Source organism: Mchenga conophoros, linkage group LG18 (assembly GCF_057382185.1).
Source record: "Mchenga conophoros isolate Kocher_MC1m ecotype Shallow Benthic linkage group LG18, M_conophoros_male_GT1.1, whole genome shotgun sequence".
NCBI lineage: Eukaryota > Metazoa > Chordata > Actinopteri > Cichliformes > Cichlidae > Mchenga > Mchenga conophoros.
The window spans coordinates 15,167,632-15,239,422 of NC_140543.1; the positions used below are offsets into that span (position 1 = coordinate 15,167,632).

General features: G+C 39.5%; 4 protein-coding genes and 2 pseudogenes across 9 annotated transcripts; 1 reads left to right on the top strand and 5 right to left on the bottom strand.

Annotated features, from left to right (window-relative positions):
- Window positions 1–955: 955 nt before the first annotated feature.
- Window positions 956–6,785, bottom strand: LOC146553439 (chemokine XC receptor 1-like; annotated as a pseudogene). The gene is made up of 3 exons (XR_014889553.1): window positions 6,731–6,785; window positions 2,593–3,393; window positions 956–2,453 (listed from the first exon to the last, which is right to left on the bottom strand). The product of XR_014889553.1 is annotated as a chemokine XC receptor 1-like (transcript).
- On the bottom strand, window positions 4,964–9,796 carry LOC146553440 (chemokine XC receptor 1-like; annotated as a pseudogene). The gene is made up of 2 exons (XR_014889552.1): window positions 8,532–9,796; window positions 4,964–8,395 (listed from the first exon to the last, which is right to left on the bottom strand). The product of XR_014889552.1 is annotated as a chemokine XC receptor 1-like (transcript).
- Window positions 9,797–11,117: 1,321 nt separating this feature from the next.
- LOC146553441 (C-C chemokine receptor type 8-like) lies at window positions 11,118–14,293 on the bottom strand. The gene is made up of 2 exons (XM_085254781.1): window positions 14,159–14,293; window positions 11,118–13,590 (listed from the first exon to the last, which is right to left on the bottom strand). The coding sequence occupies exon 2, from the start codon at window positions 13,556–13,558 to the stop codon at window positions 12,545–12,547; it is 1,014 nt and encodes a 337-aa protein (XP_085110907.1). The 5' UTR covers window positions 13,559–13,590; window positions 14,159–14,293; the 3' UTR covers window positions 11,118–12,544.
- LOC146553442 (chemokine XC receptor 1-like) lies at window positions 13,622–15,773 on the bottom strand. The gene is made up of 2 exons (XM_085254782.1): window positions 15,711–15,773; window positions 13,622–15,534 (listed from the first exon to the last, which is right to left on the bottom strand). Exon 2 carries the CDS (start codon window positions 15,504–15,506, stop codon window positions 14,514–14,516), a length of 993 nt encoding a protein of 330 aa, XP_085110908.1. The 5' UTR covers window positions 15,507–15,534; window positions 15,711–15,773; the 3' UTR covers window positions 13,622–14,513.
- Window positions 15,774–15,812: 39 nt separating this feature from the next.
- On the bottom strand, window positions 15,813–20,168 carry LOC146553443 (chemokine XC receptor 1-like). The gene is made up of 2 exons (XM_085254783.1): window positions 20,115–20,168; window positions 15,813–18,256 (listed from the first exon to the last, which is right to left on the bottom strand). Exon 2 carries the CDS (start codon window positions 18,242–18,244, stop codon window positions 17,201–17,203), a length of 1,044 nt encoding a protein of 347 aa, XP_085110909.1. The 5' UTR covers window positions 18,245–18,256; window positions 20,115–20,168; the 3' UTR covers window positions 15,813–17,200.
- A 1,247-nt stretch (window positions 20,169–21,415) lies between these two features.
- fyco1b (FYVE and coiled-coil domain autophagy adaptor 1b) lies at window positions 21,416–47,130 on the top strand. 4 transcript variants are annotated; one of them, XM_085254624.1, is made up of 18 exons: window positions 21,416–21,492; window positions 22,039–22,119; window positions 23,101–23,207; window positions 24,219–24,344; window positions 25,679–25,785; window positions 28,701–28,844; window positions 30,179–30,275; window positions 30,382–32,823; window positions 34,148–34,240; window positions 35,497–35,615; window positions 35,999–36,166; window positions 37,218–37,358; window positions 38,681–38,880; window positions 39,028–39,169; window positions 41,403–41,507; window positions 43,231–43,441; window positions 44,983–45,092; window positions 45,184–47,130. In XM_085254624.1, the coding sequence occupies exons 2-18, from the start codon at window positions 22,062–22,064 to the stop codon at window positions 45,257–45,259; spliced, it is 4,446 nt and encodes a 1,481-aa protein (XP_085110750.1). In that variant the 5' UTR covers window positions 21,416–21,492; window positions 22,039–22,061; the 3' UTR covers window positions 45,260–47,130. The 4 variants fall into 4 exon arrangements, with proteins under 4 accessions (XP_085110750.1, XP_085110752.1, XP_085110751.1 ...); XM_085254626.1 differs by having other exon boundaries at window positions 39,034–39,169; XM_085254625.1 differs by having other exon boundaries at window positions 21,484–21,615.
- The last annotated feature ends 24,661 nt before the right edge of the window (window positions 47,131–71,791 follow it).

Below are 71,791 nucleotides of genomic sequence, written 5' to 3' on the forward strand. Positions count from 1 at the left end.
ATCTGTTGTCAAGTTCTGTTTTGCAATTTTAATTTATTTTATGTATTTTATGACTATTGCTCCTTTTATTCATTTTGTTCTTCTGTAAGGTGACCTTGGGTTTTTGAAAGGCGCCCTCAAATAAAATGTATTATTATTATTATTATTATTATTATTATTATTATTATTATTATTATTATTAGTGAGCCATGCCTATTCATCTTAGTCGCTATGATGTCTGACAAGAGCTTCCATGTGGTACTCTCGTGTACTAATATTATTTTATTATCATTTCTATAAGGAGAGATCACTTGGAGGAATTGAACATGATTTATTGTGACAAAGAAATGAATGTAATTCGCGATAAGACTCTGATAAACCCCCCAGAATCTAGACGCTGGAGGTGGTGGTGAAGATGAAGACTGAGGCTTGAATAGAGCTTTGGCTGAGGTGCCTGAGGTGGAGATGGGGAGGAGGTGGGTTACATGAAAAGAAACTCAAAGAAATCAGACATGTCAATATTGAGATTGACAGCATGGGAAAGAAGCCAGGATGTAAAGAACAGAAATATCAATATTAATATTGCAAAGGTTCAGTTACTTTTGCAAAGTTGCTTCACAGAGCTACTTTTTACATTTATCTTACTTTTAATAGATTTCAGATCCTTTAATTTCTATTTTTACCTAAATAAAGAAGTTGGCTCAGTACTGTAACTTTTACTGGAGTATTTTTTTTAACGCAGGTGTCTGTACTTCTACTTAAATAAATAGTGTCAGTACTTTGCCACTGCTCTGTTTTGTATCTTACACTGTGATTAATGTTAAATGATCAATGATTTCCCCTCCCTTCAGGTGGAGTGGTGACTCCACTTTTGGGAGGACTATTACTTTCTGGGCATTTCTTCTCAAAACAAGTATATAGAATTCGATTTTAATTTAAAGGACCACTTTAAATGGCGAAGCAATAATATGACAGAGATCTTTAATTACATTAAGTGAGCCTACAGGGGTCGCTGAGAGTCAAAGAAACAAAGGGTCACAGCAAACATTGTTGCTTGCATAACATCGACATTTTCTTTCTTAAATGATATATCTGCACATCTGCATTACATAAATTTGTCTATTAAGCACCTACCCTATGTCACTCAAAGTACTGCTCATTGTATTGCATATCACACTAGTTTGACTCTACCTGGGATGCCAAAAAATGGGTGTTAATGGAATAATCTTCACATGCCACAGAAAAGACACATTTTCCCATGAGACAGCAGAAAAGACAAAACAGATTCACTGGATTTAAGCAACATTTTAAAAAGAAGAAACAGAAAGTGATGGTGCAGCATAAAATACACATTTTTACACACATACATCCTTTAGTTGGCACATTAAACACCTGAAAAATAGATGTATATTGTTTCAAGAGAATATATAAAAGATGTAAATTCAAATGAAAGTATTTACACACTGAACCAACAGTTCATTTGTGCCTGCTTAATGGATCAGTGTTCAGTTACTCTTAACAACAGAGCTCTCTGCTGTGAAAGCTACATTCTGAATAACAAAAGTCTTCTGACTGGTGTCTTTCTTTCTGTTCTTCCTGCACAGTTTTTCACAGCACAAAAGATTAAACAGATGCTTTTGCGAATCCTGTGAGATCATATACAGCAGCGAGTTCATACAGCAGTGAGAATAGGCAAGCATTTCACAGATATGGTAGGCAACTGCTAACCGTTTCAGTACCTTACAATCTTTGTTTGTATTGAGAGACTTGATTAAAAGCATAATATGGTATGGCCCCCAGCAAATGAAGAAAGCTGCAACAATACACAACAGCAAAGCTACAGCCCTGTGCTTCTTTTTCTTTAAACCTTGTAAAACTGTCTTGAGGATTGAAGAATAGCAAAAAATAATAATGGGAGGAAGAATAGGAGTGATACTTGGAGATAACGTCCAAGCTGTTCATCAGATCCATCCTCACAATAGTTAAAATCATACCAGTTTACCACCTTTACTTTTATGGCTTCACTCAGGGATGCTGAGATGCTGATGACCCAGGCAGATATACAAGCACCGACTGCATACTTCTTTCTAGCATGGTTGCTCGGCCACTTGTGCAGCACCACGAGAATGAAACGATCCACTGTCATGGCAGTCAGTAGAATGACACTGCTGTACAGCCCAACAAAGAATGCGGCAGTCAGAAATTTGCAGACAAATTCCCCAAAGACCCAGTGGTGTAAATGATCAACAGCCCAAAATGGAAGTGTGATGGTGAAGATCAAATTGGAGCAGGTCAGGTTCAGGATGAAAATAGTTGTGACGCTTGTCAGTTTCTCGTAGATGAAGAGAACGCATAAGAGGAGACCGTTGCCTATGAGACTGATGATGAAGAGTGTCCCAGTTGAAATTGGAAAGTCAGTCTCACAAAGATAGGCAGCCTCATTGATTGTGAAGTTGTTTGCCATTGTTAATTTTCTAGAAAACATAAACACAAAGCTAAATTTTTTTCTCTAAAATGACACAAACTGTTGCTTTTAGTTTTAGTTTTTTCATGTTACATAAACCATGCATTCTAGTAAAGTACAAAATTAGAGGAGCAAACACAACAATTTACTTCAAGCATCTCTTGTCAAGTCTTCTGTTGAATTGAGCTGTGCTGACAAAGCTGTAATGTACTTAAACAAATCGGTGTTCCTCTTTTTGTTTCAAATTAAGTCAAAGATGCCTCCTTACCAAAGGTCACATTTTTTTAAGAAAAAGAATCCATATGCAATCCTTTTCTCATAGTGAAACTGAAAGTTGAAAATGAAACTCAAACTGTCAAGAACCATAGTTCAAGCACACAAGCTGGACCCAGAAGCAAACACAATACGCAGAGATGCACGCAAAATAAACTTTATTTCTGAACTAAGGGTGTCCCGGAATGGTCAAAGGAAAACACGCTGAGTTAATGTTAAAACAAAGGGACCGGGAGACAAACAACTCGGGAACGCCATGATCAGGACCGTGGGAGGCTGCAACAGAAAAGGCAAGAGAGTTACTGGGGAGCGGGGAGATAACAGCATACACGGGGTAGAGTTATTTATCTTACGATCAGGGCTGGGCCGTGGGAACCAGAGAGAGGGGTGAGGGTCTGCGGGAGAGCTCCAGGGAGACGGAGGAGATGATGACCGGTGGTTTATTCGAACTCCAGGCGGGCAGGAGGACAGGCAGATGTAGGCTCAAACACACCGAGCGATAACCGCTGAATGGTGACTAACGGACTGGCGTGGAGCAGCCAGCTGAGAGGGGTTAAATAGTCCTCCTGATGATCGCCTGGAATGGGATGCAGGTGTGGAGACGACAGCCACACCCGTAGTCGTGGGCATCCCATCTGCTCCTCAGACACCGGGCCGCGGACCATGACACAAACTGACTGTTTGGAACACAAATGTTTGAATATTTTTTTCTCATACTTATCAGGGACATATAACGGTGCACAAACATGCTGCACAGATCAGAACACACATAAACATAGATGTATGATTGTTTTTTGTAAAGCATGAAAATGCTGACTACATAATTTTTATGTAAAAGCACAATACCAACCATTGTGTTGGTAAGAAAGTATTTCCTGCTGATAAAATGAAATGGATCCATGATATCATCAAAGTGACAGATTTATGATATCTCTGATGGTATGCCCAGTGTAGTAGATCAACATCGAAAGTTTTCCGTTGTAAAACTGCACGGTTTTATAGCAAGAATAGATAACTACAAAAAACTACATGAAAGATACCAAACAAAGCACATCATATTACACATCAATTAACTTAGAGTGGTCCAGATATGCAATACAGAAGTCAGAGTTGACTATTAAGAATGCATGCAAAAAGACTGACACCATGTTCGCAGGTAATTCCCAAGTGAAACTAGATTTAAAAGAAGACTGAATTTCTCAAACTGAAATTTGAAATCAGAGCATGTTAACATATTAGACAAACAAAGAGAGAAGTCAATAAGCTGTTGATCAGTTCGTGCATATAATTTAAATCATCAACTGAGAGTCAGCCTCTTCTCATACAGAGAGAAATACAAAAGCAGGAGTACCAACAATCAGCAACAAGATCTCAAACTGAGACCAAGGCAGCGGATAAATAAACAAAACCGTGACAGCTACAGAACTCCAGGTGTCCAGGTCTGACCAACAAAGTCAGTGTGCCTTCACCCGAATTCTACTGACACACACAAAAGTAAATCAAATGATCTGAAAATGAAAGTCTTAAATACCCACTAGTTATTGCAGTAACAACCAAGCCCATGTTAATTATTCAGTTCATAATGCGAGACCTTTCTTTTTGCCTTTGTAATGAAATAGTAAAAAGAGTTCACTTTAATTTCACACCCATATAAGATCCAGAGTCATTTTTTCAAAAACATTTTCCTATATTTCTCTTTGAAACCTTTTAGATTTTAATTATTACATAAATCATTTCCCATTACTATGTTGTCACCTTACTCAAAAGAGATAAAATGCCACGGAGAGCTTACCGTGTGCTTGCACTCCATGTGACTTTAGGTACTGCTCAATGAGTCTCTCCATGGTTGTGTTATTGCACTCATACTTGACCAGTCTGACTCTATCAGCAATCACAAAAATCTGCTGTCAGTGCATTTCTTTTCCAACCCAGTCTATCCTGGCATACCATAAGCAACATTTTCTTTTTTACAGGCACAGCTGATTAAAGTGAACTTTGTGAAATACACATCTTTACACACATAAATCTTTGACTTTACACATTAAAAAATAATTTCAGGTGAATATATAAAAGATGTCAAATCAAATAAAAATAGTTACAGACTCAATTGGTGTTTAATTTCAAATGTGTATGTTTAATGGATGCAGTTCCAACTGAACAGCAGAACTCACAGTTGTAAAAGCTACATTACGAGTAACAGAAGTGTTCTGGCCAGTGTCTTCCTCTCTTTTCTTCCTGCCAGTGGCGTGTCTAGAAAATTTTTGTTGGGGGGGCCAGGTAGGGGCACAGATTTGGAGAAGGGTGGCATATTTAATTGGCAGATAATGTTTAAAAAAAAAAATTCTACCAACCCTTAACCATAATTCAATAATCCTATAAACCTAATAACCAAATGCACTTTTAACTCTTATTAGAATGAGATTTTAACCACTACGGTGCAAAGTTTTTAGATACTGCGTTGATAAAGTACAAGAGATACAATCAGTGCTTTGTCAGTGCTTACTCAGCATTCAAGGACAACAATATTTGCATAGTATTTTTACTGACATATAGTGCACATATGTTTTGGGCAAAAACATTTTTGAAAATTAAAATACGAACATTTGTAACAAACAATTGACAAATTAGCCAATGCCAATGCAAAACTTTATCTGCCTGTTAAAAAAAGAAGATAATCTTCTCACAAACTGGTGTTTGATTTTGAAACAGGAAAAAAGTGGGGAAACAACTGAAAAGACTAACATTTGAATAAAACCTGAAAGCAAGTAAATACTTTCTATGCTGCCTTATGGTAAACTTTGGTAATATTGATAAAGAACAACACTGGCTGATGATAAAATACAGTCAGCTGGCATGGTGACACTGCCAGTATTAACCTGCAGGGCTGGACTGGGACAAAAAAATTGGGCATTTTTACTACAGACCGACCCACCAGGTATTAAAGCCATAAAGCCTTTGAATGAAAACAAATGCTGTTGTGACAGTGATGTACAGTCTTGTTGGTATATGTATGATTTCTATACATTTTACGTCAGATAAAAACTTTGGTTGTAAGATTTAGATAATTATTTAATAAAAACTAGGTATTTTAAATGAGAATAAGAAAGAAAAGTATTTCTTTGTGCCCACCTTTCCCTGTTAATGCCCTACCTGGCCCCCTGGCAAAACTTTGCTAGACCCGCCCCTGCACAGTTACCAGCTGTCAGCTACATAAAAAAGGATCCTGGTGTTATTTGTCTCTCAGAAACAGTTCATAACTTCCCTTCAACTCATTCATGTCACCTAAAAGGTAAACCTGTTTCTCCATCACCTGTTCAGCTCTGATGGTTCAGTAAGGACATCTCCTGGTTTCATCTTCATGTTTCCCTCTCACCACATATCTAAACAGACATCATGACCAGCAGCTTTACAGCTGTGGCTCCAGCAAACATCAGCTGATACTAGAAATTAATATTAAATACATTCTAACAACAGCTGATCAAGCTTAAACGTCCTGCTGTTGTTTAGCGCAATATCCGCTGGTTTCCTCTTTCTGGCGCAAAGTGGGCGATAAACAAACAAGAGAGAAAAGCCGATCAGCTGATCATTGATCAGTTTCATGATTGAAGTAGCAACAGGAGAGGGAGGGGGAGAGAATGAGAGAAGAAGAGGCAGCTGTGCAGCATAAAGACAGAATAAATCCAGCTTTGTGTCTTTTTTCCATTCTAGCTAAAGTCCGGGACAAACTGCGTCTCTTCTCAGCTCAATACGAAACGTGTAATATTTTCTCTGAATGAGGGACCATTCCATTTTTTTAAGGAGCCGTTGGCAACTCTACTAACCTTATGAATAAAATAAAGTTCACTATCAGTAACATCATAGCACCCACCCAGCTGTATAAAAACTCCGTCAAACTGGCTAGAACGCAGTATGAGTTATTGCAACTGACAGTAAAAAGTCAGCAACATGAAAATAAACTCCACCTAAACTTAGTTTATATCTGACCCAGATAGACTGCAGGTCATAACTTCTTACCTGAAGTTCAGTTCACCTGACACTCGGACTGGTGGCTGCTTCGGGTCTCTCCTCCTGCCTCCCCTTCCCTCATCCACCTGTTGCCTCTGTGGAAGCCCCGTCATAGCCACCACCAAACAACGGAGTTATTTCTACACATCGACCTGCATCTGGCCAATCCACCACCTCTCATTGTTCATGCCGTTACAAAAAAAATAAAAAAATAAGTCACTGGGGATATGCCCGGTATGCCCGATGGCCAGTCCAGCTATGTTAACCTGCAACCAAATCTGCAGCTCCATACAGCAATGTTACGACTTAGATTATATCTTATAACTCATAACTCTTATGTTAGCTGCCCTCAGTAGCATACTGTCTGAAATATTCCACAGCTGCAATAATTCTTTAAGTGTTATTTTTTTCCTTGGGATTCTAATTTCACCGAAGTTTACTAAACTCAACAAACTTGATATTACTTACCGGGACATTTATTCTGTCCTCATTTTCTTTCACCGAAAAATTGTTTCCTGCAGTGCCATCTTTCGCGCTTGGCTCTCCTACCTTTGCTAACGTGATGCGCATAGCGCAGAAGCGATGCTGCATTCACTTACACTCGGATATCTGAGCGTCACCGTGAAAACATAATCGGACATTTGATATTTGATTGAATTTTATTGTTTTGCCTTTGGGGTGGCACCTGGGGTGGCCAGTCTGGTTTGGGGGGTGGCCTGTGCCCCCCCAGGCCACCCCGCTGGACACGCCATTGCTTCCTGCACAGTTTTTTACAGCATAAAAGATTCAACAGATGCTTTCGCATCTTCTGTGAGAGCATACATAGCAGAGGGTTCATACAGCAGTGAGAATAGGCAAGCATTTCACAAATATGGTAGGCAACTGCTAACTGTTCCTGTGCCTTACAACCTATCGGTTTATAAAGAGATTTAATTAAAAGCACAATATGGTATGGCCCCCAGCAAAAGAAAAAGGCTGCAACAATACACAACAGCACAACTACAGTTCTGTTCTTCTTTCTGTTTAAAGCTTGTAAAACTTTCATTAGGATGGCAGAATAGCAGAAAATAATGATGGCATATGGGAGGAAGAATAGCAGTGATACTTGGAGATAACGTCCAAGCTTGTCATCAAATTCAGGCCCGCAATAGGTAACATTTTCCCAGTCTACTACTTTTACTATCATAGCATCGCTCAGGGATGCCGAGATGCTGATGACCCAGGCAGCTATACAGACACCAACTCCACACCTCTTCCATTTTAACTTGGTTGCTCGGCCAGTTGTGCAGCACCACGAGAATGAAACGATCCACTGTCATGGCAGTCAGTAGAATGACACTGCTGTACAGTCCAACAAAGAATGCAGCAGTCAGAAATTTGCAGGCAAAGTCCCCAAAGACCCAGTGGTGTAAATGATCAACGGCCCAGAATGGAAGTGTGATGGTGAAGATCAAATCAGAGCAGACCAGGTTCAGGATGAAAATATTTGTGATACTTTTCAGTTTCTCGTAGATGAAGAGAACACATAAGAGGAGGCTGTTGCCTATGACGCTGATGATGAAGATCAAGATGAAGAAAGGGCCAGTAAAAGTTGGAAAGTCAGTCTCACAAAGAAATGCAACATCACTCAGTCCATGGTCACTCATTGTGAAGTTGTTTGTCATTGTCTGTTTTCTAGAAAAAACATAAACACAAAACTAGATTTATAAAATGTATGTACATTACCCCTTCTTTTTCCAATAAAATGACACAAACTGTTGAGTTTTAGTTTTCACCTTATGTAAGCAACAGGGATAGAGAAATCACTTACCCAAATCATCAGCTGTCATGCCTTGTGGTCAGTTGCATTGTGCTGGAAAAGTTGTGAAGTTCTTGTGTTAACTTACAGTTCCTCTTTTTATTCACAGTAATTCAGAGTTGCAGTTTTTTCTCTTTTGCAAAACACATGAATATTGCTGATGATATTAAAATGTGATTATGAGGACAGTACCCAAAACTTGTTGGAAAGCAGTTATTTTCAGCTGAAAACTGGAAAGATACAGCAAACCTTCAAAAAACTGACAATGATAACCTAAAATATACTTCTAATAATATGTACAGCATATTCAGTAGGTCAATGTATTTTAAAATTGCTACAACAGAATAACAATAAAAGGTCCCAATCATATGAACTGCAAAACCTGAAAATAACTTGATGAAACACAGCATACACGTCACTGTTATTAAACTAAAACTTCACGCTCTTTATCCTAAGTTACACTTTCCGGTAATTGTTACCCTCCCATATAAAAATGAAAAAAATAAATAAATAACCACCCCTTAGAAGGGATAGTATGCATGTGAATCTTAAGCTTTGGCTCTCTTCCAGAGGCCTGATAGTTTGAGGGTGTTGAGCAGTATCTTAGGTGTTCCTATGTCTGCAATCTTCTGGACAAACACCTCTGATGTTGTGCTGAAATCTGCTGGAGCCAGTCTTCCAATTTCAGATTTATAGCTTCTAATGCTTCCTTTACCACTGGGACCACTTTGGACTTTACCTTCCACATCCCGCTGTTGCTACAGTCCCTTGTACATCTCTATTTTCTCATGCTCCTTCTTTCTGATGTTGTTGTCCACTGGGATTGCCACATCTATCACAACCTCAGTCTTCGCTTCCTTGTCAGCCACCACTGTGGTGGTTGCTTGGCCAGCTGCTGCTTGTCTGTCTGAAACTGGAAGTCCCACAGGACATTAGCCCTGTTGTTCTCAACCACCTTTGTTGGTGTCTCCCATTGGGACTTAGGGACTTCAAGTCCATATGCAACTCAGATGTTCCTGTACATTATCCCAGCTACTTGATTGTACCTCTCAGCGTAAGCTGTCCCAATTTGCATTTTACATCCTGCTGCAGCATTGATAATAAAGACCAGTTTATTAAATCCAGTATCCAAAATGCTGGTGCATGCTCATTTTTACATTTATTAAATCAATTTGATTATTGGTAGTATCAATACCACTGCTGGTATCAATGCTAGCATGATAGGATCGATACTTTGTTTTGCTCCTTTACCTTTAGTGCGTTGCTCCCAGTCATCAGAAAGTTGACGTGTCTGTGCAAACACCACTCCTCTCATCCTGCCTAACTTTGCGCCACCCCTTCTTCCCTGCTCCACTATGTTTAGTTGTCTTGTGGTCAGGTGACTCAATCGCACAGAGCTGTAGTGAGTGAGAAAGCGCAGCATTGTGTAGAAGTACTTCACAACTGCAAATAAAAACACTGCGAACACAAATCCTGTACTGTGACAAACTAGTATAAATAAAAAGAGCTTTCACACAGAATGAGCAGCAAAAGAAACGAAGACAGGAGGAAGTAAATCCCTCAGACAGACCCAGACCACCAGCATACAGAAAAAGTCTAAAAACATTCCAGGTCTCCCAAAAATACAAGGATAGTTATAAGGCGTGGTCTTGTGTTCATTCATTATCATGAAAAGTAAAAATCACAGTGATTTTTTTTAGTGGTTTTTAAAATGTGTTAATCTTGTAGATAATGACGCACCACTCTCCCCTTCATAAGCTGCTTTTATAAGTTAAAAGTATTAGTATACTGGCCCCGTATTTACTTGGTATCACATCAAAACTTGCACAAATATCACACACCACTAGCAGAAAGTCTAAAACAGGCTACGCAGCTTTCAATGAGCAGACTGCCTGCAGGTGTATGACAGAAAGCCCAGAAACACAGCTTCACAGGAGGGCAGAAATCAGTTGGGATCCACCCACCAAACCACCTGCAACGAAACACAGAGAAAGGTACAAAGACCTGCTGGCTCGACCCTGTTTTAATTAATCTTTGATTTTCATGCAGCTGTTTCTTTTATTTAACTATTAAATCATATTTAATAATGATAAATGTTAGAAATACAGAAATAAACAACTTGCAGTTATATGTAATAATATATTAACTCTAACATGATTATGAAAACTCAAGATGTTGTATTAGTGGTTAAACTGGTTAAATTAAGGACATTCAGCAACCAGTTTTTTTTTGTTTTTGTTTTTGTTTTTTTGGTTATTTGTTTTTTGGTTATTTGTTTTTCATACATGCTAATCTGATGGCTGAGTCTGCACCTGCTGAACTTGCCTGCTTTGTTGAACTGAACATGCAAGGTGTTAACACGCTGGATCAATCGTTGAGCCTTTTCTATTATCATGCTAAGTCACACTTCACTCTAACTGATCTGCACCAGGAAATTTGTCCAACATGATTAGAAAGAGAAAATTGATCTTTCAAGTCGACAGGTCAAAGTGAAATTTGCTTACTTACTTCCTAGTTGCTCGCTTGTTGAAAAAGAAAGTATGCTGTTAAGAAAATATTAAAAGGTATCTCTTTCATATTAAATAAACTTCCACAAGATACAAACGTTAGTTTTATTTTTTTAAATCAAATGCATTGAGAATACTTTACATGAAATAAAATGTGAAAATAATCATGATATCAAATGTATAAAAAATAGCTTTGAAAGTGATTTTTTTGACAACAGAAAATGTAACACATGTAATCATAGAGACCGATCTACAATATCACTTCTACAATGTACAGTATAATCAACAGATCATTTTGGAGTAGTAGAAGTATAAAATAGAAGATTCTGATCAGAAAGTATATAAACACAGATAAAAACATTAAGAAAAGGTATTGAAACACAACACATTACACAATGTCAAAATGAAATTGTCACTTCTGTTTCTCTTTATATGATGGACACCTTTGCAGTAACTGGTAGAATCCCAGTCTAACCACAGAACACCCTGAATTTTCTGTGCATGAAGCAGCAGATGTAGCATTTGTCTTTCTATAAAGCTTGACTAATTGAGCTGTTTTTTATTTATTTGGCATTTTGTACCACTCTCTACCAAAGAGGTAAACTATGAGAATGTTGGCTTTCTTTGTCTTACCTGGCTCAACAAAACTGAAAACCCATGTGGGACATAACGAATATTACAAAGGTGGTTATCAACTTTCACTGGTTGGGTATTCAGCATGCTACCATGGTGAGTTAGCCAGGTAAAAACAAAGTCACTTTCGTAACAGAAAACTCAGGTCACTAAGCCATTAATCTTGCTGTGTGGTACACCCCTTTGGCATCAACAAAGTCAGACTCTATCATTAATAGAAACTGATGGACATTATGAACAATGCTGGGCATCCTCTGCACACGGCCATAAACAATCAGAAGAGTCTGTTCAGTGACAGGTTGCTTCTCCCCAAGACAAGAACTAACACACGCCATCAGACTGTTTAACTCCTCTCTGGAGGGGAGAGGGAGGGGAAACAGGAGGACAAAGGAGGGGGGAACAACTAAGCTGTAGTGCCTCTTCACCTCACTGTACAATACCTTGTGCAATACTTTTTGTAAATAGTCAACAGTGCAATAGACTCAATACTTGAAATGTGCAATTCACTTGTATTTTATTTTTTATTCCTATTTATTCTATTTATCCCCTTTGTATATTTTATTTATATTTGTCTCTGTATTTATATATGTGTGTGTGTGTGTGTATATATATATATATATATATATATATATATATATAACAATTCTGTAACTGTAACTTCGGTCGTTGCTGTGCTTTTTGGAAGTCGAATTTCCCAGAGGAACCCACCCGAGGGATTAATAAAGTTCTATCTTATCTTATCTTATCTTATCTTATCTTAATAGGTGCTGCCCATTTTTTGATCTTGTTACTGTTGCTTGTACTATATTAAGTTCAGCTAATTTATCTAATCAAACCCTCAAGCATCTAGCTGTCTCATCCTAATGCATGCATGCTACAGTAAATTCAAATTTCTTCCACATTTTGGAGAGGGATTAATGCCATTGGACTGTCAGTTTTAGTTTTATCTCTGCACAGTGATAATGTATTGCACGGCATGGGAAGATACCTCCTAAACCTTTGTACTCCTATTAAATGCACCAAAGGGATAAAGCAGCAGTAGATGTCAATGATGGGATGAATGATCAACCAAGCATAGTGCAATGCATATATCAGTTCATGTGTGTACTCATAAAAATCCAATAGTAGCAAGGACTGTATAAACATGTGGATGCTAGAAGGAGCCAAGCATAGAAAAGTACTGACAGTTATGCCTAAAATCAATTTTGAAGGCTGTTGTTGGCTGTTTATCCTGCCCTGCTTCGCCATTATCCACATGTGAACATAACAGAATGAAGTGATAAGGACAGGAATGAGAAAGAAAAGAAAAATCTGTGTGTAGATTACAGTGAGTTTCATGGTTAGTGACTCCACCAAATTTACACACACTTTAATGTCAGCAAATTCGATGACTCTAAAACTCACAGCCAGTTTAATGCTTGCAGCAGCACACACCAGCCACATCACAATGCTACCTATGAGAACACCATATTTTGTTAAGGCCTGTGCAGACAAGCACCAAGGCTGAACCACAGTAACATAAGAATGCAAAGACATGGCAGTGAGGATCACCACGGCGGTGAATAGTCCCAGAAAATAAATCCCTACACTTACTCCGCAGGCCCACTCTCCAAAGACCCACGTATGGAGTGCATTACAGGCTGCAAAAGGCAATGTCACAGTGAAGCAGAGGTTAGAAACTGTGAGCTGAAGAAGTAAAATATCCGATGTGATCTTCCAAGCTTGTTCCGTCCAGAGGACCCACAGCAGGAAGCTGTTTGCAGGAAGGCTGATGCAGAAGACGAGACTGTTGACAGCAGCAGGATAGTAAAGTTCTGATATCTTAATGTCATACTCGGTCTCACTGCTGTGAGTCTCATTAAAGTGTATGTAATCATAACTGTCACTGTCCAAGGCCATGATTTACTTGTTTAGGTCTTGGGAGGAAAGTACTGTTGAGGAAATGAAAAAAAAATCTTATACTGTGAAGATGATTTATTTATTTATATATAGTAACATAATTAATGCATTTTGGTACAAATATGTTAGTCAAGATAAAAACTAATACAGTTTAGAACCAATGATTATAAAGTTGAACAGCATAATATTCATGCCTTCAACAGCATTCAGGAAAAATTAAATGTAGAAATGTAAAAAGAATGATATAACATCATAAATCTATGAATGGCAAATAAAGCATGTCCACAGGGGTTATTGTGAACCAGTGAAGAAAATGGTCAAAACATATAATGTTGCTTGCATAACAGCACTGCAGTTTTATTTAATATTCCCTGGTTAATTCATATCGCAGTTATATCAAATTCCACTCCATATTCCTACATTTCCTTACATTTCCTGTATTTCTGTCACAACATTTATTTTTGTTAATAATAAATAAATAATACTTTATTATTGTTATTATAATAAATAATAAATACTAATATTTTATTATTACATGAATCATTTCTTATGAGTATTATCACCTAATTCAAAAGAGAAAAACAGCCAAGAAGAGCCTACCTTGTGCATGCACTCTGTGTTTCCCTCACTGATTGTGTTAATACACTTACACTTCGTACTAATATGGCCACAGAAATTTGCTTTCATTGCATTTTTTCCATCTAGCCTATAATGACATGTGCAGAGAGAAGAGAGAAGTGAAAACAGCTTCACTGGATTTCAGTAACATTGTATTTTGTTTTTTTTACAAAAACAGCATTGCTTGTAAAAGTGCAGTAGAAAACAGATTCCTACACACGTACATTTTGCTTTTACTTGGCACATTAAAATTAAAAATGCATGTAATTTCTACTTAATTTCAGGAGAACATAAAAAAGATGTCAAATTAAATAAGAATATTTACAGATGTTTAACTTCACAAGTGGCTGTTTAACTGATTGTTGTGCAGTTCCAAGTTTATAGCAGAACTCCCAGCTATGAAAACTGCTTTCTGACTAACAGAACTGAGAGATGTGTCTCTCTCCCTGTTCTTCCTGAACAAAAGATTCAACAGATGCTTTCGCATCTTCTGTGAGAGCATATATAGCAGAGGGTTCATACAGCAGTGAGAATAGGCAAGCATTTCACAAATATGGTAGGCAACTTCTAACTGTTCCTGTGCCTTACAACCTATCGGTTTATAAAGAGATTTAATTAAAAGCACAATATGGTATGGCCCCCAGCAAAAGAAAAAGGCTGCAACAATACACAACAGCACAGCTACAGCCCTGTGCTTCTTTCTGTTTAAAGCTTGTAAAACTGTCTTGAGGATGGCAGAATAGCAGAAAATAATGATGGCATATGGGAGGAAAAATAGCAGTGATACTTGGAGATAATGTCCAAGCTTGTCATCAAATTCAGGCCCGCAATAGGTAACATTTTCCCAGTCTACTACTTTTACTATCATAGCATCACTCAGGGATGCCGAGATGCTGATGACCCAGGCAGCTATACAGGCACCAACTCCAGACTTCTGCCTTATAGCATGGTTGCTCAGCCGGTTGTGCAGCACCACGGTAATGAAGCGATCCACTGTCATGGCAGTCAGCAGAATGACACTGCTGTACAGCCCAACAAAGTATGCAGCAGTCATGAATTTGCAGGCAAAGTCCCCAAAGACCCAGTGGTGTAAATGATCAACGGCCCAGAATGGAAGTGTGATGGTGAAGATCAAATCAGAGCAGACCAGGTTCAGGATGAAAATATTTGTCATTGTGTTCAGTTTCTCGTAGATGAAAAGAACACATAAGAGGAGACCATTGCCTATGACACTGAGGATGAAGATCAGGATGAAAAGGGGGCCGGTGATGTTTGGAAAGTCAGTCTCACAAAGAAATTCAACATGATCACTCAGTCTATAGTCACTCATTGTGAAGTTGTTTTCCTTTGTCAGTTTTCTAAAAAACAAAAAACAAAAAACTAGATTTTTAAAATGTAATTAAAGACGTTAACTGAGCAGTTCTCTATTAAATAACAGAAATTCTTTATTTTAGTTTTAATCTTTGTACATTATGTTAGCAAGTGGGAGCAGCCAGTTGAAGTCCAACTTAGGAGAAATAATACAGCAACTTACCTCAACAATCAGCTGTCAACTCTGGTGTTGAATTGCGCTCTGGTCAGATAGCTCTGATGGTCTTGACTAAAGTAACAGTTCCTCTTTTTGTTTCACATTAAGTCAGAGAGGCCGTCTTAACAAAAAAAAAAAAAAAAAAACATGCCCAAAAACCATGGGCAACTTGTTTTTCTGCATTGAAAATCCAACTTAAACAAAATTAAAAGTACATTTTAATATTTTCTCATAGTTTTATTAAAAATGTAACAGGCTACAAGCATGCAGCACTAGCCAAAATGAACACAAAAATAACTGCATGTATTATTTTGTTTATTATTTTGTAAAGCAAAAGAATAATGCTGATGGTATTAGAATATGAAAATAAGCAGAATACCCAATACTCTGTTGGGAAGAAGTCATGTTCTGCTGAAAACTGGAAAGATTTTTTTTTTTTTATTATTATCATGGATAATCAAAGTGACATATATGTATATATATATCTGTAATACCATGTACAGCATAATCAGCAGATCTAAACACAAATGAAATTGCTACAGCAACAAAAGGTTCTTTGATCATAGAAGAGTTTGGTCAGAAACTATAACCACAGATAAGTACATGAAGCAAACTTGATTAAACATAACATATTACAACATATTACAAAATATTACAACATATTGCACACCATCGATGTTAAACAGAAGTTTCCCACTTTTCTATTCTTCTTGTTTCAGTTGCACCTTTCCAGTAAATTACACGACTGCACTCTGACCCCAGAACAACTTGAAGTCTTTATGATCCAATCATCTGAATGAGGCTGTTTGAGTTACGATCATAGGTTTGGCAGGATGAACAGCTCTATAATATTTTACTCAGACTTTGCATTAAAAAGTCAGTTTCTGTTATTAGTAACTGCCAGTCATTTCAATTTGTGCTTTTTTTTTTTTATACCATTATCTGTAAACTCCAGAAACATAAGTCTTAATCCCAGATATCTCAAAAAGTTTCTGAGACAATCAAACCAGCTCTTCTGGTTTGAAATCATATAGACCACACTCCATTATGATGTTTATGATGACAATAAACCTCTTGAATATGTGTGCATACTTTGATCACTGATGGCTAAAGACATGAGGAAACCAAATGCAGTTTCACAAAGAAGTAGCAGGTTATGTTGCTCAGTCTATTTTTGGCATTTTATTTTTTATTTAATGTTATTTAGTGAATGTTAATATAAACATATTTGACTGAATAATAAATGGCAAGCAATAATCTGATGAAAATAAGCCGTTATGCTGCATTGATATAGGTTACTGATCAGTAATTTTAAAGAAGAGTCAGAAAATGGTTGTAAAAAGCACCAACATTGGGGGAAATCATTTTGGAAAAACATATTGGCAGTTCATTCCCAAGTGAACCCAGATTCAAAAGAACAATGAAATCCGTTTGAGACATTTTGAGAATCAACTATGTTAATGAACAAGATGTATTAGTTCTGTTTTTTTACAATATCAAGGTGCCTGTGACAACTCTTCACCACTTGTTATCGATATTATTGTTTGCCGGTTTTGTCTGTTGCGAAAGCTGTTATTGTTTTTTTTGCGGCCCAAGCTCTTTAGCATTTTCTTCAAATGGGTTTTGAATTTAACCCCCACAAACACATAAAACACGGGGTTAAGGCAGCATTGTGAAAAGGCAAAAAGTCGAGTAATCTCAAGCGCATAATCCAGATTTTTGCTATATTGACAATCTTCCCCTAATGAGTCACTTTCTCTGGGCCAGTAGGAAAAGGACTGCAGAAATATCACTAAATTGTAAGGTACCCATCCAACAAGGAAAACAACCATGAGAATAAAAATTAGTTTCAAAGTTTTGTTTCGTCTTCTTTGCACAGGATGAAGCAACCTGCACATGATATGAGTGTAGCAAAACATGAATACCACTGAGGTAATTAGAAAGAGGATGTTTTGCTGGTAGATTCCCCACAAGCTCCAATAAGAATCTGCATATACACAGTACTTTGACTCTGCAACTTTGGTGGAAGCAAAAGCTAGACTGGAAACCAGGATGCTAACGACCCAAATGATCGCAGATGCTACAATACTGTAATACCCTGTGGTGGAAACAATGTCAGACAGAGGATTTATAACAGCTATATAGCGGTGAGCAGTCATCAGGATGAGGAGGATACCGCTGCTGTAGAATCCAAGGCAGAAGATAAAGTTCACTATTTTGCATGCATGCTCCCCTAAGGTCCATCCGTGCATGTTGTAGTAGGCCCAGAAGGGCAGAGAAGCTGTGAAGAAGAGATCTGATACAGCCAGATTCAGGATGAAGGTGTTGGTGAGGGATTTCAAATTCTCAAACTTGACCAGCACCACGAGGACCAGGATGTTGCCAAAGATGCTGAGAATCACCACAATGGAGAAAAAGACTGGAGTGAAGATCGCTCCAAATTGGATGACACCTGTTTTGTTGCAGAGTTCATCGTAGTCATAATCATAGGGGTACGAGGTTGAGTCAAGGCTGGTGCTGATAGTATCTACGTTATCCATTGTATCCACTTTCTTCCAGCATAAAGGGAAATTTGAAAAAGACTGTTAGACAGGTATATCAAGTAGGTCAAATTTCACAGTCTTACTTAAGGACTTATAATATTATAAACCTTTGTTAGACAAGGCTATCTAACAAATATTAGCTAATGGTCAGTGACTCTGTATTTGGATGCATATCTCACTTTTCTCACTTACTCTCTATTATAATATTTAACCAAGAATACATTTTAAAAGTTATTTATATTTATGGACTTAAAAATGTATTTATGTAGTATATTCTATGCACTGATTTGTGTTTTTTGACAGGATTTTATCAACGAAAACATCAAAGAAGAAATGCAGCAAACCTAGAAGCTAGCAAATAAAAACTAATCAAGGACTGTTTGTGACTGAGCCACTTTTGTGTATATTTAGTCATTGCAGTGGGTACAAACTGGCTTGGAGAAACATTGCAGGTTGAGAAGGTACAGCACATTGTGAATTGCCTGACCAAACAGTCTGGTAGAGAACCTTAGAGAAGATGAAGGGCTCAAAGCTTTAAACATAAACCAAAACTTACTTTACCTTTTCACCCTGACTTTTAACTGATTATGCACTATGGAGAGCGATTAGAAAGCAAAAGAAAATAATATAGTATGTGTAGATTATATTATTTAAGTTTATTTTCTATATTTTAGCTCATACTTTTAGCTGTTTTGCTATTTCTTATTTTTACTAAGTATATTTTTCAGTTTTCTTATCAGATTATTAGGCATACACACAAAAGGTGATTTTGTTTAAAGTTTGATTGACTAATTGGTAATTAGAGATGCACTAATCGACCAGTCAGGAAGAGGAGCCATCTGATTGCCAGAGTTCTCTGTCCTGAGCAGTAAGTCAGCCTCCCATATGTCTGACTGTGAACTTCATTCCAAGTGTCATTCAATTGTGCACAGATACTCACAGGTGCATACTAATGTGTCGTTACCATGGAAGCTCTTCACTGTGAGTGAAGACACAAAGTTGAATTTTGTTTGTTTATGCCATCAAGTACAGGTTTTAGAAATAAAACTGGAACATGAAAAATTGGTACTGAGAGACACTTACAAAAAATTGGAAATTGGAATTGACTAAGAAAATCAATGCATCTTTAATGTTGATCAATATGTAAATGTTGGAATATTGCAAGTAATCAGGATTGGTGGCCTGTTCTTTAAAGCATCTGTAATTTCATGTTTTATGAAAGCCTTGTGATACAAGGCTTATGTTAACACAAGAAGTATCATGTAGAAAATGAAATAAATCATATCAGAATCGGGGTGTAAAGTTAGTAAATCTAAGTAAATATTACCTTACCACACAGAATAAAGATAAGCTACTCCAAGAAGTTTTGTAATTTGAGAAAAAGGAAATTGTTTTGTGTTGCTAGTATAATTTGCTTGAGAACTTTTTTGCAAAAATCCATTCTAAGTAATAAGTAGGATTTTTTTTGAAAACATTCTAATTAAAACGTAGAGTTCTAGATTTATTTATGTCAATGCAACTCAGTTTGTTCAGTGAATATAAGATAGCATTAATGGTCATAAAAGGGGGGAAAGCCACAAAAAGGCTACATACATTCATTGTGTGCAGTGCACAAAGTGCTGTTGTGTGTCATTGTTTTCAATTTTCTCCATAGTTTCCTTAATCAGTGTCCAGGTTTTCACTAAATCAAATGCACAAATTAATCAAAATGTGTGCACAAATCTGCAATAGCAGTCACGCCTGAAAAATGTTCCCACTCTGTAAACATTGATTGAACCTGTACACACTCTAAACTTTAACGTCACTTTCAGCAAAGGTCAACCTTAGACTTTGACTGAAATGAAAGAAAATCAAAACTATACTGTACCTGCACAAAGGGGGTCTGCACACCAGGGTCCTCAGCAAGGTTGTTAGCGAAAGGTTGGTGAGAGTGGTTTTGAATATCACAAAGGTGAACAGAAACTACGCATTTTTTTCAGTTCATCCAATAAGCAGTGATTGTGGGACTTGTGTTTCACATGTGATGAAAACATGTTCCCTGTAACTGAAAACACTTAGTGGTGTGTACAGGTTTCATTTGTAAATCTGTGTTCTACCTGTAACTGTTTATTGAGAAACTTTCATTACTGCAGATAAACCAAAGACAATGAAAAGAGCCGATAGGGAAGAGATATCAAATCAGTTTTCCAATGCATCAAAGGTAGTCCTTTTACAATAAATAGACATTCAGGAAGTGCTGTTGCCTTAGCCGGATGATTCTAAATTGCCCATGTAAGAATAGTGAGAATGAGAATGTGAATGTTTGTCTGTCTGTCTGTTAGCCCTGCGTGAGACTGGCGACCTGTCCAGGGTGTAGCCTCCCTGTCCTTCTACTGTAGCTGGGACGGGCTCCAGCCTCCTCGCGACCATGATAATCAGATAATCGGAAGATAATGGATGGATGGATGGAAAGAAGTATGTGTCTAATTTATTAATATGTAACCCTTAGTAAACACAAATTACATTTGATGTCACTTCATGGCTGTTATTTAACCTACTTACCCAGATGCTGAGTGTTAAGAAAAGTCTGAGCAATAACTAGAACAGAAAAGTCAATAATGTGAATAAATGCACACTGATTTTGTGCGTGCTTGTTTGAGGGCATATGTCTGTGGTCACTTTGGTATTTTTATCCTTATGAGACTGCTAAACTAACAACAAGAGCTTTTTTTTCTAAATAAATTCAGATTCAGACCTCTTTGTGTACCCCAGATATTTAATGTCAGTCAGTTGTTTTGTAATTCTTTTATTTAGCTTGTTTTTATTTTTTTATTTTATTTATTTATTTTTACGTGAAATGGTCCCTTTATTTAAGCAGCCAACAAGTTCTTACGTTTTTGAATTCTAACAACTGGTTTTAAATACCCTGCACTAATTTTTTACTTTCTATTATGAATTTGAACTCTTAAACGGTTTTACGTTGTATTTATTTTATATATTGTATCGTGTATATCCAGTATTAGACTGTATTCAGCTTTCTATTTTACCTTGCATTTATTTTATCTATCATGTGTATTCCGTGTCATATAAACATATCATGTTTTCAGCTTTCTGTTTATGGTGTGTCTCAACCAAACGTGAACAGACCTCGGCCATACACCGTGGTTAGTCAGCCGTCAATCATTTCCAGAGCCCGCCCCTCACCGGCAGCAAGTTTCTGCTATACCACTGATAAACTGGACAGTCCGGACAATTTTATACATCAAGTACGTGTTTTGTATTGTGATTTATTCAACAACGAAGTCTTTATCCTTATTTACAACCAAAGTAGGATGATTAGCGACAGAAATGTAGATGAAATAAACCAGGAAACGAGTCGCTGAGAGCAGGTGCATGTCCATCCTGTAGCGCTCACTGTTTTGACAAATCGATGTTTATGTCGCGGTTTGTTGCATTTTAAAGTGATAGGAGTCAACTTTATTGGCTCGTCATGGCGACGGTGGATAAATCTAGACAAATCTTGTCCCAGTGCGCTCTGACAAAGACGATGTAGCGACAAATTGTGACCTGTCGTTGTTCCTTTGTACATGCAGTTAAATTTTGTTAACTTTACTGTTACTTCGTTTTACAGCCACCAGAGCCTTCATGAACCTCCTACTTTACAGCAGGAGGAACTAATTTAGGACTGCACTGTTTACCTCCGAGTGTTTTCTGTGTGTGTGTGTGTGTGTGTGTGTGTGTGTGTGTGTTCTGGAGAACTCGTGATGACGTGCTAGATAACTTGAATTTCCCTTTTTTATCCCTCTGTGAAGAATTGCCTGAGTACATCCCTACAATGGCCTCCACCTCAGTTGGGGATAAACAGTTGCAGAGGATAATCAGAGATCTGCATGGTAATCAAGCTCTCCACACATACAGCAAACCCCATATGTGCATTACAGTAGATACAATATCATGCAATATGCATCAGGTGTCTTGTCCAAAGGATTCTGCAATATTTACATCAGCCAAAGATTTTTTTTATATGTAAATGTTTGTTTGTTTGTTTGTTTTACCAGATGAACTATACACTAACCAGTTACAGCATTTACCAGCATCACCAGACAAATACTGTGTCAAGTCTCCACCTGCCACCAAAAAAGCTATGACCTGTCTGAGCTGTTTTGGCAGCTCGTTTGGGAATGTCCTGGGGTGCAAGAATAGGGAATCAGTTAAGGGTCCAATTTTGTGCAGTTGGTCTAAATTCGGTGTCACCGAGCTTTTCATGTACTTTACTCATAGCTGAAGAGTTTGAGTTTTTGCACACCTGATATGTACAGAACCTTTTTTCATACTGTATATCAACACTGTGTGTTCAGATTAAAAAAAAGAAACAAAGCAGTCACATTAAAAATAACTCTGCAAGATTCCTTTTTTTCCTCACAGAAAACATAAAAAATAATCAATTACAGTAAAGTCCTTTAAAAGCTTTTCAGTATCCAAACCCTACTTGGGCCTCCATACTGTAAATAGGTCATGTTTCTGTACATCCCATTAAGTTTAGAGGCTAAGTCAACATACTAGGATCAGTTTTTTTTGGTGTGTCTCATAATTTTGCTGTGGGAGGTCACTATCTTGGGGAATAGTCTTCTTTTGCAATTATGTTTAAGGTGTGTCTTAGTAGTGTCCACATGACCCAAGATTTCCCGGCCAAACACGGTATTATAGTGACACGACCAAAGGTATTCACTCCACCTGTCTATGGCTTGAGTGACGTGGCTGCTTGGTTTAAATGTCACAAAAATATTCTGGGACAAAAAAAAAATCTATCTACACAAAATCACATATTTGTGTTTGGGTTAATAATGCTCTTGTTCTTCTTTTTTAAAATGTAGATGCAGTGATAGAGTTAAGTAAGGAACACAGGGAGTGTGGTGAACCCATAACGGACGACTTCGCCAACCTGCACAAGTTCTTCTACAAACTAGAATACCTGCTGCAGGTATGTCGCCATATCAAAGAGAGTAGCATTGGGTAAATTAAACCATAAGTACCTACCACTCCCCCCACACACTCTTCCTTTATCGTATGTGCTCACATAGCCCTTAATGGATCTGAGCCAGAGAACGCATCAGTTAATCATAGCATCTCAGCACTTCCATCTAATGCTTGCTTTTCCCTTTATTTCATTCATTCTTTCTTTTGTGGTTTCACAATTTTATGCGTTTTTCTGCATAACTGGGGAAGTGGTCACACATTGTCTTGAACATATTTGTTAATTGCTTAGCAAAAGCTATTTCTGTTGGAGCCGTTACTAGAAAGACAGTTCCTGAGGCATGTCTAGCCATCAAACTATGTGCATGCTTTACCCGATCCAGTTGACCTAAACCTTGGGCCCCGCTCTTTCTCAACCAGATCAAGGCACAGTAAGGATAATCACACCAGAGTATGGCACGAAGCGATCACACTCAGTAAATACTCTCCAGGATTGTATAGATTGCCTAGTGTGAATACACCATTAGCTTCTGGTGGAAGTGGCTAATTTTAAGGGGATCCCGGTGTAGCCAGTGGATTTCTGAGCAAAGAGATCCATTTCTGCTTGCAAAAAAAAAAAACACAGAACTATTTACCTGCATGTAACAGAAGCCTGGTCAAACATGACTTGTCAGTACTATTGGGAGTGCTGTAGACTAGTGTTCTTAAGTTATGAACTCTTAAAATGAAACATTTCACAAGACTCATCTCACAAGCCTTCCTGTATTTAAAGGTTATGAGTCCTGATACCAGTGAGTAATTTCTTTAATGTGCTTGAGCTGTTCTTGTAAAGTCCAAGTTGAAGAAAATACACATTTGTGTAGCTCAACTATGTCTTTTTCTTTCCCTTAATCTTCTTGAATTACATTAACAACTACTAAACACTAGCAACTCAGTCACCACGGTGATGTAGTACAGTCCACATTACAGAGCACGTTGTTTATGAATGCAATAATTTTGTGTCCTTTGTGTCTCTTAGTTTGACCAAAAAGAGAAGACAACCTTTCTTGGCCAGAGAAAAGACTACTGGGATTACTTCTGCGACTGCCTGATTAAGATCAAGGGAGCTAACGATGGCATCCGTTTCGTTAAGTCCATCCCTGAGGTAATCCTCCTCTGCAGCACACGCGTACACTTAGTCACCCTTCGTGCCTCAGCCCTTCCATGGCGTGAAACACATGCGCACATGTATACAGACAGTGACCGTATAACCATGTAACTAATATTCCGACCAATCAGGTGCACTAAGGCTCAACGCTGCTAATTCACATGCTATCTTACACTTGTGCCACCTGTACTGTTTCCTCCTCACTTTTTGTCCTGGAAATTCACACTGGTGAGCCTCATACTTCAATAACTATTCATGATTTGGTCCTAGTTTGTATTGTAATGAATTGGTTTCCTGTTGAACTGTTAGTAATATTTGGTGGTTAAGTGATCAAAGTGTTCTTTGTGTATTGGTTATTAGCATTTACAAGTTATGTTGTTCTATTTGTAAAGGCAACAGCTATGACTACGTTCATTATCTGCATATTTCATGGTTATTTTCCTGCATTCCAATAGACGTTGGGTACCCACTTTTATAGATGATAATTTTAGGGTACTGAATTATGTGCCAGATCATTTTTGACTTATCATCTATTTTTAAACTATTTTTGTAATTGTTTATCACAAGCCTGTTAATATTTTTTTGCTGTTAAGTAATCCTTGATTTGATAACATAAGGAAGACAGATCTGTGGTTTAAAGTTTTTTTGAGGGGGGAGGGGTGGGGTTTAAATGGGTCAGCGTGTTTATTTTCAGAAGTCACACAGTCTAGTCAATAACATCTGACTGATAATTAATAATTAAAAACCTTTGGCACTCTGAAAACCTAAAACATTATTATTTTTTTTCTCTTCTTTTACTGTTTTTATTTGCTGTCCATTGGTCAGAGACATAAAGACGTCTCCAGCTGGTGTCTGTCTGGTGTATCTGTGTCTCTTATCTTACTTAAATCCCTCCATCTGCCAATGCATTGGAGAGTCTAGGCTTAGAAATAACATTGTACATCTATTCTCTATATGGTGATCATCTTTAAATTTAGATATCTTTAAGCTGAACTGCGATTTATGCAGTAGAATTAAACATTTCCATGTTAAATTGAAATGGCCAAGACTGTTGCTGAAGACAACTAAAACTTTGATCCTTAAAGTCTGCGATGAAGAGATTTTACATTTACTAACCTCAAAAATGGCAAAAGAGCTGTAGTCTTATTTTTAAAAGTCTTAACAGTTTCCTTTTAATGCTTTATACAATAATATTTTAGGAAGTAGAAACTGACGTCTGACCTATTTAACAAGTTAGATAAGAAAAACAGTGGAGGTTAGTCCACCTTGGATTGAGTTTGCCAGTGTTGTGCATGTTTATGACAAAAGAGTCTATTTTTGTGTGTCCTCAGTTGAAGACATCACTGGGGAAAGGAAGGGCTTTCATCCGCTACTCGCTCGTTCACCAGCGTCTTGCTGACACACTGCAGCAATGTTTTATGAATCTGAAGGTCACAAGGTGAGAGGACACATCAGCTCAGATTAATCTAATGTTCACTTAACGCATCGAAATATCGTAACATTTAAGACTAAAAATAATTAGATGATTATTTTTAGTCTTAGTGTTATGGACAAAAGAATTCTGTAAATGATAGAAACTGGAAACACTATCTGTAACACTATTTTACATTTTAAAGTGGATATTATGTGCTTTAGTTACATTGAGCAGTTGCTTCTGTGATCACTTCCTAGTGATGTCATTTTCTGTACTTGGACAAGGTAGCGCTAAACATGCCCCAAAATCTGTAACTTTAAACACTTATTTTTAAAATCTAGTTTTAAGTCTGTATCAGTTTATGCAAGCAGGACCCGATGGTATGTTTCATGTCTGCTTTAAGAAGAAAAAAAACATGATATCAGATTGAATGCCTGACTTAAACATTGAGATCTATGGACATGTTCCATGACAGTTCAGTTTAGTGAGAATATTAAACCCGTTTCGATGCACACTTAGGCTTAAATTCATAAATACTATTGTTTTCATGGTAGCTGATGATATTGAAATCTAAAAGGTCAGCTTTATTGTATTCTATGCTGCAAGTTGTGAAATGACAAAATTCTGGATACTGGGCAGTGATAAAGCTGACATTGCGCAAATGACTGCAGTAAAGGTTTAATCTCCACTTATCTGAAAAGAAGAAATTATTTACAAAAAACTGACAAAACAAAATTAGGAAAACATAATTTAATAATGGAAGCTTAAAGTATTTCCCTGGACTAACCGATTAATCAAAGCTAATTAGAATGTGTAATTCTGTTGACTGCATGCATTTCCTTCATGGCTACATGCAACATGAACAGTGGTTTATCTCTAAATGTCCTAATTCATCAAAGAGTACTTGTTATTGAAGATAAATTGATACATTTTACAGTTCCTGACTATGACAGTTTGAAAACTGTGTTTTACTCCAGGCATACTGTACTGCTTTGTTTTGGATGTTCTTAGGAAGTGTGATTCTCCCTTCCTTTTTTATGTCCTATTTCTCCTTTTCGACTGAAATCACAGCAACCAAAAAAAAACTTGACCATAGACCTTTGTAGCACTGCTCAGTTCCTGTCTTTTCTCAAATCAAAATGTCAGTTTTATTTTTGCGTTAAGGAAAAAAAGAAGTAGTTTATTCTCCACGCATAGTAAAACTAAACACAGCAGTTTACACCAATGACATGCTAAGTTTGCAAGTTTCTCTTCACATAAACAATATTCAAAATGTAAAGAAAATAAAAATGCAAATAACAAAATGCAGGTTTAAGTAATAAGTAATTAACAAATAAAGAAATGAGTTAAAAAAAATATAGCTCATCTTAAAAACCAGAGATGCAGTATCTGTGCCTTTTGCAAATAAAGGAAGCGCTGTACAAATTAGACGCAGTCTAATGGGCCATGTTTGGCAGTATGAAAGAGAAAATATTTAACTTATATTTAAACACAGTGGGTTTTGTAAGTATTTTACATTCAGTAGAGATTCAGCGTAGTTAGCAAACACACTGGAATGAGGAACCTCAGGAATGGACCTGAAACAGGTTTGGTGTTTTGGTGGTGGGTGGCAGCTTCTATGTTTGAGCAAATAATTCTTCACCTCTGGGGTGCAAAAGCATTTTTCCCAATATGAACTATGAAAAAAACAAAATACCATTTCATACGACCTTTGGTGCTGGACTGAGTGCGCTTAGAAATAGTGCCTAGAAATAGTTTTTCTTTTCTTTTTTTTAAATTTCAAGACTTTGAATACTTCAGTAAAAACTTTCCCTGTTTTCAGTCTATAGGCTCAGCTTATGTAAGACAAGCCAACTGGATGCTGACTGTGCCATCAGATTTACACTGCAAACATGCTGACAGTTGTTTTATTTAAACAATTAAAGCGTTCTCAGAAAGGGTAGCCTCATTACTTTATGTCTTCATTTTATGTCTGAATTATTTTTTAAATCTTTGAAACCTTTATTTCTCTGTTCTCTAGATAGCGCAAAATGTCTTCTGTTTTTCAGTATATGAGGGAGTGTTTATTATTGTTGATAGAGCAAGGAAAAGGAATAGCAAGGATATTGATATTTGGTTGATATAAATAAATACATTTTATTTTATTTTTTTGGTTTCCCTTTCCACGGTGCCAAATTTGGGAGGAAAATATATTTGGGGGTTGAGCAGCAACTACTGAGACTTGTTTTAAGCTTGAGCATGCTGTTTGTGACAGATTGACCGACACAACCACACTGGTGAACTTGTAACAACTTCTGGTCAAAGAACCATCCCACAGCAGTGTGTGACCAAGTTCTTGACCAGCATAATGGGGAGGTGCCAGGCTATTGTGTGTATGGTTCCTCCACATGCCTCCACTGAGGCTGCTGTTTATTTAACTAATACATTGTTGAATTTGAATGTATAAGCGTTGAATGGATTTTAATGCAACTTTGTGTAGAGTCATGTTAACAAGAAATTAAAAATTTGCGTTACTTTCACCAAGGTGTTCATGGGTAACTTAATGAGTTACTGGTTGAAAATGAACAAGAAGTCTTATAACTTGGAAACAATTATTATTAAAAGTGTGATGTGTATTGTCATTATGTAAAAGGTACGGTATAAAGATATAAAGATAAAATATCTTGTCACGTTTAACAAGGTTAACAACAACAAGGTGACAGTATTGCTTTATAGTGCTATTTAAAGCTGTTTTTTACTGCCATTGTTTCTATTGACAAGTTGTGGGCATAAAGGGAAAGCTTTAATTTGAATATTAGCTTTGTATGCCAATGTCTGTGATGTATATCATACCTTTAAATGTATTTTTTCTGAATGTTTCTGTTTTTACTAGTTGAAATTCTCTGACTTTCATTTTGTGAGTTGTTTTTTCAACTTTTTTTTCTATTCTTCCGATAAAGTGACTGGTATTATGCCCGGAGTCCTTTCCTCAAGTCTCACCTGACTGGAGACATAATCAACAATCTTTATGAACTCAACCAGATCCAATTTGATGTGGCAGCCAGAGGTTATGACCTTGATGCAGATTGGCCAAAATTTGCAAGGTATGTATGTATGAACAATAGAAGACTAAAAAAACTTTATAACACATAATTCTTCAACCTGGAAAACATGTAAGGTGTAAGAGACTAAATATCTAGACTGAACACATTATTTTTTTGCAAATGTTGAATTGTGGTGAAAGCGTACTGGGTTTTTCACAACTTGAAGTTAACACCTAATTATCTTATCTCCCTGCACATTCACAGTTCTGTCTTTTTGCTGTATTGCTCGTGTGTGCGTAGGTGTGTGTGTGTGTGTGTGTGTGTGGTTGCTGACAGTGTGTGAACTTGGATCATTGTTTCTTCTATCAGCAGCTTTGTCAAAACTTTCAACTTCGTTGCAATAAATTCAAGCAATACTTTCATAACCTTGCTCCTCCGTATTTGTGTGATCTTACATACATATAGAGTGCACTTTCACCAGATCTCCGGACTATAAATGCCCTCTACATTTAAATCACGACTCAATCTGTTCAGAACTGCAAACCCTTCATTATAACTTGGTCTTAGTCTATTGTTACCTCAATTAGTTTTATAGTTGTGATTTTATTTGTTTACTTTATGTTTTTATTTTGCTGAAATAATGTAAGGTGACCTTGAGGGTTTTTAAAGGTGCCTATAAATAAAATGTATTGTTATTACTATTTTTACAAGCTATTAGAAAAGAAGACAGTAGAGTCCTGCACTCTTTTTAAGAAATTCTTAAAAAGAATTTGCTGCGGTTGTCAATTCTATTTCCAATGAGTAGCATGAAATCATCACTTTCTAATTCCAGAGAAGAAATGTGTAACGTCTGAGTGACTTCCTTGCTTGTATTTGTGTAAATTGACTCATATTTTCCCCACTAACAAGAAAAGCATAAAAGCTGGACTACATTTCAAATCTGTTCGTCCATTTAACATACTGCTAAAATTAAATTAACTTTTCTCATTTCATCGAATGAACTAATCTCATCTAAAAGTAGACTTTATGGCAGTCTATGGGATTTTTTTCGTTTTTTATGTTAATCTTTTCTACAGAATTAAATGCCACTGAGTGTGGGCTCCCACAGTAAAATTAGGCAAAATAGTTCCTTTTAAAATGAAGAACTAAGAGTTTTTTAAAATGACCTCAGTTATACTCTGTAAATATTGCATATTTTCTTGGGTTCTTTAAAATCTTGGCATGTTCTTGGTATGTGTATTGTATATAGGTGTGGTTTTTACTTCCTGTTAACCATTTCTAAATAATACAGTTCTTTCTGGTATATATTACAGAAAATTAGCAGAACTTTAAAATAAAGCATTTTCACTGTTTGTCATTATGTGACCCTAATATTTGGTGTCTCATTAACAAAGGCGAACATTAGGATCTGGCTCCTCAGCTTACCTTTGGAAACCCCCGAGTCGCTGCTCTAGTGTGAACAGTCTGGTTAGCAGTTATTCACACTCACAGGTACACAAAAACTGTTATATCAGTATTTCCCACAATTTTCTGGTTAAATGTGACTAATGTTTAATGCACCTGACCTTTGCTCTCTCTTTTTCCATGCACTGAACAGGGTCAGGAGTTCCTTCCAGTCCCAGACTTGAGCCACAGTGGTCTTGATGAACTGGGAGAACTGGGGGAACCTTCTTCCTGCAGCATTGCAGAGAATCTGCGCATTGAGCTTGACCAGTCCGAGCTCAGACAGCAGGAGCTTTTGGTGCGGGTTCAGGAGTTAGGCAAGGAGGCTGCGGAGCTGAAAGATATTGTAAAACACCTTCAAGAACAGTTGTCAGCTCAGAAGTCTGCCAATTCGACATCTACAGCAGTCCAAAGTAACCCAGAAACATACAGTGAAGAAAGAGTTAATCACTATCAAACCTGCAGGGAACCGATAAGAAGTGAACTTCAAGATAGACTCACAACTGCTGAGAACAAAAATATGGAGCTTCTTTCTAAGTTAGATGAGGCTCTTAAAGAAAGGGGCCAACAAACTGCTAGTTACTGTGAATCAGCCTGGAAAATCCAGGAACTCCTGGATAAACTCAAGTCTGCAGAGGAGGGGAGGCTGGAGGCTAAGAGAGAGGCTGAGGACACGGCGAGGCACTGTGAATGTCTGTCGCAGCAACTAAAACTCAGGGAAGAAGAATTGAAGAATGCTAAGGAGAGGCTAGCTGAAGTAAAAGCTGGAGCTGATGACGAACGGGAGGCAGCGCTCATGCGGTTAGAGGAGCTCCAGAGTGCGGTTGGTCGAATTCAGGGGGCATTGACTTTGAAAGAGAAAGAGACAGGGAATTTGAGAGCACAGCTTCAGGACCTGCAGGCCTCACTGGAATGCAGGGAAAGGCAGGCGGAGGAACTGAGAAAAATGCTCCAGGAAGAGAGGGAGGAGGTAGAGAAGCAGTGTAGTCTCAGTAGCAGCCAGAATGAGGAACTTGAGAGTCTGAGCTTGGATTTAAGAAAAACACTTAAAAGCAGAGAGAAAGAGCTAGCTGCGAGTTCAGAAAGAATCAAACATTTGGAGGAGCAGTTAGATAAGCTAAACGTGGGGAAAGAAACAGTGGCCCCTCGAATTATTGATGATGAAATAACATCTTGCAGTCAATCAGAGAATACTGCAGATGACAAAACACAGTTCAGCAGTCTAATGGAAATAAATGCTAAGCTTCTCCAAACGGTTAGGAAAAGTGAGGTAAGCATTTCCGAGCTAACTGAGAGCAGGGCTGCCCTGTTAGACCAGCTAGCTTCTTTGAAGGCGTCTGAGAAGCACTTCAGAAGTAGAGTAGAAGCTGCAAAGATGAGTGTGGAAGACAGAGAGAAAAAGCTTTTAGATGAAAACCTGAAATTGGAGGAGATGGTTCAGAAGGCGTTTATGCAAAGGGAGCAATCTGATGCTCAGTTAAAGAAGCTGGAGCATGAGAATACTGAGCTTCTCGGCAGTCAGTCCACACTGAAGAAACAGTTAGCCACAACTCAACAGGAACTGGATTCATTCACTACCAAAGCTGAAAAGTTAGAGAAGAACATTATAGCGTCGCAGAAAAGCCAAGCAGAGTTACTTGAAAAGCTCCAGGAAACCGAAGCTAAGCTAAGAGACCAGACTGTAAAATGTGAGCTTCTCCAAGGTCGAACTGATGAGCTAGAAAGCAGGAGTGGGGAGCTGCATGATGAAAAAGGAGCCGCAGAGAGCAACGAAAAAATGCAAAAGCTTCACAGTGAGCACCAGACTTCCTCAGTGGAATCCAAAGAGGCCCCATTCAGGCTGGTTATAGCTGAGGCACAACTGGAAGTCAACGTGAGAGAGGTAACCAGGCTCCAGGAAGAGGTGGTGGAGCTTAGGGCACAACTCCTGGCAGGAAATGAGGAGAGGATGAAAGCTCAGGCCCTGCAGGAGGTGACAGAAGCCTCCAGAGAAGACCTTCGTGTTTTAGTAGAACAACTGAAGGCCCAAGTGGAGGAACTAAACCGCCGGCATGTGGATGAAATTCTTAGATCTCGCGAGCGTGAGGAGGCTCTTATTCGTGAGCGAGATGGCGAGGCACAGGCTCGAGCCGGTCTTGCTGCAGAGGTGACGGCCTCTAGAGAGGAGCTTGATAAGCTTAAGATGCGTTACAATGCTTTGTGTCTGGAGAACAGTGAATCAAGGGAGGCCCTTCACAGAGCCAACACAGAGACCGCAGAACTAGGCGTGCACGTGTGCATGCTGACCGCTGAGAACGAGGAGGCTCGGCTGCGCTGGGAGGGTCAGTCAACAAAGCTGCAGGAGCTGGAGGAGGAGGCGGCTCAGGAAGCAGGAAGGCTGAATGCCTGCATGGAGCAGCTGCGCAAGGAGAACCAGGAGCTCCACAGTCAGCTCCCAAACACTGAGAATTTGATGGCATCCAAGGAGAAACTGGAGAAACAGTTGAGGGAGGCCCAACAGGAAGTCGAAGCTGTGCGGGAGATGAACCAGGAAGAGAATCAACAACTGCAGTTGCAGCTCAGCAGTGAAGCTGTGAGCCATGAAAGCCAGCTCCAGGTCAGGCAGAGTAAAGTATACATGTACAAAGTTACTGTTGTCTTCCCGTTTATGACATACTTCCTTGTAAACAAAACTGTTTCTTATAAACTGAAAAACAGTTTTACGCAGCTTAATTTTTTGAAAGAAATCTGTTAGCGAAATTACAGGTTTCTTTTTAATGTTAACTTTTGAGCTCATTCTTTTAATGCAAATTTAGGATTGTGCATCAGTCTTGTCCTTGTAAGCTGTGATTATGGTTGGTTGGCATTGTTCATGTGTTCTTCTTAATGAATATGTCGCAACCCATCAGTGCTGGTATAGAGTTACTTAAGTTAAAGAAGGAAATAAAGCAGGTATTTATTTATTTTTTCCTTTTTCTGACCATCTCTTTGCTCCTGCTTTGATATATAACTGAAATATTAGTACAGACTGACCCTCTTGTGCACTTTTATCTCGAGTCTGGTCGGTTACAAAAATTCAGATCTTACACGATGAGCTGAAATGACGCTAAAGTTGAGCACTCAACAAAAATGACATTGAAACCCCTGCTACGTGCTGCATTTGCATATGAGTATTGCCACATAATGTCATTCAGCATCATGTGTTTGGAAATATAAAGCAGATTATTCAAGTTTCAGTCATGAGTACATACATAAATGAAGCCTGATCTAAGTATAGCATACAAGATCTTAAATGGAGTCAGGACATTTGAGAAAAAAGGTGTTACTTTTGGAGCAGTGGTCCCAATTTGCATTTGTACTGCACTTTCATTTACATGTGAAAGCCTCCCCGGCACTAGAGGAGATTTTCACGCTTTGCGTTTTTGTAAAACTGCCAGAAATTCCACAAATTCTATGTCAGTTCGTGGAAGTTTTTATCTGCTGCCTACACTTTTCTTTGAAATAATATTATCCTCAAATTGTACAGCAATTTACAGAGCTGTTTGATGATTCCACTTTTTAATATAGTGAGGTGAGCGACAGAACCTGCACCTGGTTATCGGGGAAAATCACTGGTTATTACAGAGAAATACAAACGCATTCCCATATTCTCAAATAATTTCATCTGCAGTCCTGAGAATAAGTAACCATACCACTGAACTCTTGCTAAGATGCAGACACGTGCTTTTAGAAAAAGTTGCACAGTCTCACTGCACTGTACACGAGCAATATAAACAAGTCATCTTTTTTGTTACTACTAAAATATTTAGGCCATGATTTTGAAAATAACTAGAATGTATAGAAAGATTTATACCAACTCGGCTAGAGTGCAACTAGATATGTTTTCTACATACCCTGCTCAACGTTAATGATGAATTTCTGATTATTTTTTGTCCATCTAGAGCACGATTCAAGAGTTAGAGGATGTTAAATTGCAGCTCCAGACTGAGCATGAGAAGGTAGTTGCCCTGGAGAACAACCTCAAGGGGCTAGAGGTAAGAGGATAAAAAATTCAGTACGGTGTTGTAAACAGAAAGTCCATCCATTTTCTTCTGCTTATCCGGGGCCGGGTCGCGGGGGCAGTAGCCCAAGCACAGAAGCCCAGACCTCCTTCTCCCCAGCCACCTCCTCCAGCATAGCCAAGGCGTTCCCAGGCCAGCCGAGAGATATAATCTCTCCAGCGTGTCCTGGGTCTGCCCCGGGGCCTCCTCCCGGTGGGACATGCCCGGAAAACCGCGCCCATGAGGCATCCTTGTCAGATGCCTGAACCACCTCAGCTGGCTCCTTTTGATGTGGAGGAGCAGCGGCTCTACTCTGAGCCCCTCTCAAATGGCCGAACTTCTTACCCTATCTCTAAGGGAAAGGCCAGCCACCCTTCGGAGGAAGCTCATTTCCGCCGCTTGTATTTGCGATCTCGTTCTTTCGGTCACTACCCACAGCTCGTGGCCATAGGTGAGGGTATGGACGTAGATCGACCGGTAAATTGAGAGCTTCACTTTTACACTCAGCTCTCTCTTCACCACAACAGACCGGTACAGCGTCCGCATCGCTGCAGCCACTGCACCAATCCGTCTGTCGATCTCCCGCTCCCTTCTCCCATCACTCGTGAACAAGACCCCGAGATGCTTAAACTCCTCCACTTGGGTTAAAGAAGAAAGTTAAAGAGCCAAACTACCAACAAACAGACTCCTCTTAAAAATAATTTCTGTTGGTTTTTGACCATTAAAACCAACAGGTTATGGTCCTGAGTGGGAAATTCATGCAAAGAAAACAGCTTCTGAATACTGCTTTATGTGAAGCATTTTGTATTTTACATCTCTAATTATTTTAGAGAACTTCCCTGAGATAGTTCTTTTTTTCCCACATTTATTTTGAAGGCTCTTTGTCTGTTATTCATCGTCATAAAAGCCACCTGAAACTCGCATTGGTTTAATTTTGCAAGAAGATTTTTAGTTGTGGTCAACATGCTGACAGTATTCACATAGTGAAGTGGTTTTACATGTGGAAATGGAACTTCTTTGCTGTCTAACACTGACCACACTAAAGTCATCGCTGGAGGATGATGCGTGACAAAACGCATGTGTAGCTTGCGCAGCTCGATCTGCATTTTCATGTGTGGGGTTGATAAATGGGAAAACAAATTGCAGTTCCATTCTGTATATTGTCAATTGAAGTAACCATAATGTTATATTCACAAACATAATTCACAAAGAGAAAGAAATAAGGCTGTGCTTTGCTGCGCTGATTGCAGGCTGAGAATCAGAGATACTGCCAACAGATTGAGGAGACAAACATCCAGATGGCCGAGTCTGAAAACCTCATCCAGCAGAAAGAAGACGAGATAATCCATCTGAAAGGGAATTTATCAAGGTGAGATACTGTATTCATAATCACACATTCTGGACCAAATTAAAGCTCCTGATGAAAGTTTTTAATCTTGTCTGTTGTGAGCTGTCTAGCCCAGAAACAACCAAATACACGTTGTCTGTGTTGGTGGCACGGAGTCGAATCTCTCTGGGTACTCCCTCTTTGTCACACAGTCTAAAGACACCCATGTTAGGTTAATTGGCAAGTCTAATTTGGCCATAGGTGTGAATGAGAGCATGATTGCTTGTCTCTGTGTGTTAGCTCTGTGATGACTGTTAGCCTTTCTAGGGTGTACCCTGCTTTCCTAGTGACAGCTGGGATAAGGTCTGCATGGATGCTCGATCCTCCATGTTTTTTTGGTCAGCATGTATTTGTGCTATATGCAGATCTGAGGAGGCGTTAGCAGTTGCTCAGCGGGCCTGTCAGGAGATGGCTGAAAACCTACGGAGAGTCACACAGGACAAACAAAGCTTTGACGTGAAAATGGCTGCTGAACTGGATGATCTTTACCGTACCAAAATCAATTTGGAAGAAAGGCTTGTGGAGCTCATCAGGTATAAACGTCTTTTCTTTTTCCACAGATTAGCTTAATACAAAATCATTTCTGGGGGTTCAGAAAGAATCAAACATTTGGAGGAGCAGTTAGATAAGCTAAACGTGGGGAAAGAAACAGTGGCCCCTCGAATTATTGATGATGAAATAACATCTTGCAGTCAATCAGAGAATACTGCAGATGACAAAACACAGTTCAGCAGTCTAATGGAAATAAATGCTAAGCTTCTCCAAACGGTTAGGAAAAGTGAGGTAAGCATTTCCGAGCTAACTGAGAGCAGGGCTGCCCTGTTAGACCAGCTAGCTTCTTTGAAGGCGTCTGAGAAGCACTTCAGAAGTAGAGTAGAAGCTGCAAAGATGAGTGTGGAAGACAGAGAGAAAAAGCTTTTAGATGAAAACCTGAAATTGGAGGAGATGGTTCAGAAGGCGTTTATGCAAAGGGAGCAATCTGATGCTCAGTTAAAGAAGCTGGAGCATGAGAATACTGAGCTTCTCGGCAGTCAGTCCACACTGAAGAAACAGTTAGCCACAACTCAACAGGAACTGGATTCATTCACTACCAAAGCTGAAAAGTTAGAGAAGAACATTATAGCGTTGCAGAAAAGCCAAGCAGAGTTACTTGAAAAGCTCCAGGAAACCGAAGCTAAGCTAAGAGACCAGACTGTAAAATGTGAGCTTCTCCAAGGTCGAACTGATGAGTTGAGCTCATCAGGTATAAACGTCTTTTCTTTTTCCACAGATTAGCTTAATACAAAATCATTTCTGGGGGTTTTTGTTTTTATTCTTAAGTTCTTTTTTACCTTTTTCTTTTGGTTAGGCTATTCTGCAACCATCACATTTCAGTCTGTCTCATAAAATATAATGTTAGCATTTTAAATAAACTGCCTCCAACATTCCTAATAATGGAGTTTAACTTTAAGAACAGTCCGTATCAAATTGGCTGTCAAAAATCATTCTACTGGTATCAGTATAATCTAAATTTCTGGTACCGTGACATCCACACTGGAAGGGCGGATTTTGAAAAGTGTAAAAATATGCTTGTGCTTGTTGCAGGGAGAAAGATGCCCTTTGGCAGAAGTCAGACGCTCTGGAGTTTGAGCAGAAGCTGCGGGATGAGGAGTCGGAGAGGGACGTTAACTACTGTCTGGGCTGCCACACTCAGTTCAGCTGGTGGTTCCGCAAGTACAGCTGCAGGTGATGGTCCATCAAAACAGAAACTGCTTGGAAGCACCAACCAGTAAAAGCACAGTCATTTCTTTCACAGCTTCTCAACACTCTGAGGTCATTCACTGCGTGTTTACACTGTGGTTGTGTGATAACTGTTTTCTCACACATTCCTCACTTGGTTTACATTGAGCATTGCAAAGCACTTCTACAAACTTAGTTCTGCAAAAGACTGTGCTTATTCAAAACATGCACACATGTGTAGGACATGATAATGCATGACCGTGACCCTCAGTGACCTGAGGGAAGTGAAGACAAAGTCAAAGTGACTATGATACAGAACTCTTTGTGCCTCATGAAGCTTTGTGATCATTATTCAGATACACTCTGTTCTACCACTGAATGGTATCCCTCACAAATGCATCACTCTCAATTCAGCAAATGTACACCTTGTCGGGTACCCGGTTGGACCCTCTTTTGCCTTCATAGTTGCCTCAAACCTTCATGGCACTAATTTGAGAACTTGCGGGACGTTTCCTGAGCTGATAGGAGTGACACTCGGTACAATCTTCTGGTGATGCAATCCGTCCTTTTCAACATTCGGTGTGTTCTAAATTCAGAGATGGTCTTCTGCATAAACTGGTAGTAACAAGTGGTTGCTTTCCTATCAGCTTGAAGCAGCGTTACTATTCAGCTCTGACCTCTGGCAAGGCACTGTTACTCAGAACTGTTGCTCATTGTAGATTTCCTCTTTTTAAAGCCATTGTCTGTAAACCCTACAGATGGGTGTGTGGGAGTATTCCAGTAGATCAGCAGTTTCTTAAACACTCACACGAGCCTGTCTTGCACCAACAACACGATCAAGTTCAACGCCACTTAAAGCTTTCTTCCCTGTTCTGATGCTCTGTTGGAGCTTCAGCAGGTCGTCTTAACCACATTTACATGCCTAAATGCTCTTCCTTTACTTTTACCTTACATCAGTAGTGCTCAAGCTTTACTCATAGGTCATTCAATTGAGCTTTTTTCCTGTTTATCCACTCCACCTCTGAAGTGGCTGTTATGAGTCACATGTTTTGTCCCATAGCACTGCTTTAGGGTTTTAGATCAAAAACTGCTGACTACCCAGAGATGAAGGCTGAAAACTAAGGAACTATCAAGTCCTACAAGTTACATTTTTACACGTCTTCTGTTTTTTAATGCCCTTTTTTTACCTTTGATAGTTTCATTTCTTTTTGTGCAAATCTATACTTCACATAAAAGGAACTACAACGCACAGGTCAATTCTCTCCAGTGAACATTTCACAGCGAGTTGCACTAACACGCTCTGTCTCAATCTTTTTGCCTTATTCTAGGCTGTGTGGTCGTCCTTTCTGCTACTACTGTTGCAGCAACACAGTGAGCACCCAGCAGGGTGGCAACAGAGAGCGCTGCTGTAAGGACTGTTACAACCAGCACAGTGCAGTAGTTGAGCGCCACCCGCAGGAAGAAGTGACTCACAGCACACCATTTAGGCGCTTTCTGCAGGCTGGCCTGGCTGTAAGCGGTGTTTCAGGTAGTCTCCTACACACTCACTGGATTAATGTGTCAAAGGATAAAATATTTACATATTTAATTTATATTGGGGACACGGTAGTGATATACACACTACAGTAAGAGCTAACAATAAAGATCTATGGTGAATATGATGTTTATCTTCTAGGAGCAGGTGGAGATGAGAAACTGGACGATGGTGTTTTTGACATTATCACAGATGAAGAAGTGATTGGGGCGTACGACAGTGAATCCCTGTCTTTTGTCCCCGCTTGCTCGCCTGGACATGGACAGCAGGGGGCAGCACAACTGTAAGTATCTCACACACAGATGGACAGATATAGTAAGCAACAGGATTATCAGACACTGCATGGCAGATTAATAACAGCCACCAAAACAGATTTTCTATTTGCACCTGTCCTTTGCAACATGCCTCCTCTGAAACAGTCTACTTAGTGTGCTCCAGATTAATCAGAAGCAGCCAGAAATAAGCATGACTGCTAAAGTGATTATTGAAAAATTCACTTACCCCGGAATATAATTACAATTTTATATTTAACACATTTGCATATCCCAAAACAAATGACATATGCTCTAAGACATAGATTTGTACTTCTTTAACAGTACGTTGGCGTCTTTGGTATGTGAAGTCAATAAGCTATTACTTGTACTTGAGGTCTCTATTCTTGAGGATTTTATTGTTAATTTATTTGGCTTTTATTGTTGTTTTTAAATGTATTTAAGTAATGTGCAAAAGTCTTGAGCCACTCCTCAGTTCTTCATATTTTTCTTCCAAGCAGTCCGATTTTCCCGTTATTGTTTTTTTTTTTTCAGTTTTTCTTTGGACATTGGCAGCTTTTTTACTTCTTCCCACTCCAGTCATTTTACTGGATCATTTTCAGAAGAATGTTCTTTTTTGCTTTGTTTAACAAACTCAAGCCAGTCAACACTGATCTATGAGTAATTCAAGAAAGTCACCTAACTCGAAGGATGAACCAGTGTTGTGACTACACATAACAGAAAACTTGTACCATCGGATTTTGATCCACCATGCAATGCCATCTGGAATTTATAGCTTGGCAACAGCGTTCATCCCAAACACAATGCCAGTTAGACGATCACTGTCCTCCCCAGAGACTGGACATCAACATTATTATTGAAACAGTGTGGCATCATCTCGACAGAAATGGTAAATGGCCTGTATTTGTATAGCGCTTTACTAGTCCCTAAGGACCCCAAAGCGCTTTACACATCCAGTCACCCACCCATTCACTCACACATTCACACACTGGTGATGGCAAGCTACATTGTAGCCACAGCCACCCTGGGCACACTGACAGAGGCGAGGCTGCCGGACACTGGCGCCACCGGGCCCTCTGACCACCACCAGTAGACAAGGGGTGAAGTGTCTTGCCCAAGGACACAACGATCGAAACTGTCCAAGCCGGGGCTCGAACCGGCAGCCTTCCAATTACAAGGCAAATTCCCAACTCTTGAGCCACGATCGCCCGAAAACAAAACAAAAGGTAGAAACATCCAAAGAAGAGCTTTGAATGCACTTCAAGAAGCCTGTAGAAGTACTGGTGTACTTCTACAGGCTTCTCTATGGTTCTATGATGACTGCTTAAAGAGATCACAAGAAAACTTGGCCAGGCTGTGCTGAAGAATAAAGGTGCTCATACCAAATATCAACTTTGTTTTTGTTTTTTTGTTTTTTTTGTCCCGTTTGGATCTTTAGCCATCAGAATTGTTGTCTTAAGGCCAAAAAAGATGCCAAGCGGATTTATTTTACCATGTGGATCATCATGGCCTTGCCATATTGGTCCATTTGATTGACCTTTATTATAATTATGTATTTATTTTATTTTATTTTCGGTTGTTACAAACGGGACAGACATGACTGGGGGATAGGACAGGGAGAAAGAATGAAAGAAAGAGAGGGAGAGAAAGAAAAACAGAGGGGAGAAGAGACGGTGAGAAAGGGGGGAAGAAAGAAAGAAAAACAAATATCGACTTTCAATTTGTGTGAGCGCATGATTCTATCAGTTGCTGCCATGGTTATTATAACTAACTGAAACTACATTTCAGTAAACTACCATAAAAATAAAAACTAGACGTCTGATTAAAATTAAAAACACTGGATTATATAAACTGAAACAATTTTGTAAAACTTGAAAAACTAGTGAGTTTTTTTTATTAAATAGATTTTGTTTTTAAATGATCAAAACTTGCCCGATGAGGCTTTGGTAGATATATTTCTTGATGCTTTAGATGTCTACAAGACTGTGAATCAACTGCTTCCAAAATTCAGTGTTTTTATTGTAATAACTGTTCTGATTTTCTTAAATATTGCCTCCCACATATGCCCTTCTTACAATAATTTTCATTTGTTTAGCAAAATATAATGAAAGAAGGGGAAGCTCAAGACTGCTGCTCAGTCTCATACATGTATTCAGTCTAGTGTTTTTGTAAGCTTCAAAAAATGCTTGAATAATGAGCCGTAAAGTATGTGTTGATCTGAAATATAAATGCCGTTTTGATTAGAAACAGCAGTGCCAGTGCGGGAGACGTCACATCAGAGGATACTGACGACCTCAGCGCTGCGGTACAGGACACAGAGATCTGCCTGCTGAAATCTGGAGAACTGACGTAAGTTTCTGTGAAAGTTACACCTGAAAGCCACAAGTGTAGTTGCATTTTGTGAGGTCAAATGTTTTGTTTGGGTTTCTAATTTTCAGAAGAAGTTTCTCTTGTCTTTTTGTGATAAAAGTGTTGAACTACATTCTAAAAGGGAACTGAAAAATGAAGCAAATCTGGTTTGGGGTTTATCAACTTCTCTAAATATTGTGCAGTACATGTTGCAGATCCACAGTTTCACTTCTGGTGTAACCTGGAGCTGGTTTGTTCAGGCTGTGTGGAAACTTTCTGCTGTTAGCACTGTTTTTCAGTTACAGTGTTAAAGAACACACCTTTGATAAGGTCGAAAACTGTAAACAGGACTTTGAATTTCAACATTTTAAAGGGAAACAGTCTATTTATAGATTCAGGGAATGCACTACTTCAAACGTGTAAACATGGTATAAAGCGAGTCATATAACGAGATGATTTATGCCACTCAGTGAGCGTCAGATGGAACCAGTCAAGATTAAAATGATTCAAAAAGAGTGAAGTGAAATTCCAGACTTTTGTAATCATTTTCTCATCACCACAAGGGGTGAGCAGCTCAAGGTTGCTTGCTAGCCGCACACTGCTAGTATTATTCTTCTTGTTATCAATCGATCTGACAGCTGATCAATGAAGGTTTGGTCTGTAGGATTTCAGACGTTTCTCATTTCCAAGATAACTTTTTCAAATTCCTTTTTAATCAGAAAAGAAATGTTGCAATGTGAGCTTGTGTTTTTGCACGTCAATCTTTTCAGCTCTACAGAGATTTATGGAATTCTGCAGAAATCTTCAACATACCGTAGTTTTTAGGTCATAAGCCGCTACTTTTTTCCCACACTGTGAACACTGCGGCTTATACTGACATGTGGCTAATGCATTTTTTTTTCATGCGGCCAAAAACATTTTGCCTGGTAACAGAAGACCAATAAAATTGATAAGTAGTATATATACAGTATATATTTTTACCGGTTGTTAAGAGACATTGTAAAAAAACCATAAGCAACGTAATTTGTGTGTTACTGATACGTACGTGTACTTAAAGGTAGCCGTGTTACAGGCGCTGTTCGAGGAAAAGAAGCATTTGCAGTATGAATTTTTGTATGTTACCATAACGTTTATGTTACCATGTTTATGTTACCTTACGGATTAAATTAAACGTTACAAGTCCTCACATGTAATATTTCTGTGTAAATATCTCATATTACAGGTGAAATGCATATGGCTTAAAATCCGGTGGGCCTGTACAAGTACAAAATTGATTTTCTTTCTAAAATTAGAGCATGCGGCTTTTAATCAGGTGCGCTCTGTAGTCCGGGAATCACGGTACTTCTTATTACCACTGTGTTTTGAGAAATGTTAGCGTTTTAGCTGCTCTCAACCTGCTGCAAATTCAGTCATGTAGCATAAGATACCAGCCAACTATATTTGTAATTAATATTTTTTACAGTTTAACAGAAATATGACCCTGAAGTTACTTATTCTAGCTCATTAACAGTAAATGTGGTGTGTTTCTTAAGGTGTTTGATAGATATCGGAATACTTTTTTGTGCACAGTGACTGGATAAACTGAAAAAAAACCTGAAAAATATCAAGTAAATTGGAAATTAGGATTTTGTTTAAAAAATGGATAAATGATATGAGATTAAACTGGGTTGGGTACTGCAGTGCCACTGTTTCAGCGTGAAATGTTTCGTTCCACATGCTGCAGGTTCTCTGTGCACTTCACGGTGGATGACATCGCAGCGTTTGGCGACAGCCCCCGAGAGCTCTTCATCAAATCCAGCTGTTACAGCACCATCCCCATCACCATGAGCAACCGTGGTCCTACCGTGTCCTGGACCTTCACATCTGAACCAAAGAGCATCTCCTTCAGTGTGGTCTACAGGGAGAGCACTGAGACTCCACTGGAACAAGCCAAGGTGAGAGCCCAGCATGTGTATAACCATGGGTGAAGGACACGTCCTCACAGAGATACATTTCCATCCAATTCCATTCCAATAAAGTGGATTTATTCAACTGTAAACCGATCTCCAAAGGAATATAAACTCACCAGTGAACATTAACGTGAACATTTGATCTCATTTGATAGTTGTAAAATGAAAAGGGTAAGCAATATGAAAGAATAGAATTGATCTACAGAAAACAGTCGCTCGCATATGCAGCTCATCACAACACTGGGTTTGTTGGTTATCTTTCAAACTGATTTTTTTTAGCACTGACTCAGTCTCAGTGTTCTTGGTGTTCAACAAACACAATTTAACAGCTGCTGAACGCAGTGGAGCATTCAGCAGCTAAATAGCCAGATGTTCCCCTCAGGAGAGGATAGTGACCAAAAGGCACTACTGCCGTGACTACCGCCACACAAACATGACTCCAAATGAATAGTAATGGATGTGTTAATAGCCAACCTTTAACACTGATGCGATATGAAAATCAATCTGCTAGTCTGATGTCTTAGAATATGGAGGACTTCCTGTGCTTGCAGCAGTTGTCGGGGCTAAGCTTTCAGGTCATTACTTACAAATGAAAATTAATTTTAAAAAATTAAAACGCTGTCAGACGATAGCTGACGGTTTCAGATGTTTTCTGGCAAATGCCGCCATTTTTTTGCTTTCTATACAGATCGTTCACCTATGTGCATCCAAAGCCCGCTCAAACCTGATTGGTCAGTGTTTCCCGTTTAAATTCTGGCACTGATGGGTTGACATATACACAGATGTGCATACGGGTATATGTACACATGCTTTTGTATATAGTTTTGTATTTTTACTTTTGTTTGTTTTTTTATTTTGGATATGTTTTTTCTATTTGCCAGGCAGTCAATGACAGATAAACTGTACATGTATAGTTTACAGTTTATAGTTTACAGTTTAGAGATTGTTTATATAGTGTAACCTTAATAATACCGTGGATGTGTATTTAGCCTAACCGTCTAACCACCAGTGATTGAAGTAAAAGTTTGTGTCAGTTTATTTCATCAAAGTCAACAAAACACCTCAGACTGCTGCAGGATTTTTCCTAAATATTTATTAGCAATAAATCAAGTCAGAGAGGGACAAGCGGCCTTTCCCAGCCTGCTGATAGTGTGGGGCTGTATTCTGTGACCCCTGATGTAATATGCAGTGTGCATGCAGAAGCAACTAAATTATTCAGTTCATATTTCCTCAGTGATAAAGCAGAGCTAATATTTTATTCTACTGTGGTTCTTATGCAGCCGTAGCAGAGCCGCCCACTGTGTAAGCTGCCCGGCAACAAACATAAAAATGTGTCAGGACAGGGTTAAAAAAGGTCACGGAGCAGTGGAGAAAGTCCGACAGCTTTTCTGCACATTTATTGGGATTTAGATTCAGTAAGCTGATTCTGAATTGGTTTCACAGTTGGTAAAATGTTGCCTCCTGTTGCCATCTTGTGTACACAGAAGAAATCCTTAACCCGGATTTCTCTCCTTTGCTCTCTGCAGGTTTTGATCCCTCTGACCCGTTGTAACTCCCACAAGGAGACAATACAGGGGGAACTAAAAGTCAGAAATCCTGGAGAATACACACTTATCTTTGACAATTCCTTCTCCAGGTTAGTCACGCTGTGCTCTAAACAACAACTGTTCAGAATAAGACTGAACAAAGCAGAACATAAAGCCTTTTCTCTCTCTCCTGTTTGTCAGGTTCATCTCTAAGAAAGTGCTGTATCATCTGAGTCTAGACAAGCCTGTGGTCTACGATGGAACAGACCTCCTCTGAGTGTGGCAGGAGCAGCACGAGGATGTGTAACACTGACTTTTTCAAACTGTCAAGGCTGTTTAAGCGCATAGGTATCACTTCAGAGTCTTCTGATGCTGAGCAGCCTCAGCGGAAAGGTCACAGCATTAAAACACATAAGTAAATAACAATATTACACTACGGTATGTCAGCATGCACTTTTATGAAAGCTAGTTTAAATATACATAAGGAAGGATATCCAAAGTTCAGGCGCTTTCGTATTTGAATGTGACCGCTTAATGTGTGTGTCAGTTAAAATCTTCTTTTCATAGTATGAGAAGTTTTATGTTTTGATATCCAAAAGTATCAAAATCAAACAAAAAGGGTTGAGAAAGTGTTTATATACACTTTAAAAAAAAAACAGGGAGGGATGTGGGGTGTTGCGTAAATAAGATAAAAATTCTTTATGAGAAAAAAAATAATATACAGTAATAATTGTAGTACATTGTTCCCAGAAAAGCTCTGACTGCTGGCAAACACATGCGATTGAGTCATAATCAAACAGGGAGCCTCTTGTTGTGAAAGCGTCTGTGGTTGCAAGCTGAGATCAAATCTAATCACTTGATTTATTAACGGTAACTTTGATTGTAAAACTTTTCAGTGGAAGAATTCAACTCTGATGTTAACAGAGTCTTAACTGACGCATCAGTGGACATTAATGCTGCGGTAGAATGAGCCCAGCAGTCCTTTCACATATCTTTCTTACTGTTGCCTTTTCAGCTGTCAGAAATTAGATGAAATGGATGTGTTGCAATCATGACCAAGCTTAAATGGAAGAAACAGAACCACAGGAAGAACCCGGAAAGCATTTGGTTTTATTTATCTTGAGTAAACAGGCTTTATTTCAGTGCTTTGTCTCTAGTGGTTGCAGCTGAAGACAGAGGGGAATGTGGCTGCTTGGGTTCTGTGCATGCAAACATTAAGAGTGTGTGCAAGCTTTCCCATCTTCATTACGCACATATCAAAATGTAAGTTTCAGTGCTTCAGTATTTAGTTGTTTTTCCCCATCAGTTTAACCATCACTCTTGATGGTTTTACATTTAAAGTGAGCAAAAATGGGACAAATTCTCATGAAAAGCACAAAGCTGTTACTGTCTCTAGAAAGAAAAAAGAATCATCTTTAGAATGATTTTCTTGGGGTTTTTTTATGCTTTTGCTGTGTAATGTTCTGGATGAGTTAATTAGAGTGTTTTGTTATGAGAAATGTGCAAAACCTGCAGTGTGTCAAACAGAAAACACGAGCCTCAGCCTTTAAATCACACAAGTCCAAAAATTCTGTTACTTTAATACTTGAATTTTTTCATATGTGGACCTTTAAAAGGTTTAATGTGGAAGATGATCCAAGTTTTCAATCAGCAATCCTCTCAGTGTCTCATCATTTAACAATACTGACAGAGTAACATTGATTTAACTGCTTTGCTCTATCCAGAGGTTTTACAAAATCTCTTCCACCATTTTAAACCCATTTTGTAATTTATGTTGTGAAGAACTGACAGGAGAAAAGAAAATAAGGAAAAATGCTAATTGATTTTTATACATCCGCTCATTAAGAGTGACAAGTTGCCAAGTATATTTTACAATTCTTAAATGGGAGTTTCTATTTAAAGACACTGCGACATGACTGCTGTATAATGCACTTTGTGAAAGGGCTTTTTGTCGATATGTATCCCATGAGCCTTTGTGCCAGATGATGAATGAGGTTTTTTTCTCCTCCATATGTAGGCAGTGTTTGATTGTAGATGTTTACAGCTGGATTTACCAGAGGGAATCTGCCGGCACGTCTTATGAGAACTAAATATTTATACTAGAAATGATGTACGTTTATGGTTAATAAATAAGGATTGTGTGATGAATGTGTGGTTGCATTTTAATCTGAAGCATATCACTGTGATGTATTTGATGGTCACATTGTTTTTTAGCCACACTGGTCTGTGGATGTCAATCTGCTCACGATGGAAGTGTCTCGACAACCACCAGAAGAGCTACCATGCACATTCACGCATGTACGGTTTGCAGAGGAGCAATTCAGCTGAATTTGCTGAAGGTTGTGAGGTTAACAAGGAGTAAAAGCTAGCCTGATGTTAAAATCCCCAACTGTGAAGCATTAGAAGGCATGTTTACAGAAAGTAGTTTTGGCCTATATAGATAGTTTCCCCTTCATAGATGCTCTGTGGGGGGTGATTTTTGCTTGTAATCTCAGAGGAGCTACGGTGTAAACAACAGGGTTTCAGTGCTGGAGCTGATACAGTGATCATCGTGGGGAACGTTTGATGAGCTCGGTGAGCTGATTAAGACCAGAGGGAACTCAGTGAGTTTGATGCGCTCCATGCGACGCTGTACCAGGACTGTCACGCCCTGACTGCACCGACCACAGCATGATCATACCTGGCTGTACGACTTCTATGGCGGACAGGAACTAGAAGCCGGTAACAGCAATCTTACCAGCTCGGGATGAAAAAGGATACGTTCAGTGAAACATTTATTTACATAACAGGTGACTACTGGATCTGTTGTTGTTACACCGCGTTTATTAAAATGTACAATGTATGTACAAAAGCAGAAAATATTTTTATGTTACATTTTTGGAAAGAAACAGCAGCACGTTATTTATGATTCAAACAGCTTTAAATGAATGAACAATTTTTAATTTGCATATTTTAGTCACATAATGCTGGTATCCACACTGCTGGAGTTGGAGTGATAACATTATATATTTTTTACGATTTCTGTGTAGTTTTCACCTTGTGGGTTAGACTGCTCCCTGTGGTGAGGATAAATTTCCCGACCCACCTTACTTTACATCTACAATCTCAAATTTCACATTAACTGCATTTGTTGTTAACTTAACAGCATTTTTCTCACTAAGCAGCAAAATGTTCTCAAAGCACAGAGTTGGTATGTTAAATACAAAAGACTCCTCAGCCTGCTGTTGGTACTCATAATGCAGTGGACAAAGAGACATAGGCAGCATGTAGCTGGGAAAAGGTTGGGGAAACGGTCCAAATTACAAATCTGAGAAACACAAAAGAAATATTAAATCTGAGGGAAACTACAACATGTAACTTGCATACAATTGTAAGTTACATTTTTATCATATTCATATGAGTATTTTAGTTACTAAGATTGTTAACTTGCATTCATAATTGGTATAAATTTAATTTGATACTCTGTTAAAATAGTACAGTAAGACTGTTGTAAATATACTGTGTACTCAAAGAACTGTTAGGTGGTCTGTACCTGACATGCAGAACTACATGTGCTAGCATGTCCTTGTAAATGTCCTGTGTTAGCATGCTCTTATTAGCTTATAGCTCATTGCACTCAAAGTGCAGGATATTGTACCTATATCCTTAAAATCGCTTCTTCTAGCAATCCTTTTTTAAAAATGTATCCAGGTAAAAATCTCATTGAGATTAAAAATCTCATTTCTTCTTTCAGCAGCTCTGTTTTTACCATCTTTACCCCATCCTCCTCTGTCACACCAACCCTCCTTCACTATCAATGGTTCTTCTCTGTGGTGTTCCCCCTTTCTTCGTCTTTTGTCTTTGTCCAACAGTTGCACATTTTCCGCCAGAACCCTGTTGTTCTGGGCCCTGACTGAATCAGTATGAAAATCTCATCCGCATGTTTGATTTGGCAATGATTTCATGGCGGATGCCCATCCAGATGCAACCATCCCAGTTTTTTCCAGGCTTGGGACCAACACTGGAAGTACTGTGGCTTGAAGCCCACTGTCTCTGCTGTACAAAATCATGATCAGATATAAACATCTAAATGTCTTAGTATATCATTTTTAAAATCAGAATGCATGTCTGAATATTTTTGGTTAGCTGAAGCTTTGCACCCTTTCTCCTGAAGCAGTCACTTCAGCTCTGAGCAGCTACTGCATTAATTGTGTTTACTGCATTTTAAGAATTTGTCTTCTTACCCAAAAAACCCCCAAAAAGAAAATAGGAGAAGGGAAGTATAGTTTGCTTCACGTTTCTTTCTCATTATGCCTTTATTTTGCCACTTCTTGTTCTTCTTCTAGTGTGAATCCATTACATCTTCACCGTGTCTGGGACACAGCTTAAGTCGTGTTATTTTAAGGATCACAGGATGTGTGTTTGCCTTTTCGTACATCAGTCTGTGTCTGTGTGTGTGTGTCTGTGCGTGTACACATGGTATTGTTCTAAGAGGGTGTTTGTCTCAGAGATAGTGTTTATGTCGCACAGGCCATTCTGTTTCTCAAGGTTAATGATCTCATTGTAAATCATGTCACATCCACCTTCCCTCTCCCTGACTCCCCTCTCTCCTGCTTTTCTCTCTTCCTGCCTGTCGCCTTCACTGAATCTGTCATTTGCTCTGTTGCTGTGCACATGTATGAATTTGCGTGTCTGTCGGAGGCGGTTGTTTATAATAGTGACTGCGTGTTGAATGTAGATGGGGACATTCACACGTGTGAGCGTGTAAGGGGAAAATCACATTGTTGCACAAGTGTGCATACGATGCACATTTATATGAAATGTCATTCTACAATAACAGTACATCACACTTTCCTTTATAGGTGGAGAAACTGCTTTACAGCCTCCTCTGCTGTTCTGCTCTCGTCGTCATGTATCTGACAGTTACACAGAAGTGTGTCTTTTCCCCCCCGAAAACTCATTTATCAGTCCAACTTCTCTTTTCTAGTTGAAAAAAGTAAGCACATGCAGTCCTTCACAGTATTGGTAGTTACCAAAAATCATGTTTTATGTGTCTGTAATCATTAATCCACCAGCATGTTCCAGCTTTTTGATTGAAATATTTTTAATTCTAAAAATCTAATTATTTTTTACCGTTTTACAGAAAAAAGTACTGCACACTATTATTGTTGATTAAGATGCCAAATTACAGTTTTTTAATTTGCATTCCTGAACAGATTAATTAGTTTTAGTGGTCGGATGTTTGATTTATTTCTGACTTCCCAGAAAAGTCCAGTATGCCGACTCAAACGTGGTATAAAAACACAACATCAGTTCATTAAGTAGGTTTTTAGTTTTAGACAAGTTTTTGACAGATTTCTAAAATATATTTCTTTTTTATGACATGTTGTCTAATAAATTTGTTACGCACTGTATTTGTGTTCTGCTACATAAATTAAAAGGGATGCAACACCTTGCAACTAAAGAGTAAAATGTGTGAGGTACATTATCTCTGATGTGCTCTTGTTTGGAGTGGAAGATATTAGCACCTCATAGGTGACAGCTGATGAAGAATCAACAGAAAAGTCTGTTTTTATTATCTGATGATTGATGTGAAAATGAATTACAGTATTTTGTTGTTGTTCTTTGTTTAATGCTATAAGAGATCTACTAATGAAGTTAATCATAGCATGCACTAGAAACTCTTGAAACTTTTTTTTTCTTCGTTCATGTGTAAATGGAGCTCATAGTGCAAGACAGTGCCCTAAAAAAGTATCTTACCTAACCTATTAAATAGAACTTATTAATTAACTTCTTTTGGAATGCAGAACAGTTTTGTCTTTAAAGCCCTTTTATTCACTCATATTATGCTGTAATGGTGTGTAATTCTAAAGCTTGCACACATTTAGCCTGGATCTCTGCAGCCCCCTGGAGTCTTTGAGCTCAGGACGTTAGCCCACATTGTTCTCCATCTCACATTGCTCCAACTGATTGCTGTTGACAATGCTGGCACGGTAATGTTGAGGTTGGCAGAATCATGCACATGGGTTAATCCTAATGTGCAGATTTCTGACTCACTGTCCATCAATCATAATGTGTATTATATCAGCATTACTGGCAGTAAAATGAAATGAAAAATTCATTTACTGTGCATAGGTGGGTGTTTGATAGCCTGTGTACAGTCAGAGCAGCGAATTAGCCCAACACAGTAGGGAAAATACATTTTAGTTGCTTATGTAATTTTAAAAAATGGATAGTTTGTCTCTTCACTGTAAACACAAAAAAACATCCTTTGTCAAAATACTGTGTGTTTCTAACATATAACTTATAGTACAGTAGACCTAAACATCTCCAATTTGCAGTGGATGAAGTCTCAGACCACCCACTGTCCACAGTTACACTCCTGTTTAGAGACCTCTCATGCTTTATTAAAGTCTTCCCCTCAGACACCTTAACATAACCTGTACCTGCGTGACACTGCATTATCATAACTGAATAAAGATGGGTCTGAGTGAGTTGGCAGCCTGTCTATGTGCAGAGAGCACAGCACTGATCTGGACTTGCCGCTGTGTCCCTAGCAGTCTACGCATGTCTGTATGCATTGTGAGGTTAGACACACGGACACACTGGTGTGTCTTTGTGAATGTGCCTCCATCTGTTTGCTCACTGTATGTGTGTTTCCTCTCTCAACACTTTCTCTGCTCAGGATTTGCAGCCCCCTGTAGTGGTAATGACAGGTCGCGTTGGCCCCTCTCAGACAGTTTGCTCCTGTCAAATATAGTTTCATAGTTTCAACCAGACACTTTCAGCTCCTGCTGCCCTGGGACCCTCCATCACAAGCTGCAGGCCAGCCAGACATTTTGCTCACACAGCAGCAGATCTCGTTTTCCTCTGCTGGACTCCCCTTTCCTTTTTTTGAACTTTCTCCTGTTTCCTGATTTCTTATGGCTTCACACCTGTGCTGCAAAAAATGCACAAGCACACACAGCCCAAGTTAGGAATTGTCCTCCAATGTACTCATACTTGCTGTTACACAAACTTCTTAGGCCAGTATATAGCTGTGTGTTTTACATGTTTACATCAGGTAAAGATACCTTGTGAGAAGTTAAAAATAGATATTCTAATTACTTTGGGTAAGGGGCAACTAATGGGGCATTTATAAAATGCAAACCTTTCAAAAACTAAACCTTTGTGGTAATTACATTAAGGACCACATTTTGCTATGGTATCACGTCCTAACAGTCTGAACTGACTGATGTAAGCTTCCCTAAAAACAACACATAGTCTAGATTTTTAACTACACAGTTTTTGTGACATGGCAGATGGGGTGCAGCACTTTGGCGACAGTGGGAAGAAAAAGCTCCCTTTTAACAGGAAGAAACCTCCAGCAGGCTCCAGGAGGGGCGGCCATCTGCCGCAACCGGTTGGGGTGAGAGGAGGAAGACGCAACAAAAGTCCTTACGTTGGTTATAAAGCACTTAGACACATGTGGCTGAATGAGGCACATTGTATATAGTGCTTAAGTAAAATAGGATCTCAAAATTTTGGTGACCACTTTCAGAGCAGATGCCTTAATTGTTGCATTTATACTTTTATGTACTTTGTGACTTTTGTTTCAAGAACAGAAGTCGCAAAGTGATTTAAAATCTAGCAGATTGGAGCTGAACAGCTATGTACTCTGGAGGTGATTGGCTAATTGGAAACAGGTGTGACTAACACAACACAGGTGAAACTGATTAAGGGAGGGCAGCAATCACAAAGGAGACGTCACTAACAAAGACATTAAGTAAAAAAAATAACATTCAGTGTAAAAAAAAAAAACAAAAACACAGGAAATTACATAACAAATACCCCGCAGGTTTGACCTGGACATCCCTAAATAAATGATCCGGTTCCTTCACAGGTGGGGTCAACACACTTGGCTTTTTAAACTTGGCAGATTAAAATGAAACTACTTTCTTAGGAATAAAAAGAAAGAGAGCTTGAGGAAACAACAAGTGCACGCATTTCCTCCGAGAGTCAAAATGTGGAGTTGAATAAAAACCACAGTAACTAGTGATGATGACTTCATCATGCTGCATTATCCTGCAGTGGTCGCAGACCAAAGTATTATTACTACATATCACAGCTGTGCTGTGTGCTGTGCACACAGCTTGAGCCTGTATTTTTTTTGCTGCAGGTATCACATGAAGCAGTGATTTTTTTTTTTTTTTTTTATGCGTCCGGAGTTTTGTTTCTCTATTTACAGCGTCTCAGCCAGGTTTGTCGAAGCTGTTGTGATGAATGCATAGGAGATACAGGAGGCCTGACACATAGATCCAGCAGGCTGATCATTAACAGAAACAGATTCACGAGGAGAAGCAGCAGAGAGCTTAGGAGAACGAATATAAATGTCCTCGTATATGTGCTGGATACACTATTTATATGAGTGAGTGGCTGCCTGAGAACCATATTTATTTCTTTTTTTCCAGTCGTACATTAATCCACCCACAAATCCCTACCATCTTAAATCACATATAGAAGCAGAAAGGGGAGGGGGAGGGTACGGCACAGTTGTTCATTACAGCCTTTCTTCTTTGTGGAGGTAGCTTGATGGCCACTGTTTCCATGGTAACTGCTTGAGCAACCTCTGCCCACAACATCTCAAAAGATCAGAGATGTTATTTTTAAAGAAGCATGAAAGAAGATGATTTCTGAAGCCCCAGGGAAACAAATTCTCGCACAGACGTGGTCGACCATTAGCGAATGTTGGGAGTCATTTTTGATGAAATGCACGGCAAAGGGCCTTGACATCTGCGTGTTTGTGTAGGACTTTAATAGCAGCTATGCCATTACAGAGTTCAACAGACACTGAAAAACAATGATACTCACATCCTGTACATCCCGAGTTTGTTCCAAACGAACAAGACGGTGAGTTTCGGAAACGTTTTAACTTCTTTTGCACAGTTTTCTCAGCTTGTAAAGTTTATGAAAACATAAAAATATAATACTCACTGTTTTTATCGCTTTCTCATCGGTAAGGATTTTTTGAACTTGTGATATATTTGCAGCAAAATTATTCATTTACTGCTGTGTTCACCAATAATGTGCCACTAGTGCCTAAAAGTTGTTGCCCTGCTGTCATGGTATTTAAAATATTAAAATTTCCATCTGCGCAGGCTTTAAAGTTCAGACACAAAGTTCATTGTTGTTTTGTTTATATTTAGTTATACATTTATGACAGGGTGAGGTGTTTGTCTGAGTTTACTTTTCCCTTAATTTTGTGTTACTATATACCAAATTAATAATAAACTTGTGTCATTATGTTTTCATCTAACACTTTTTTTGCTCTTCTTTCTTTCACACCCTCCCCTCCAGATAAGCCTCATTTAATGTGAACTTGAATCTGAATACCTCACTCACACGTTTGATTTAATTTCCAGGGGACGATGTAATGTGTCTTTTTCCACATGTACTGGACTCAGCAGGACTTGGCTCAGACAATAAGAGTCTCTCTCTCGCTCTCTGTTCTCATTTACTGTGTCTGGGGTTGATTTGTCACCCCCTCCCCCCTCTTTCTTGATGAGGGACTTCAGATGAGTGTATACAGCAAATCCTATGTAGCGCTGCAGGCTCCTCAGTGGACACACTTGCCACCGTGTGTTTCCATGGAGACGCAATTTGTTCACGTGCCCCTGCAGCTTGTGTCATTGACTTCAATTAGTGCAGAAGGCCATCTTGCCTGAGCACATACTTACACAGAGAGCCAGCCTCAAAGGTGGGAGAAAATTGTCAGAGGAGATCTAAGAGCTTGGGATCTGTCCGAGACTGCTTTACAGGACTGCGGAGCTTTGTGGCGTAACGGCATTCATTTAAATACTGGGACATTGTCAAAACAAACAAAAAAAGACTCTTGGGACTAAAGCTGCAGCAATCAATGGAAACTGTAGAGCCAGTCATGTATACTTTATGTCAGTAGCTACAACAAGCATTCTTTTAAAATTTAAGTAGGTGTTTTTGACTGCTTAACCCAGAAATAAAGACTGCTATAAAGAAAAGACCTAGATATAGACTTCTGGTGCTGGATAAAGGAGGCAGAGTTCACCAACAAAAAGCGATGTCGTAATAGTGGACTGTCAAATCCAAAAATTAAACATGAGTTCAAAAGTAATTCAATTTCTAGAGCAGAAGTAATCAAAAATGCAGGGACAAACAGGACTTTACAAAAATGGAGCATACAGAAGAACATATGCAAGACTATGGAGGCAAAACGACAAATGGCGAGCTGAGTACATATAAACGTAAGGCTAAATGAAATAACAGTAGTACTACTGGTGCCCATCAAACTACCAGTGCTCATGTTAGGGAACAGTGTCAACACAACAAAATGCATAAAACAGGCATGGTTGGCAACACTGACTACACTGAGAGCACAGCTTGCACTTTGTGTTTGATTTGAGGCAACATTATGGAGATTAAACTCAACTGCTATACAACTTATCACACTATGTGCACAGAGTACTATATGAGAGTGTAATCTGAATTGAGACTTGTAAGGTGAAGGGATCTAAATAGCTTATCACTATAGTCAATAAGGAGGTTTATGCTACAAGCTAAATTTAAGCCAAGTTTAAGTGCTTTCTTGTATATATTCAGTGCTTTAACTGTCACACCCTAATCAAGTGTCAGGTATAGATAAGTCCAATGTCTTAGCCAAGGATACTCCTGTTGCCATTATTTTTGTATGTATTTGGCGTTTTATCGAAGTGAATATCCTCTAGACACATGTGACATCTGTTTTATTCAACACAATGTCAGGATATTCTGCTCAAAATTAAAAATGTTAACCTTCAGCAGTACTGAAACAAAAATGGTCAGAAACATATGCCATCTGGTAGATAAAGCAGATCACTGCATGTATACAAAGTCTGGCCTGCTTTTAGAGGAAATGGTGAAATATCAAAGCTCAACTGTTGTTGTTTTCCCTCTGGAGGCCACGGTAATCTATCCTATCCCTCTATCCAAAAATGCCCACGCTCCAACTTTAAAATGAATTAGTCCACCTTAAAGAAAGGTGAAGGCTGTCCCAGGTTTCATTTGCCAGAAGATAATTTCTATTTCCATGTAGACAGACAAAAACATTATTGGCAAATTGGCAGGATGTGTCTTTAAAGTGATTCAACCTTGACTATCCCAACTCATTACAAGCACACTCCCAAGCTGCATCTGTAATTACTGTGAGCAGGTGCATTACTCAGCCTCATCGCCACAGAGTTGGAGATTTAATTTAGAGATGCTGCCCGGGATATTAACCCCGCTAATTACCACAGCGAGCTCTACGTTCAGCCACAGGGATGAAACGTTGTGGACCACAGGGCGCGGAAAAGCACACAATTACTTTCTCTTTTATTCAGAGGGGAGCACAGGTGGGGAGGACGTGGTGTTTGCACAGAGGAATTGAGCTCTTGTGGGCAAATTGTGCGAACACCGTGGAAAACCGCTTCTTTTTTGTACGGATGGATACACAGGAACAGAGGTTTTTGAAGTTAAAGCGGAAAATTAAAGTTAGTCAGTCCCAGATTTGTAAGGTCTTCATTACACCCCCCCCAAAAAAAAAAAAAAATGCTGGCATTGAATTAAATGGACTGACACAGCAAGAAAATATGATGCTGATTTTTTCTCTGGTGATGAGCTCAAGCATGTCCACTATTGTTGTAATAAGAAACATGATTATGTTATTTCGCTGACTCAGAAAATTATTTTTATTTATGGTATGTACACTGTTGTTATTCCCAAACTTTTTTCTGCACACCCAATGCACTGAACACACACGGTCACATAACACTAGATTGATTCATTGATGATAGGCAGTCCTGTTTAACCTGTCAGCCCTTTGAAAAACGTATCCAGTTTCTATCTGGGCAGAACCATGTGTCACTTTTATTTAGCCTTGCTGCACTCTCCCCTCCCACTCATTCCCATCCTCTAAAATGTGCACCATAGCCCCGTCTATCACCTGCTGCTTTATCCTCCTTATTTTTCTAAAACTCAGTAGCAGTGGTTAGCATGCATGTATACTGATAAATACCCTATATGGACAAAAAGAAAAGGAAAACTGCATGGCATGGTGTTTCATTTTATAGCCTGGATAGCAGAGGATCAGTGTGTGAGAGCCTCAGCACTCACACACTGCACCTAACCCCTACAGCACCTCCTGTAGATGGTGGTCCAACAGAAGGGAAGGCCCATCTCTTCTTTAGCTGGGCCCCATTTGCTAGGCCCTGGCCACCAGGTGCTCTCCCTCACTCTTGAGGCTTTACTTCAAGATTATGGACAGAATTTCTAGGCTTACCCAGATGGCTCCTAGTGAACAAGAGACCTGCATTATTTCTAATGTACAGCAGGGGGCAACTCTACAGGCTTATTGATTTCAATTGACTTGTTACCTCAGTAAATATTTTCTTAATACGTTTGTGGTTTAATTAATTTCAAGTCTGACTTAAAAAGGTGTGACACTTACTTTGCACATTTTAGATATTTAGAGTTAAATACATGAAACCATACGAGTGTACAGTGTTCTCGGTTTAGCAGCCTCTTATCCTGTTTCACCTGGTTTGAAAATAATCATGACAGCACCCAAATGCTCCACTTAAAATTTCAAAATGGAGCGCAGAACTCAGTGTCTTGCCATCTTTTATAAACAGTGCATGCAAGGAACAAATCTACATACAGATTTCCACGTTTATTTGTGACATTCTGCACATACCAAATAATTTATTTGAAACTAAACTTAAAATACGAATTTAAATCAAATAAAGTAGCTTTTTATTTAATCATTTGAAATAGATTTTTTTTTAAGAAATTCTTTCTAAAGACTGGGTTTGCCAAGAGAACAACAAGGAATTAAACAGACAAATGATTCTGCCAAAAACTACAAATGAGTGAAGTATCCAGTTCGTGTGGAATAAAGGATCAAGGGCAGAACAGGTACAATTTCAAACGCTCGTCAGTGCAAATTTAACGGGGAATGATCACACTGATCCCTTTAAAAAAAGCTGTAATTCCCTCAGATCTCACAATTTTAGGTCCCTCTGAATGTAAGAGGATGTAGAGCTTGATGACACATTCAGTCACTGAGCAGAATTTAAAAAAAACAAACAAACCTCAATTTATTCATCTTGAAAGTAAAATATAATCCACAGAAAGTCCAAGAACAACCTGTCAAAAAGGGCACTGCTCTGTCCACAATAACTCCTTCTCACTAATGAGCCAAAATGTAAAAAACAAAAAAGAAACAGTCAACATGTGTAAAAAACCAAAAAAAAAACAAAAACCCAACAACGAACTTTGAAACTGCACATATTTGATTACTTGCTCTTGCTCAACCTTTTCTTCTCTCACACAGTCTCAAAACACTGTGGCATTTTTTATTTCATGTGCATCTGCGTCAGAATTTTTCCTTTCATTGGAAAACAGAATAGGGTGATAGCTGCCCTGTGATCTTTTATTCATCCATTCGTCCTCTTCTCCACACTCCTCGCCTCCGCATCAGGGAGCTCAGCATCTGACAGCCCTCACTGAAAACCACCAGCTGGAGTGACAACAAGAGGAGAGAAGGAGGTATAAAAAAACGAGAGCAGAGAAAGTGTGTGTGTGTGTGTGTGTGTGTGTGTGTGTGTGTGTGTGTGTGTGTGTGTGTGTGTGTGTGTGTGTGAGTGAGTGAGTGAGTGAGTGAGTGAGTGAGTGAGAGAGAGACATGGACAAAAGGGCAGTTGGGGGCAGAATGTGATGACAGCAGCCCGGCCCTCGAAGCAGAGCAGATGGTTAGGACAGGACTGGCTATGGTTCCAGATCAAAACCTCACCTCTCAAAAGTCACAAGCTTTGAAGAAAATGAACTTTTGGGTTTCAGCTCACTTTGTCCTGTTTTATATTTATCCTCTTTTTGAAAATGTGAAGCTCCTGGAATACATTTTTAGACATTCGCGGATTAGATATGTAGTCATTTGAACATCAAGAATGACTGTCGCTATATTTGCTTTATTTTTTATGTTATTATTAAAAATAAAAGCACAGGCCATTATTAGACATGCTAGTTAATCAAAGCATGTAGTGATGTTATGTGATGCTAAGAAAGTACACGACTCTCTCTCTTCATAGTCAAAGGTTTTACATATAAATGCATAAAAAAAGTAATCTGGTCCTTTGCGGGTCAAGTTAAATACAACCTTCAACTTGCGTAGTAACTCAGTGCCCTTAATCAAATTTATTTATGATTAACTGATCATCAGTAAGTGTGATTACTTCTATAATAGCAGACATCTTTAGCAGTTTGCAGGTCTGGAGCATTCAGATGTAGTGACATACTGTCAAGGTTAGCAGTGATCTTAGAGAAGCAATTATTGCTTCTCATTCTAGGAAGTATTAGAAGGTCATTTAAAAAAAAATCTGAATCAGCCTTTCTACAAAGAGGAAGATTATTCACAAATGGAAAACATTCAATACAGCTGTCAATCTTTCCAGGAGTGGAATTCCAAGTAAATTCTCTGCTAAGTTTCGATCATGCAGTGCTCAGAGAAACTGCAGTAACAGTGCAGGCCTCAGTTAGCATGTTATGTGTTAACATTCATGACAATACAATTAGAGAAAAATAGCAGCTTAGGTTGTAAAGCTGCATTTGAAAAAAGCACAAGACTTAAGATACTGAATTTATCAGTGTTGTTTGGAAAGATGAGACCAAAGTGGAGATGTTTGGCCATAGTGCATAACACCACATCATGAGGAAACCAAACACAGCATGTTGGCAAAAATACCTCAAGCACAGTGATGGAAGTGTGGTGATTTGGGTTTTGCAGCCACAGGACCTAGGCACCTTGCAGTCATTGGGTCGACCATAAACTTCTCAATACCAAAGTATTCTAGTGTCAAATGTAAGACACTAGATGTCTGACAGCTAAAGATTTGCCCAAACTGGGAAAGGTTGATGAAAGAAAAGAAGGCGTTGCATTTGTCAAACTCCTCACTCCTCAACCTGAAATGATTACTTTCGTTATCCAGTTGTTAAGTGATGACATATGAAACCTGCTTCCGGGTCCAAACCACACTGTGTTTATTAAGGCTGTTGTCTTTTTAACCTTTTTTGTATCTTGTTCTATTTAGTCTGAACAAGCCCTTAAAATAGTCTGTGATCACTGTCTGCCTCTCTGGGTTTGTATTTCTCTATTCATCTGCAGCGTGTTTTAAAGCTCAAGTTTTAAAACCTTATGATGTAACTTCAGCCCATTAGCTCACAGTCTGCCAGAAACCAAATACCTGAACATGTCAGAAAAGATTCACTTTGAGGCTAACAAAGATTTGAATGGGTACATAAAGCTGAGGAGTAAACATTTTTTCACACAAACTAATCCAAACTATACAGCAGTATATTAATGACTAACCTCATATTCCATATGGATCATTTCAGGGGTTCTCTTTACTAATCAGTTTTCAGCATCTTTTTCCTGCCATGCAATTGAATGTCCAGTGGTGACCCTCAAATTAACTATTAAGGGGAAAAAAGCTAGCATTGATCCACCAGCTTCACTGTGCTAATGCATTTATACTATCTTAACTGTAGCTCTGTAGCTAGCCACCACCAGTGTTGGTCAAGTTAGTTGAAAAAAGTAATCAGTAACTAATTACTGATTACTTCCCCAAAAACTTAATCCCGTTACTTTACTGATTACTTATTTTCAAAAGTAATTAATTACTTAGTTACTTTTTAAAAACACGATTTACAACCTGAAGAGGTGATAAAGCGATAGATCTTTCAGCCCAATTCTACTTTTTCTACATAATCCATCATACAAAATGTAATCAAATGGAAAAGTCCCTTTTTAAAACTTGTTTTATTAGTTTTAATCTTTTAACTTTATGCATCAAGCAAAAATGTAATTATATGCAACATTATCTGACTGGAAGAAATTTGTTTAATATTTAAACCTATTTTCTGCACATCCCAGCACATAAAATAAAATATTTTTTGTGTTTACACTCAGTCTTTCAAATAGATGCAAGTAAAACACAGCAGAAAATAAATAAAGTCAAAGACTCAGCGGTCCTTTTGCTCTATTTTCACCTGTAAAGCAGGAGTTGCGTAGGCGGAGGTTTACCCTGGTGCAGGTGTGCCGCGGCGGTCAGTGGAAGAATCTGCGAGTTTCTCTGTGAATTTCCCATTACGTCGTAGCGCACTCGGTATTTGCTTGGAAGTTTGGGGGGGGGGGGGGGGGGTTTCGCTTTAAAAAGAAGTTTTCTTCCCACGCACAACTGACGCTAATGTTTTTGTCACTTTTTATGGAATCAAACTTAAAGGAAGGTCAGTGCTTCCACGCTTTAAACGCTGCGCGCTCATACTCTCTCCCGCACTCCATATATTATCCACTGTTGATCTGCAGACAGCTGTTGTCACAAACGTCGCACTTGCTTAGTCACTGTCATGAGACATTCTCGCAAAAAGAAATCACGGTTTTAGTAACGCAGTAACGCAGCGTTCCTACGGGAAAGTAACGGTAATCTAATTACCATTTTTGCAATAGTAATCCCTTACTTTACTCTTTACTTGAAAAAGTAATCGGATTACAGTAACGCGTTACAAGTAACGCATTACTGCCCATCTCTGGTCACCACACAGCATAACATTATATGCCAGTTAGCCCAATTTCAGTAACATTACAAATATTGCTGCTGTTTAGTTTTCTGTCCTTATTTATGTCCAAAGTGATAGCAGAACTGTATGTCTTCGTTTTTCAGAAATCCATCAGTCAGAACGTGTTATATCATTGTTAGATCAAAGCTACTCCCTGCTAACATTTAATGCTGTTAAACGTCATGAAACCTGCTTTTAATGGATGCCTGGATGTTAAACTGTATTGTTACACCTGGTAGGGCAGCCACAGTGATTATTTTATTAAAGATGAAAGAATTTAGAAGTTTATTTGAGTTTGGGAACTGAAGAAGAATATTGGACCTGAAAGCGTCTAATGGCGTCAGACATAAGAGGCAGATTGTTACTAGATGTGGCTCTACAAACTAGTCAACTATGGGGTGTACTTAATTTTTCACGCGGTGCTACTATATTTTGTCTTAGCTTTTGTTAAATAAAAATATAACACAGTGTAAGATGTCATGAGTTATAATTCATCTAATTTTAAAACCTGGCAAACACTAGATCATTTTTTGTTATATCCTGTATAAAACCTTTTTGCCATGGCTGTATATGGTTTGTGGTTCTTTTATTAACATTTTTCCATTGTAACTCTTGGACTGCATCAAACATTTTAACTTATTCTTCAATTCATTGTTTTGGTTTTACCACCCACGGTTTTACTGTTTCCATCTCACCGCGCTCACCAGAGGCATTGGCCTCAATCCCTCAGGTGCTGGAAACCTAAGCCTATTTTTTCCTTCATGAATCAAAAAAAAATTATTACCAAAGACCACCATCTGATTGACCCATACTTTGGTTTAGAAAAAAGGCAAAAAAAAAAATCTTCTGTGGGCTGAGAACATAATATAGCTCAACTTCACTTGAAGAAGGAACCACCTGTCTGCTGCATCTAATTTATTATATAAATTATAATAAATATAATAATGCATATAATTTAAATTATTTCATCCACTCATCCTATTTGTCTGTTTCTTTGTCTGTTTTCTATTTTCTGACTTTATCTGCCCTTTTTCATTTTTTCATTCAAATCATCTCAGCACCCAATTCCAAATTCAACCCTCACAGATGAGAGCTCTGCTTATTTCATCACGGCTTCTATGTTTTGTCGAACAGTCACATCAGTGAAATGACATCGGAAATTTCCAGCATTTCCTGGTGCCTGTAAAACACACTTCTTGTATCCATAATTTCTTATTATCGTATTATTGTATCATTTTTTATTGTATCTTATTAAAACTGCTACTTGTCTGAATCTTACAATCTTAAAACAGGTCTTAATTTGGCTTAAATTTTGGGGTCTTGCTGTTCTCCTGATATAAGGCAGAGATGCCCCAGTAATGTTTCTGTGAGAAGCAGATTTAGGTCCCCACAACATGATTAAATCCTGACTCACACACAAGTCGCCGAGCCCCAAGTTGCCATGACAATCTGATGAAAAGGACTCGTGATTGAATGGCTCCGGTGAAAAATGTACATGTGCTTTGATTTGATTGCAACAGATTACCATTATTTCAGCTTTCACATAACAGACAGTGATCATTAATTCTGATGAGTACCCAACCAGTTTAAATTTGCTGTAAATTGTAGCGCCATAAGTGTGGCTTCACTGTTTCTGAGGGTGGTTTTGGGAATAAACATATGATTATTTGTTAATATTTAAAAGGAAAGTGAGACATTGTGAATATAAGTCTGTGTGGGACACATATTATATGTGAAATGCATCATCTGAAAACTGTAACATAAACCAGAAATGTAAGAATTCTGATACCAAGTATCACGAGGGGTTAGACTTGATCTAACCTGTAACCCATAAAAGAAATGATGCTCACTCTGTATATTGTGTGTATTTAGAGTAAAATATGTATACTATCTTATGACTTATTAAAATAGATGCATCACAGTATGAGCAGCACAGGGGTTCATTAGATCCATTAGATGGTGACAACAGTTTTAGAGAAAACTGATAACCATAAGGTCAGGGACACAGTGCTGACTACATATTAATATTTGAATAGAAAGGGAAAAAATGTTTTCTCTAAATTTTGTTTTGCTTGTTTTTGAGTTTGCTTATAGGATATTTGATTTTTCTATATGATATTTGGGTTTGAAGACAGGACCCAAATGCAGACACTTGAGACAGGACTGGACTTAACAAAAAGCAGAGCTGTTTATGTAAGCTGGATGAAAACCACGCACGAATACAAAACAAAAGGCAAAAGGAGACAAAAACTAACGATAACCTAAACTGGGAAGTACTAGTAGCATGGAAACATGGAACATAGGTGAGACACATGGAGGGAGACAAACTGACGCTCCAGCAAGAGACAAAGGGGAAGTGACACAATAAATACACAGGCAGGTGATTAGGAGAGTGGAGTCAGCAGGGAAACACAGCTGGAACAAATTAGACACAGAGACACAGGAAGCAAAACTAAACACAAAATAAAACAGGAAACACACTGAGACACAGACTAAGACACACAACTTGACGTGGGAATACAATAGCACCCATAGCAGACAGACATGACAAAGCTGAAAGACAGAGCGAGCCAGGGAGCTAGAGACGAGAGAGAGAGAAAGATTGCAGGACAGAGAGAGCAACAGAGGCAGTCACGAACAGAAGGAAAACAAAAGGATAAACACACAGGGCGCAACTGACTCTCACAGAAGGCACAGGGACGAGACAAAGACACAAAACCTAACAAACAAGAAACCATGAACCAGAAGTACAAATAAACTCAGAGACACTAACAGAACTAAACTCAAAACTAAACCATACAAAACTTGAAGGAAAGAATCACAAATGCAAAATAAACTCAAAACGCTGGGTCAAAGACTCAGGTCCATGACAACAATGACACAACAATTAATAGATAGTACATACACTCGTAAGTCATCAAGACACAACAAATGTTTGTGCAGTGAAAAAGGTCTATTTAAGATAACTATCATGACTTATATAAAACAATCTGACTTCTGTGACAGATGATGCTTTGGTGTCCATCCAGTATCTATCCACCCACAATTCACAACATGCCCTACTACTGTTTGTATGCCTTAGTAACAACTGGTAATTATGTGTTGCACTGTATTATTATATTTGTATTGTATTGTATTTCCCTTCTTTCTACCTTCATGTTTAATGTGGGTCTTCTGTCCCATGTGTCTTTTATAGTGTGTTTCAGGATTTACTTTGATCGATGGTTTTCTGTAGCACCTTGTTTTTTGCTTTACTTTCTATTTGTCTTGATTACTTTCACCTGTGTGTTGTTTGCCTCCTGTTTCTTGCACCCATTCAGCCCTCAGTTTTTATATAGCATATAAATAGTCATGTCCGAATGTACCTTCTTTGTTCTTGTAAATGTTCCCAGTCTGCAGCCCTGTGTTGTTATAGCCCCTTGGGCAAGACACTTCACCCCTTGTCTACTGGTGGTGGTCAGAGGGCCCGGTGGCGCCAGTGTCCGGCAGCCTCGCCTCTGTCAGTGCGCCCCAGGGTGGCTGTGGCTACAATGTAGCTTGCCATCACCAGTGTGTGAATGTGTGTGTGAATGGGTGGATGACTGGATATGTAAAGCGCTTTGGGGTCCTTAGGGACTAGTAAAGCGCTATATAAATACAGGCCATTTACCATTTAGCGGAGGGCTACGGGCTAAGCTAAAGCTAACACCACACCGGCTGCCTTTACCCAGTATTTTCCTCGCCAATGTCCGTTCTCTGGCAAACAAAATGGATGAGATACGGCTCTCCATCTCTAACAACAGACGGATTATGGACTCAAATGTCATGTTTTTCACCGAAACATGGTTGAACAACAGCTGCCCGGACAATGCTATCGAGTTAGCAGGACGCCACACACACCGAGCCGACAGGCTAGCAGATGACTCCGGCAAGACCAGAGGTGGAGGTTTGTGCATTTATATTAACAATGCTTGGTGCATGAACTCCACTACTACTGAGAGTCACTGCTCACCTAATGCGGAGTTTCTAATGGTCAAATGCAGACCTTATTATCTCCCCAGAGAACTCACTTCAATCATACTCACTGCCGTGTATATCCCCCCCGACGCTAATGCTAGGTTAGCCATGAAAGAACTTTCTGCAGCCATTAACAAACACCAGAATAAACACCCCGAGGCTGCTTTTATTGTTGCTGGTGACTTCAACCACACCAACTTAAAGACAGTCCTCCCCAGATTCCACCAACATGTCTCCTGCCACACCAGAGGAGACAAGACTTTAGACCATGTGTATTCCAACCTGGCTGGAGCCTACAAAGCCACACCCCTCCCCCACATTGGACAATCGGACCATCTCTCCCTGTTCCTCACACCTAGGTATTCACCACTCATCCAACGTGTGAAACCTGCTGTGAGGACAATTAAAGTGTGGCCAGCGGGGACAGAGGCAGTGCTCCAGGACAGATTTAAAAACACAGACTGGAATATGTTCACCCACACAGACCTGGACCAGTACGCCTCATCTGTACTGGATTACATCTCCGAAACCACAGACAGTGTCACCACCCAGAAACGGATCACCATGTACCCCAACCAGAAGCCTTGGATGAACCGGGATGTTCGTCTCCTCCTGAAGGCCCGCAACACCGCCTTTAGGTCAGGAGATGCACACGCCTACAGCACAGCCAGGGCTAATCTAAAGAAGGGCATCAAAAAAGCCAAACACCATTACAAAAAGAAGGTAGAAGAACACTTCTCCAACTCCAACCCCCGACGCATGTGGCAAGGACTCCAGACCATTACAGACTACAGGACCACCAAACCCTCCCCCGCATCCTCTGATGTCTCCTTCCTCAACGAGCTCAACAACTTTTATGCTCGTTTTGAGCGAGGGAACCCCACAACCACAACCAAAGCAGACATGACGCCAGACCACCAACCTCTGACTCTCTCCCCCACCGATGTAGGAGCGGTGCTGAGCAGGATCAATGTCCACAAGGCTGCAGGTCCAGATGGCATCCCCGGGCGTGTTCTCAGAGCGTGTTCTGGGGAGCTTGCAGGAGTGCTCACAGACATATTCAATCTGTCCTTGGCCCACGCTGTGGTACCGGCCTGCTTCAAATCCACCTCCATCGTCCCGATACCCAAAAACTCCAACCCATCTTGCCTCAATGACTACCGCCCAGTAGCACTCACCCCCATCATCACTAAGTGCTTAGAGCAGCTGGTCCTAGCACACTTCAAATCCTGTCTCCCCCCCACCCTGGACCCCCACCAATTCACATACCGCCAGAACAGGAGCACCGAGGATGCAGTCTCCATCGCACTGCACTCTGTCCTCTCACACCTGGACAACAACAACACCTACGCCAGGATGCTGTTTATAGACTTCAGTTCAGCATTCAACACAATCCACCCCTCACAACTCATCAGGAAACTGACAGACCTGGGCATCAGCTCCCTCATCTGCAAATGGTTACTGGACTTCCTGACCAACCGCCCCCAACATGTCCGGCTGGATAACCACTGCTCATCTACCATCACAATGAACACCGGTGTACCACAAGGCTGTGTGATGAGCCCTTTCCTCTACTCCCTCTTCACCCACGACTGCAGACCTGCTGATGGTTCCAACACCATCATTAAGTTTGCAGATGACACCACGGTGATTGGCCTCATCAGTGACAACGATGAGGCCGCCTACAGGGAGGAGGTGGATCGTCTGGCTGAGTGGTGCGACACAAACAACCTGCTGCTTAACACCGAGAAGACCAAGGAGCTCATTGTGGACTACAGGAGGAATGCTGACCCACATCCACCCATCCACATTAAGGGGACGGCTGTGGAGCGTGTGAGCAGCTTCAAGTTCCTGGGAGTCCACATCTCCGAGGATCTCACCTGGACGACCAACTGCTCCAAGCTGGTCAAGAAGGCTCACCAGCGCCTCTTCTTCTTGAGGACCCTGAGGAAGAACCACCTGTCCTCAGACATCCTGGTGAACTTCTATCGTTGCACCATCGAGAGCATCCTGACCAACTGTATAACAGTCTGGTACGGGAACTGCTCTGCCTCGGACCGGAAGGCGTTGCAGAGGGTCGTGAAAACTGCCCAGCGCATCGCCGGAGCACCACTTCCTGCCATAAAAGACATCTACAGGAAGCGGAGTCTGAAAAGGGCTGGGAAAATCATCAAAGACCCCAGTCACCCATCACATGGACTCTTCACCCTCCTGCCCTCTGGGAGGCGCCACAGGAGCCTCCGGACTAAGACCACCAGGTACCGGAACAGCTTCTTCCCCACAGCTGTCAGACTCCTGAACTCTGCCTCCTGACATCTGACCCACGTTAAACTCATGGACTGAACATACACACACCCACAATGGACAACTGTACCCTCAAACACACAATAATAACATGGACTGAACCACCACTCACAACCACTAGCACTTTATATAGCCTCTGTAGAAACTATCTACACCCTCACTTATCTTAACTGCACTACTGTATAGCTCTGTGTAAATAATCATTCTGTACATTCAATAATCTTTAATCCTACAACTGTTTACAACTTGCATAGTTCCCATTTCTGTATAGCTGTATATCTCAGATTTCTGTAAAGTTATTTATTTCATATTCTGTATAGTTTTTCATATTTATATCCTGTTCATAGCATGTACATAGCTTGTACTCACTACAGCCTTTACATACTTAGTTATAGAATATTCACAACATACTTCATACCGTGTACATTATAACATACCATAATAGACCCATTTCTGTAGTATACTTACATATCTATACTATTGCTAATATATATTGTAATATATCTATATCACTAAAGCACTTCTGGATGGATGCAAACTGCATTTCGTTGCCCTGTACCTGTGCATGTGCAATGACAATAAAGTTGAATTCTATTCTATTCTATTTACATGCCATATGTCCTCATAGCCACATGGAAAAGCTGCACTGTAAGCCCACAGTCAGTGTTTACTCCTAAATATTGGCACATTTACCAAAGATCAGGCCGCCATGTTAAATATTTGGGATTAACACATTGTAAACTCAGGGAAAAAACCTTTCCGACGTTTACTTTTGTGTGAAACAAAGTGTGGAGAATTTAGTTTCATGTGATTTCTAGTGTGCTTGTCTAAATGACTAAACAATAAAATATCAACACAAGGAAGAAAAGGCCTACTTTGTGTCAACTGTTTCTGTATTTTTGAATCTTCATCGCTTCATTTCATAGTCAGATTGCCAAAACAGACACTGAGCTATGCTGATAAAAGGTATATTTTCCCCCAAAGACCTCTGTTGTTAAAATAGGCTTATCCCAGTGTGAGGACCACAGGGGTTCATTAGGACTGTGTTTAAATTAAAATTTAATCAAACATATATATATATATATATATATATATATATATATATATAAACACCCAGCACGCCCCTGCGGGCGGTTTATCCTTCAAGCTCAGGTCCTCTACCAGAGGCCTGGGAGCTTGAGGGTCCTGCGCAGTATCTTAGCTGTTCCCAGGACTGCGCTCTTCTGGACAGAGATCTCCGATGTTGTTCCCGGGATCTGCTGGAGCCACTTGCCTAGCTTGGGAGTCACCGCACCTAGTGCTCCGATTACCACGGGGACCACCGTTACCTTCACCCTCCACATCCTCTCGAGCTCTTCTCTGAGCCCTTGGTATTTCTCCAGCTTCTCGTGTTCCTTCTTCCTGATATTGCTGTCATTCGGAACCGCTACATCGATCACTACAGCCGTCTGCTTCTGTTTGTCTACCACCACTATGTCCGGTTGGTTAGCCACCACTATTTTGTCCCTCTGTATCTGGAAGTCCCACAGGATCTTAGCTCGGTCATTCTCCACTACCCTTGGGGGCATCTCCCATTTTGACCTCGGGACTTCCAGGTTATACTCGGCACAGATGTTCCTGTACACTATGCCGGCCACTTGGTTATGGCGTTCCATGTATGCCTTGCCTGCTAGCATCTTGCACCCTGCGGTTATGTGCTGGATTGTCTCTGGGGCATCTTTACACAGCCTGCACCTGGGGTCTTGCCTGGTGTGATAGACCCCAGCCTCTATGGATCTTGTGCTCAGAGCTTGTTCTTGTGCTGCCATGATTAGTGCCTCTGTGCTGTCTTTCAGTCCAGCTTTGTCCAGCCACTGGTAGGATTTCTGGATATCAGCCACCTCCTCTATCTGCCGGTGGTACATACCGTGCAGGGGCCTGTCCTTCCATGATGGTTCCTCGTCTCCCTCCTCTTTCTTGGGTTTCTGCTGCCTGAGGTATTCACTGAGCACTCGGTCAGTTGGGGCCATCTTCCCAATGTATTCTTGGATGTTTGTTGTCTCATCCTGGACTGTGGTGCTGACACTCACCAGTCCCCGGGCCCCTTCCTTCCGCTTAGCGTACAGCCTCAGGGTGCTAGACTTGGGGTGAAACCCTCCATGCATGGTAAGGAGCTTTCTTGTCTTTATGTCAGTGGCTTCTATCTCCTCCTTTGGCCAGCCTATTACCCCAGCAGGGTACCTGATCACGGGCAGGGCGTACGTGTTGATGGCCCGGATCTTGTTCTTACCATTCAGCTGACTCCTCAGGACTTGCCTGACCCTCTGCAGGTACTTGGTGGTTGCAGCTTTTCTAGCGGCCTCTTCATGGTTCCCATTCGCCTGCGGGATCCCCAGGTACTTGTAACTGTCCTCTATGTCTGCAATGTTGCCTTCTGGTAGTTCAATCCCCTCAGTTCTGACTACTTTCCCTCTCTTTGTTACCATCCGACTACACTTCTCCAGTCCGAATGACATTCCAATGTCATTGCTGTATAGCCTGGTAGTGTGGATCAGTGAATCGATGTCTCGTTCACTCTTGGCATACAGCTTGATGTCATCCATGTACAGGAGGTGGCTGACAACTGCTCTGTTCCGTAGTCGGTATCCGTAGCCAGTCTTGTTAATGATCTCACTGAGGGGGTTCAGGCCTATGCAGAACAGCAGTGGGGACAGAGCATCTCCTTGGTAGATCCCGTACTTGATGGTGACTTGTGCTATGGGCTTGGAGTTGGCCTCTAGTGTTGTACGCCACATCCCCATTGAGTTCCTGATGAAGGCTCTTAGGGTCCCATTGATCTTGTACAATTCTAGGCATTCCAGTATCCAGCTGTGGGGCATTGAGTCATAGGCCTTCTTGTAATCAATCCAGGCAGTGCACAGGTTGGTCAGTCTGGTCTTGCAGTCTCGGCTGACTGTTCTGTCTACCAGTAGTTGGTGTTTTGCACCTCTGGTATTCTTGCCAATTCCTTTCTGTGTCCCGCTCATGTGTTGACCCATGTGCCTGTTCATCTTAGCCGATATGATGCCTGACAGGAGCTTCCATGTAGTACTGAGGCAGGTTATTGGTCGGTAGTTGGAGGGGACCGGTCCCTTCTTGGGGTCCTTGGGGATCAGGACCGTCCTGATCCCCAAGGATCAGATATGGGAGAGAGGGATAAAAGGTCAGAGACACATCTACACAAAAACACACACATCTCTGTGCAGATTAATGAAGTTATGAAGTTGAGGAGGAAGGTAAATAAACACCTTCTGAGATAATAGCAAGCAACATCTCTTATGCATCGTAACTGGTAGGAACTAAGAAGGGAGAAAGAGAAAAAAATCTGGAAGATATGTCAACATTATGAAAGCTCACACCACCACCAAAATGGTCAAACATGATGGTTGTTAATAATTTGAGTTTGGTGATGTAAAGTAATTCCCAGCACAGCTCCACCCCTCTTCAGCCTAAGTAGATGTTTATTTAACTGAACCTTTTTTAGATTATTTGTCTCTCTGTGTTAGCCCTATGATACATCAGTGACCCATCCAGGGTGTGGGATGGATGGATGGATGGCCTGGAATAGTTTATGTTTCTGTATGACAAAAAGGGGGTCTGAAATCAATTATTTTTTTAATGAGCATGTTTAATTCGTGCCGTACTTTGTGAGTATTTTTGACTTCCTACCTCTATATAACTGCTTGGAGTTGCTGTAACATGACTCAGCCACAGCAGATGAGGTCAGGATACACAGTCTCAGCTCTGGTGACCTTTAAACTGTAAACTGTCTGAACAGTGTACAGCACTCAGCTCTCGTGAAGTATGCATTACTTCAAAGCACACTTATCATGTAGTCCTTTAAAAATGTATTTAAACATTCATAATTACG

Bases quoted from the DNA above. Each gene is read 5' to 3' on its own strand.
- fyco1b (XM_085254624.1), top strand. From the start codon at position 22,062: ATGGCCTCCACCTCAGTTGGGGATAAACAGTTGCAGAGGATAATCAGA. The intron at 24,345-25,678 runs GTAATCCTCCTC...GTGTGTCCTCAG, and splicing joins TCGTTAAGTCCATCCCTGAG to TTGAAGACATCACTGGGGAA. The intron at 39,170-41,402 runs GTAAGTATCTCA...CGTTTTGATTAG, and splicing joins CAGCAGGGGGCAGCACAACT to AAACAGCAGTGCCAGTGCGG.
- LOC146553442 (XM_085254782.1), bottom strand. From the start codon at position 15,506: ATGAGTGACTATAGACTGAGTGATCATGTTGAATTTCTTTGTGAGACT.
- LOC146553441 (XM_085254781.1), bottom strand. From the start codon at position 13,558: ATGGCCTTGGACAGTGACAGTTATGATTACATACACTTTAATGAGACT.
- LOC146553443 (XM_085254783.1), bottom strand. From the start codon at position 18,244: ATGGATAACGTAGATACTATCAGCACCAGCCTTGACTCAACCTCGTAC.